Source organism: Thunnus maccoyii, chromosome 13, assembly GCF_910596095.1.
Source record: "Thunnus maccoyii chromosome 13, fThuMac1.1, whole genome shotgun sequence".
Taxonomy (NCBI): Eukaryota; Metazoa; Chordata; class Actinopteri; order Scombriformes; family Scombridae; genus Thunnus; species Thunnus maccoyii.
Genome location: NC_056545.1, coordinates 17,421,984 through 17,494,072, shown reverse-complemented (window position 1 = coordinate 17,494,072; position 72,089 = coordinate 17,421,984). Strand labels below are relative to the sequence as shown.

The 72,089-nt window shown below is 40.4% G+C and overlaps 2 protein-coding genes across 5 annotated transcripts in view; both read left to right on the top strand.

The window, feature by feature from the left end:
- The window catches only part of LOC121910219 (protocadherin-16-like), an 87,089-nt gene extending 61,893 nt beyond the window's left edge, over positions 1-25,196 (top strand). Inside the window, exons 5-29 of the mRNA XM_042431312.1 lie at positions 2,430-2,618; positions 4,048-4,279; positions 4,384-4,620; positions 5,565-6,623; positions 6,888-7,075; positions 7,460-7,556; positions 7,709-7,866; positions 9,615-10,055; positions 10,211-10,506; positions 10,683-10,798; positions 13,041-13,280; positions 13,864-13,989; positions 14,095-14,304; positions 14,831-15,087; positions 15,310-15,516; positions 15,661-16,057; positions 16,171-16,284; positions 16,474-16,685; positions 16,822-16,973; positions 17,437-17,567; positions 17,803-18,089; positions 18,782-18,923; positions 19,090-19,261; positions 19,347-19,756; positions 19,873-25,196. Coding sequence (XP_042287246.1) covers positions 2,430-2,618; positions 4,048-4,279; positions 4,384-4,620; positions 5,565-6,623; positions 6,888-7,075; positions 7,460-7,556; positions 7,709-7,866; positions 9,615-10,055; positions 10,211-10,506; positions 10,683-10,798; positions 13,041-13,280; positions 13,864-13,989; positions 14,095-14,304; positions 14,831-15,087; positions 15,310-15,516; positions 15,661-16,057; positions 16,171-16,284; positions 16,474-16,685; positions 16,822-16,973; positions 17,437-17,567; positions 17,803-18,089; positions 18,782-18,923; positions 19,090-19,261; positions 19,347-19,756; positions 19,873-21,920 — 8,118 coding nt within the window. The 3' untranslated portion in view covers positions 21,921-25,196. The remainder of the gene's footprint in view (positions 1-2,429; positions 2,619-4,047; positions 4,280-4,383; positions 4,621-5,564; positions 6,624-6,887; positions 7,076-7,459; positions 7,557-7,708; positions 7,867-9,614; positions 10,056-10,210; positions 10,507-10,682; positions 10,799-13,040; positions 13,281-13,863; positions 13,990-14,094; positions 14,305-14,830; positions 15,088-15,309; positions 15,517-15,660; positions 16,058-16,170; positions 16,285-16,473; positions 16,686-16,821; positions 16,974-17,436; positions 17,568-17,802; positions 18,090-18,781; positions 18,924-19,089; positions 19,262-19,346; positions 19,757-19,872) is intronic.
- Positions 25,197-58,686: 33,490 nt separating this feature from the next.
- arfip2b (ADP-ribosylation factor interacting protein 2b) lies at positions 58,687-71,555 on the top strand. Of its 4 annotated transcripts, none has more exons than XM_042431333.1 (9): positions 58,687-59,111; positions 61,790-61,900; positions 65,175-65,207; positions 66,833-66,941; positions 69,288-69,403; positions 69,548-69,769; positions 69,886-70,043; positions 70,417-70,591; positions 70,749-71,555. In XM_042431333.1, the coding sequence occupies exons 2-9, from the start codon at positions 61,802-61,804 to the stop codon at positions 70,902-70,904; spliced, it is 1,068 nt and encodes a 355-aa protein (XP_042287267.1). In that variant the 5' UTR covers positions 58,687-59,111; positions 61,790-61,801; the 3' UTR covers positions 70,905-71,555. The 4 variants fall into 4 exon arrangements, with proteins under 4 accessions (XP_042287267.1, XP_042287271.1, XP_042287266.1 ...); XM_042431332.1 differs by having other exon boundaries at positions 58,689-59,111; positions 65,175-65,231; XM_042431337.1 differs by lacking the exon at positions 65,175-65,207 and having other exon boundaries at positions 58,688-59,111.
- The last annotated feature ends 534 nt before the right edge of the window (positions 71,556-72,089 follow it).

Here is a 72,089-nt window from a genome sequence, read left to right as displayed (position 1 = left end):
ACCAACCAAACTGCTTTCCTGCCTTGGGGTAAAGATAGAGGTGATGATGAAGTCACCCTATGACCAGGTGGGCGGTCATGGTGTTTAAACCTCTTTAATTAGATTTAGGGAAAAGGACGGAGTCATATGCAAGTGTCTGAGTACCTTCGTTCAGTTCTCATCACCACAGGTGGCTAATCCATCACAGACAGCCAGAAAGATATGAGGAACACCCAGCCATGAGCCTAGATCCCAAAGATAGTGTTAGTCTCAACACTGTACTCTATAGCAAGTCCCAGCAATGATCTAAAATCCCCAGTTGTAAATACTGACCAATGAAAGAAGTACAATATGACCCCTCAAAACCACAGCCGTCTAGCTGTGGTGACATTGCAGCCAAAAGCCCTGAAGGAGCTGTTTTAATTTTCATTTTAATATCCTATAGGAGCAACAGTATGAGTCAAGGTGGTAGTGTTTCAGTCTGTGATATGGCCAGTAGGTAAGTGTAATGATGAAGACATGTGTTGGTGGGACGGAAGGAAGTTTGTTCCCGGATGTCTGCTATGGTGGTCCTGTGTTCTGTCGGGTTCAAGGCCAGGGCACATTCATAGGCTTCCACTCGTATGATGAAATCATTAAAAACAAGCACACATACCTAAAAAATATTTCTTTTTCCATTTGAATCCTTTTTGAAAAGTTGATTGGGCTGGAAAACACTACAGTATGGCAACACCAGTGGATGTATTTTTTTATTATCAATTATTAGAACACAGTATGTCAGAAAAAGAGACCTGTATGCACTTTTTGATGATATTATGACAGAATATTAGAGTCAACTTTGAAAAAGAAAACAAAATTAGATTTTGAGAACAACGTAACTCATCATATAGTCATCTTTGTCAGAGTAGTAATCCTACTGAGAGAATGAGGTCAAAGTTGATAAAAAAAAGTTAGAACAATACATCAAGAAAATAGTCAAGAAAAAGATTATGAGTCATAATTTCTCTCACCTGTTAACTCATTAAGCCACAATTTCAAACTTAAGACTTTTTTTCCCCAAAACATTTTTTATTATAATACTATTTAATTCTTGTATTTTACAACTTTATTTCCTATAATATTACAACTTCTCAAAATTCTCAAAATCTCCAATATTTTTAAATCAAAAACATAACATGTCAGGCTGCTGTGTCACAAACTATCCCATCTATTTTATCTTTATGGTTTTGTTTATTTTTCTAATTATAATGATCATTGTATAATACATTGTATCTTACCACACATTGCATTTTATTGTATATTATGTTCTAGGAAATCAAACACTTGAGATGTCATAGGCAACTGTTGACTTATGTGAAGTGACTGTATGACAGAATGTGAGTGATATCATGAGGCCTCCTGGGTCTTGGCTCAGCTTCAAGGCTTAGAGATCTGAAGGAGAATGCTACTTTTAACAAGCACCATAAATGCCACCAAACAATGTTATAGACCAGTGTAAAACTTCAGTCTGAGGCAAGACCTCATAGCATAGAGGACATTTCCCTTTTGTGTTTTGCAAGGATATCTTTGTTGTATTATGGGATTTTTCAGTCTTTTAATAGATATAGTTGGAGCATACAATGTATATTTGTGTGTGTTTGTGTGTGCGAAGTAAAAAGAAGGATATGTAGACAAGGTGAGGTTGAAGACCTCTGTCTGTTGTGTGTCTTTCTGTAAACAGTTTGAAGTCCACTGTAGGAGAAGTAAGGATTAATGTCTGAGGTGTGTATTCGTGGCTACCCCAAAGTGTGTGTGTGTGCTTCAGTCTGTATCTTATTTAAGTTCCAGTTGAAAGCCAGTTCGTGTCACTTGACCTTCCAACATCCATTAAAGTGCCTCTGTTGACCCCTGAACCAAAGTCTCAACCCCTGTCAGCACTCTCCTCTCCTCTCTTTTCCTCTCCTCTCCTCTCCTCTCCTTTCCATTATACATGTCCTTTTTCATGATGTCATTGTCTTTCTCCAAAGGTCACCTGTCAGTTCTCTCTTTCTCTCTCTGTATCCATGGTTATGCTGCACCACCTGTCCATTTGCCGGTTTTTCAAACACACCACAGGGGTGATCGATTTTTTATACATACTGTATATCTGTGATATATAAAAGTGAATTGCTCTCACAGATGCTCGATTTTTATAGTACTCTGGAAATCATAACAAGTAGTGCTATGGTGTGCGATATTTGGACAAGTGCAAATGTATGGGGCTGTGAGGTGACTGTATTATAGGACATTATTGTGATAACAGAAAGACCCTCAGCTCGTATATAATATTTATGACACATGTAGGTTTTCTTTCACGCAGATTTCATGACCTGCTGGGTCTGTTGGTGTGTTGCTTTCTGCGTTTTGTGTCCCACGGGCCGTTTGGTACCAGTCGACCGTCCGTGCCTTACCTCATGTCTCTTTTCCCTCAGGTGTCGGCCACAGATGAGGATCGTGGTTCCTATGGTGCTATATCCTACACCCTGGGTTCAGGCTCTGGAGGTGCAGCACCAAGCCACTTTACCATAAACAAGGAGACTGGCCAGCTTTGCACCAGCACGGCTCTGGACCGGGATGTGGGATTGGACAAGTTTGACTTGACTGTAACCGCAACGGATGGAGTAAGTACTCTTTTACCCTTGACTATGATTTAATATGCAGTGTTGGAATAAGTAGTTATGTCTGTAACCTTTTCATTTTGGCAGTCAACTCAATTCTTAACCTTGACAACCATTGTGTGATCAAAGAATGACAAATTAGAACTGAAACAGACTTCTGAGGGGGCCAAAAAGTCAAACTAAAGTCAGACCAGCACGTCTGTAGCTCGAAGAGGCCAAACACATTGCCTGCTGAGTGTGTGATCAAAGCTTCAGGCTGAAGGCAAATTAAAGATGTGTACAGCTGCACTCAAATAAATCTGATCAAACAGACGTGCAGGACATTTTTGAAGACAGCATCCTGTCCCTCGCGCAGTGGCTTCAAAAAAAAAAAAAATCAAGGGGAAGCAGCAACAGCATGGCAAAGCAATCAGGGAGTGTGGGGAAGGAAAAAGGTAAAGAAGTAGGAAAACATATCCATTCATAAAGTCGATTTAAATTAGCTTTTAGGATGATACTGTTTAAGTTAAATAGGATACTTGCGTGACCACATTTATACAAGCTTTGCTCTAGCAGCCTGTCTTCCCAATAGACCCATACATATTTTAAGTGTCAATTAATCACATTAGATGCACTTAAATAGGCATTGAAACTCTACATGAGATGCAATAAAACATTCATTCTCTTGTGTGTAGTTGGGTTACATTGAAAAAACATATACAGTACGTATATATCAGAATACATAACCATACATAAACATATTATTATACACATAGTAGTGGTAGTGTTCATATGTTTTTATTGTCTTTGTCTATCCCTATTCAGGTAAATATTGAATTCAAGTTTATAATTCACCTCCCTAACCTCACAATGCACCCCCACCCCACCCTACACACACAGACACACACACACACAGGCACAGACACACAATGCATCTTCTCTCCCACCCTCAGCACATTCCCAGCTCGATCCAGCTGGTGTCTGTTCCCTTCGTCCCGACTATCCCTGTTTTTTAATGGTCTCGTAAAACTAAGCCCGCAAATACAGTGTAATGAGCACAAACCCGTCCCCTTGCTGACAAATGCATGCGGTTGATTGGCTCCATATTTCAGGGATCTTCAACAGAGAACTCATCTTTCTGTCTTCCTTAACAGCTGCTTCATCTTAACAGTGTGACATAAATCTATTGTCACAGATTCATAACATGAAAGTCCAGGACTGTCACCAAGGGATGGAAAACAAATTGAATGTTGCCTTCAGGGATATACTGTGCAGGAAGGGAGGAAGTGCTTTAGCTAAAATAGTTATTATTATGATGTAGGCTCCTTTATCTCAATACACTAGTCAGTTAAGGTCTGTAATATCATTACAACATTGCTTATGTGAACTTGCGTGCAATGTTAACATTATATTTTAATGCAAAACTATTTCTACATTTTTTTTTTCTTTCCAGGGTGGTCTGAGCTCAGTAACCCATGTGAGGGTCTCAGTGGTGGACATCAATGACAACCGGCCCACCTTCTATCCAGTCCTCTACACAGTCAGCCTCAGTACCCATAGTGCTCCGGGAACCTCCGTTGTCAAGGTGACAGCCAATGATCCTGATGCTGGGCAAAACGGCAAGGTGACCTACCGTACGGTACCCGGAGGAGGCTCCGCTTTCTTCACCCTCAACAAGGACACAGGTATGTGTGTGTAGCATGAATACTTATACACACATAATAATAACATGGAGGACCTAATGTAGTGTTTGTGAAGCAGAGGATGAATTCATCTATTATCTTCACAGGTGTAATCTCTCTCTCACGCTCGCTCCATGGCAAAGCCAACACTGTCATCTCCATGGTGATATCAGCTGAGGACGGCGGTGGTCTGACGGCACCGGTCAATGCCAGGGTGAACGTGAGTGTGGTAGGAGGCTCGGTGGCGTCTCCTGTGTTTGAACAGGCGCAGTATTTCTTCACCGTGTCTGAGGATGTTCTCAGAGGCACAGCGGTGGGAGTGGTCCGTGCTTCTGCCAAGACAGGTAAGGACACATGTGGACTCAATGTCTCAGTTGAGGTATTTTCTCTTTACTCTACTGTGTGTCTGTCTTCGACCATTTACTTTAATCAGTTTACTTTACATGTATCACCAGTTTTATGTGACAACCCTGTTCTCATCTTTCTGACAAGTACCTGGACAGAAATGCACTAATGGGCTTAAGAATGTATGATGTCTTACCTCTCACTTTGGTAGTTGTTCAAATACACAAGCAACAAGAGCATACACTCCATTAAGAAATCACATCCATCACACAGCGTGAGCTTTAACGGGGATCATTTTCACTCTGGCCAGACTTTTATTTTCTCTCGGTATTAATGATAGAGAAATGGATTTGGATGGGGTTATAATTCTGAGTGGGAGTCAGAATGAAGTGTTCTCAGTGGTGTAGTGGACAGAAGCACACTTATCTCTGTCTGTGTAGCTGTGAAACGTTTTCAGTGAGTCCGGTCTCTAACCCACTTTGAGTGAATCCAGCCCTTCATTAAGCCTTACAAGCGATATCAGCTGAAATAAAGACACCATATCCGCTGTCTACTAAAAATGTAAAATTCATGAATTTTGATGTGTTGGATGGATGGATTAATGGCTATATACATCATATTGAAATACTTTCTGTTCGTTCTAGTGGTGAAAAACCCACTTTTGACAGAAAATTACTTGACCACAGTTTCAGTCACAGCTGTTAGTCATTTATCAAGCAAACATGCTTGATACTTGCTGGTTCCAGCTTCTCAGATGTGACTATTTGTTCCTTTTCTGTGATTTATAGCATTGTAAACTGAAGAACAAGAATTTTGAAGGTGTCACCCTGGGATCTGGGGAATTTTGACAGCATTAATTACTCATCTGAAATTTTACAGCCCTAGTCCCCTTTTTTCACTCTAATTCTGTTTATTTTGCTGTCTCTTTCTGTCTTTCATCCAGGTGTTTCTAAGGATGTCTTCTACTCCATATCTTCTGGAGACCCTGATGGTTACTTCACTGTGGACAGCGCATCTGGTACCATTCGTACAGCCCTTCCTCTGGACCATGAGACGTGCTCCAGTCTTGACCTGGAGATCCAGGCGCGCTGTGGCTCTCCTCCAGCATACGGAACCAGCCGGGTACACATAACTATTTCAGACGTCAATGACAATGCCCCAACCTTCCTCCCCTCTTCATCAGAGTCCCTCCTCTTACCTGAGATCACCAAAATGGGGACTGTTATCTACCGCATCCAGGCCTCTGACAAGGACTCTGGTCATAACGGTCAGCTCAGCTTCGACTTGGTCTCTGCTGGGGCTGCAGGCAGCAGTGGTCAGAGGACGTTTGGTGTTGATCGGGGCAGCGGAGAAGTACGGCTGATTGGGAGTCTGTCATATGAAAGCGTCCCTCGCTATGACCTTCAGGTGGTTGCCAAAGATGGTGGGGCGCCTCAGCTTAGCTCCACCTTCACCCTCGTGGTCCACATCCAAGCGCAGGATGCACAAGGCCCCAATTTCGACACCCTCACTTACCGTGTGGAGCTGCGGGAAAACACACCTCTTAATACACGTTTCCTGCAGGTTAGAGCACTCAACCGAGAGGCTTCTGGGAATGGTGGGAGTTCCTCTTCATCTTCCTCGTCCTCTGTTTCTTACCGCCTCAGGCCTGATGGCGATGCTGCCGGGTTTGGAATCATGCCAGATAGTGGTTGGCTGTTTGTTCGTAGCTCTCTGGACCGCGAAGTTAAGGACATGTACCTGTTGACTATCCTGGCCACCTCAGGCCCAGGAGGGGCAGGGAGAACCGGAAGCGCCACAGTCAGGGTGACGGTAACAGACGAGAATGACAATTCTCCCAGACTGAGCCAGGAGAGGGTGTTCCTGGCCGTCAGAGAGAACCTGCTGGCAGGGACAGGCTTTGGCAGAGTGTCTGCAACAGATAGGGATGCAGGACTAAATGCTCGACTCACCTACAGGCTGCTGCACACTGACAGGCACTTTCAGATCAACTCCCAGACAGGTGAGGATAAACAAAATGAGTTTGCCTTTTTAGTGTGATTTAATAGCGGCAATGTTACACTTTAAGCAGTTTGTTGTAACTGGATGAAATGTAGTTACTGATTTAGCAGCTACTTCATAAGCAGCACTAATACAAGCATGATTTCCCCTGAGGAATTAATGATTTTCTGTTTGTCAGTTAAATGAACATGGTTTTTACTCTGTAATTATTGCAAGTAATGAAAGCTAAAGCCTTCACTTCTTATGCTCTCCCCTTGTTCTTAAGGCGAGATCAGCACCCGCCTTGCCTTGGACAGAGAGCAGCAGTCCAGCTACCAGCTTGTTGTGGTGATACAAGATGGCGGCACGCCCCCTCGCAGTGCCACTGGCACAGCTCATATCACTGTGCTGGATGAAAATGACCACGCCCCCACTTTTATTCATGCAAGGCCAGACAGGGAGCTGCTCCTTCAGGTGAGTATGCGGAAAGATTTAAATAGATCACGTTGTGACAGAAAGAGATCTAGCTCTTCTGAAAGGTGAAGATGATTGACTTTCACTTCAGCTTGAAGTTTATCCAGTGGGGTTTTAAAGAGTCTTTCCTCAAACCATAGAGAAAGTCTATCCCAGCAAAACTGTTATCAAAGCAAAGATTTCACATGACAGCAGCAATGTTTATTGTGACCTTCTTGTATGATTTCTTCACCAAATATTTTAAAATGAGTGATAATTTAGTTCTGAAAGTTATTTATATGTTTCAAATGACAAGATCAGAATAGGAATAAACATGAAAGGAGGATACTGTACACATAATATTAAGATATATACATAAGATATGACACTTGTCCTTCATTGTAGGTGATGGAGGGGCTTTCATCTGGGACAGTGTTAGGTACAGTGTCAGCTAAAGACCCAGATGAGGGAGAAAATGGCACCATCCACTACTCTTTATCAGGTGAGTGTGATAAATTATCTTACAGTTATATTTACAGATAGATCTACTTCCTTAAATCAAGCTACAATTGATAAAATATGTTTAATTCCTCTAGTGTTTTATCATCTTATCTTAACTTTGAGCTGATCTCCATATGCATGCTTCCTCTGAAGGCTCCAGAGCAGAGCGTTTCTCCCTTAACCCGACCAGTGGTGAGCTTCGCACCGCTTCCCCTCTGAGATGGGCTGAGCGAGCCGAATACGTCTTCAGTGTGACTGCTACCGACCATGGAACGCCAGGCCTCAGCTCCACCTGCCAGCTTCGGATACAGGTAAACATACACTTACACATTTGTTGCCCCTCTGAAACATTTCCACGGCATCTGGTAATGGCAAACAAAAGCCAATCTGGCGACCAGACCTGAAACTGTCACAGCTACACATTACCTCAATCCTTTTGCATTCCTTGCTGCGAGTAATTTCCTCAAACTGTGCACAAAGTGAACAGTATAACTGTCAAAGAAATTGGAAAAGGAGGTAAATATGAGAAGGAGAGAAACTGAACCTGTGCCTGTACAAACAAAAGCATCTATCAAATCTAGTGTGTTTCCTGCTCCAAAGGTTAGTGGGGTAACCAAAACCCAAGGTGAGAAACCCCGAGCTGCAGGAGGGAGCTGGTCTGGACTGAGTTATTGTTCTGAACTTTCTGCGGGAGGGTCAATCCTGCATATCAACATACAATATCAGGAATTCAACAGCAGGAAAGAAAACGGTCCGCCACAGAGGCATTTAGCCAGAGAAGGGTGGTGGTTTGCTTTTACTGTGGAGCTTTGAGCTCAATGTTTTTATGTGATGTGATTTCAGAAAGGAAAAGGATGCTAATTACAGAGGGAGTGCTTGCCTTAGATTTCGCCTGCGCCCCGCTTGTGCGACACTGAGATTAGACAGAGGGGAAACAGGCACCTTGGAATCAAATGCTCCCAGATGAGATTTGATGAGAGCCAGCTGCATTGAATCACACAGAGAGAAAGAGAATACACCACACGGTAGCAGGCAGTGATACACAGGCACAAGCAGACACACTCACTGTAACGACACATTCAAACACTCTTCGTGAGGTAACATTTCCACATAATGATTTTTGAGATAACATTTCACATAGCTGTGGGTAAAATCAGATGCAGGGATATTGTTGTACACCACAAGTACTACAGTGCACATGCTAGCTGGCTTGTATAGGAGGAAGGCATTAGGACACAACAGGGAAAAGTACAAATCGACTAAACAAAAAGTAGGACTTTTTTTTCCAGTTAAAGAGCAGTGCTGAATTACACCATTAATCCACATCATCTTTTAGGTTGCAGTAAATTGCAACAGATCTTTGTAACACCAAAGGAGGAATGGTGCAGGTATGGATTTTATGATGATGAAACCAGAGCTTGTTAAAATCTACTTATGTTTGCTGTCTTCTGAGCTCTTTGATCTGCCCCCTGGCAGGTTTCCCATCTGCCAGGGGGCATCTGCCAGGTTTGTTTCCCATCTGACTGGACTGTGGTGTATGGAGGCTGCACTAATTGCTTTACATTATTTGAATTGGAACATTTACAGTTTTTCTTCCCATCACACCCTTCATTATTTTATCATAGGTCACAAACTCTGCCTCTCATCTTGAAGCCAGAATGCCACAATGTCAGGATATTTACTGGAAGGATTGTACATAATGTCTTCATTCACAATGAGAATGCCTGTGAGGGTTATTATAGTAATAACAACAAAACAGAAACAGACTACAGCTCAAGGCTATGTTTTGGGATGGGCTGGGGTGAGAGCCATATAGTTGAATTGTCTGCAGAATACCACAAGAAGTCAGATCCTGTAATATACACAGCACCCCACTTGCCTTGACACTTTTCTTCCACGCTTGGTTGAAATAATAGCATGTATGAAATGTTTGTTTCACTGTGTGAAGCAAGGTCACTGACTTATTCTAGTATTGAGTGCTGAATCATCACAATTAGGTGAAGAAAGTAACAGCTAATGCCAAAATGAGCCTATTAAACTCTACTTTCCTTTTCTTCAGGTTCTTGGATCCTCTAAGTCCAGCCCCAAACCCAACGTGCTCTCTATGACACTGAACACAGTTGAAGGGGCTCCTCCGGGCTCCATCATTGGCTCCGTCCGCCCACATGACCAGCTTGAGCCTGCTTTACTGGAGGGCCAGGTGACCTACCTGGTAGTGGGGGGAACAGACCGAGATGGGACTTTCATGGTGGACCATTTAAAGGGCGATGTGTACCTGGTACGTGAGCTGGACTATGAGAAGGGGTCGAGGTATACGCTGAACATCGAGGTGTCGGACTTCTCCCAGGCATTTCCCAGCAGCCACCTGGTGCAGCTAGATATAAACGTGCAGGACAGCAACGATCATGCCCCCCAGTTCACAGAAGACCCCATTACCATTGTGATCCCAGAGAATGTAGAACCAGGGGCTTCGATATATACCTTCCAGGCTATGGATCAGGTGTGAAACTGAGACTATTCTCTTCTTTGGATGCAACTGATACTTCTTCTGATACTTCTTTTGATGCATACAGTGAAATAATGTGTTTATTCCTATAATTCAAGACATGATTTTAAATGTTTTTCCTCACTTGATCAATATTTTCATGAATTCAGGATGGCAGCGGACCCAACAGTGAGCTACGTTACTCCATTGAGCACTACTGGCCAAACACACCCGACCTCCTGGCCCTTGACCCCATTACTGGAGTACTGACCCTGGGGCAGAAGTTAGATTGTGAGTCTACGCCCTCTCTGTATCTTGTGGTGCGGGCCACAGACCAGGCATTGGATCCTTTGCAGCGGCGCTGGAGTTCGGTCACTGCCCGAGTGTTCGTGACAGATGAAAATGACAATGCTCCTGTCTTCAGCTCTCCGTCTGCGGTCAGCGTAATGGAGGATCAGCCTGTAGGGTGGGTGGCAAGTCTCACAGTAGGCTTGTTTGTTTTTGGCACCATCACATACATTTCAGTCAGACAGCTGGCATCCATCAGGCCACAAAGGAAGAACTTCCAAGAGGCCCATTAAAGTAAATTTTAAAATTAGCAAGTGCTTGTAACGTCTGTTATTTTTCTATTTTTATTGACAGCTTTGTGATTTTGTACGTGATGGCTCGAGATGAAGATGAAGGAGAAAATGGCAGGGTGTCATACAGAATCCAGACAGGCAACAGTGCTGGTCGCTTCAGTCTGAACCCTAATACTGGTAAGCTTATTTTTACGGTTACACAGCATCTAAAAATATCATAATGTTACAATAATATAATAGGGTCTGGGGAGACTGGGGATTTCCCATAAATATCCAATTTACACTCCATCAAGGCATGATTAGAGTAAAATTAACCACATCATTTCTAGCGTTTACAATCCTGCTTTGAATGATTTAACACAGCAAAAGTACTATGTGGCCTTTTTGGGGGGGTGTTTCATGATTGATACATAATCAGCATCCCACCCATGGAAGCCCCCTGGATGAACAAAATTTTCCAGAAGGCCATAATTACCCGCTGAAGTGCTGCGTCTATAAGGTCTCTCAACTGCTAAAATACTCATAACCCTCATAACCTTCTTTACTAGATGATCTTTCAGTGCCTTAGAGCAATATTTCACTTGAATATTGCTTTGGTGTTCTTTTCTTGATGGAGTTGTTCATGGGAACCAATCTTTATTTGGGCTGGGGATGTGGACAGCCTTTGATACCTTATATATGTGTATGTATAATCTCTTCATCATCGGAGCTGGGTGGTGTAGGCGTGCTCAGCTGTGACTGAGATGGGATTAGGAACCATAAGAATTCACATTTAATGCAGCTTCCAGATGGAAGAAAGTCTTTACTTCATTACCGTCAAGTGTCTGGTGCATTAGCAGAGGTTGATTTCACTTCTGGTTTGTTTCTCAGCCTATGTGGTGTTAAGCTTTTGGTTAATAATAGCTGTAATAGCAGATTAGAATTGTATTGCAAAGACATTTACCAAACTACCTGGCTAATATGGGGGGTATCATTAGCCTGATTACCACTTATAAATTATATGTCTGCTCTGCCAACATGGACTTTCTGTTATTTCACACCACCGCTGCTTTACTGCTAGTTTTATTAATCACTTGAAAGCTATGTTTCTTCTATTTCCCTTCATTTCTTCTCAAGTATCCATAGACATTTTATTAATGCTGTTTGAGAACATAACATTTTATATTCTATATCTACTTGTTTCTAAAGCTATGTCAGACAATTACATGTATTAAAGTAAAGTACTCAAATGCTAGACACCATTTTTATGGCTGCACTATTGCATTAAATGGAAAAAAAATCTGTCTTTTTTGTGCATTATATCGTGCCCATTACCCTGAAATTCAGTATGACATATTTTGCTTCTTTGGAAACCTTGAAATCTTGAGTAGAATTAAAATAAAATAAAGTTCCATGTGTTTGAGTAAAGTTAGTCCAGAGAAAGTAATAGCACCCTTATCATACTATAAGGTTGATACTGTATCATTAACACTAAATTGGCTACAGGGCAGGGTGAAACAGTAAATGTTTTGCATCTGTCTGTATTTGGCTGAATGGGAACTTGCAAAACCTCACAGAAACTTCAGTCAACACGCAATATATGTGTTTGGCATGTTGTGGCACATATAAATTACGTTCGTCTCTCGGGTACTGTATGCCAGATAAACTTATAGATTGCTGTGAACAATACACACACACACACACAAACATTTCATATTTTCCCTCACTTTGGCTGACCCTCCTTGTAGTCATGGTGATGACAGGGGTGTAGGGTGTAGACATAAAAGGTAGAAGAGTAACTGAAGCCAGAGCCTGAGAAGTGGTGGTCTGATTCACAGACTGTATCTCTATCTGAACCAACTCGATTCACATAAAACACACGTACACACACACACACACACACACACCAGTTAATGCCTTACAGATTTAAAGGGTAACACATACTGTAATGTTGTAAGGAGAAAGGGAAAAAACTATAACCTTGATTTAGGGTAGGTAATAGGTTGATTCAAGTTGGCAGCTACTGTATAGTTCAAGGTTGTAGTAGTAGGTTGTTTGTGCATGCACATGTGCTTTGCAATAATCAAACACGTTCAATAATAAAGCCCTGCAGTACACTGATTCATATTTAAATGCACATTCAACGTGGCAGAATTGAATAGCTGGCATGAAGTAACTGTGGTCTTTAACTTACTGTGGAAACTCTCATAAAGCAAAGCTGTAAAGGTTTTGTTTTACTGGTCCTCTAAGCATTCAAATACTGCCTCTCTCAGGTACACTAAAACTACATGTTCTCAAAAATAATCTAAAATACACACACACACTTGGATACAAACACACACATTTCAAGACCAAATAAGTGGATTTTTAACTGAAATAATCTAGGAAGGTTTTAGAAAGGTATCCTTCACTGCTCACTGAATCTTTTTCTCTCCTGTAGGCTCGCTCTCCATCCTTAAAGCCTTAGACCGAGAGGAACAGGAAGTCTTCAATCTGACCATTATAGCAGAGGATCATGGGATACCTCAGCTTTCCACCTCACAGGTGCTGTGTGTGCAGGTGATTGATGTGAATGATGAAGCTCCAGTGTTCCAGCGAGCAGAGTTTGAGACCCAGGTGATGGAAAACCAAGGACCAGGAACCACAGTGCTTACAGTTACTGCCACTGACCGAGACCAAGGTTGGTTTAAATATGTGTAAATTCATTACTCACTGGACATGGGGACTACATAACTATAGGTGCAAAAAGACTGATTCAAAATGTGTGTGTGTGTATGTATATATATATATTTTTTTTGTTTGTTTGTTTGTTTGTTTGTTTGTTTTGTTTTGTTTTGTTTTTGTTGTTTTTTGTTTTTGTTTTTGTTTTTGTTTTTGTTTTGTTTTGTTTAATAAATGTAGGAATTCAAGATTATAGACAGCATCAAAAGAAGAAATTTTTCAAAATTCACAGCAGGGAGAATTAATAAAACAGTAGAGGTAATAAACATATGACTTCAGTAAGAAGCAATACAGAGATGTAAATGGTTTTCAGAAACCAAATCACTTTAATAGTACACCACAAATTCAGCTTCTAATGAAAATGTGTTGTCACAGCCACCATCCAGAGTTTTGTATTTCTGGAACTTTCATTAGGACTTGATAGCCTTGTTTAAAATTAAAGTACTGCCTTATTACATTGGATGTAGCCTATTAGCTTTATTGCTTGTTTTGTGTGCCCAGACTTTTATTGTTATTCATGTCTGTATTGTGTTTCAATGCAGGTTCTAATGGCCAAGTGACATATGGTGGTGTGACAGAAGAAGGTTTCATCATCAACCCCGTGACAGGAGTCATCACCACCACCAAGGAACTGGACAAAGAGCTGCAAGACCACTACACACTCACTGGTATTACTATATCCGCTGTCTTACACAAGGTTTTTCTTCAGTTTATGAACAGATAAAACATCCATCTATATATCTCATCAGCGTGACAATTTCATCTCTTGCCAGTGTACGCAAGGGATGGAGGGTTGCCTCCTAACTTTGCCAAGGCTGTTGTCCGTGTGGAGGTGCAAGATGTGAACGACAACGCTCCGGTCTTTGCAAAGCCGTGGTATGGACTGGAGGTGCCGGAGAACCAGGCCCCTGTAGAGCTCTGCTTTCTCAAGGCCACGGACCCTGACTCAGGTCCTGGTGGAGAGCTGGAGTACAGGATCACTGGTGAGAACAGCGTTGTGTGTCTAACCCAAATATTTCATTAGAATGGATTTAAAAGAGCAATTTCGTTCACCACAATTGCTATAATTGCTGTTTCAGTGTGTTTCTGCTGTGAAAATAACAATATCCTTGGAAAGAGAATGGATTTTTGTAATTGAAATGGTCAAGTTTAAATTTACAGGTTGTTGACAGATTATTACAGCTGACACCCAGGTGTGTATAGTGAATTTATTATTGCCAATATGCACACTCAAAGTAACTATCAAGTCATCTGAAGTTGTACTGACAGTTTGGACGAATAGATTTGGCCGTAGAAGTAGACATTCAGCATTGATCCCAGTCTCGCTCCTGACATTATTTTGTCTTATTTAAAAAGTAGTACATTCCATCTACCTCTCTGGAGCACATTCAGACTTAAGTGCAGAGTTGGCACTGATGTTCCCCTTTCTCGCTTACTTTCAATACACAGTGGACTCATGAGTTTTTAAAGATTTTTCTTTCTTCTGCCTGATGAACGGCTTCAATCCAGCTGGGGACCCCGATGGAGATTTCCATCTTGACGCCAGCACAGGAGCACTGTCCACCTCACGCGGCCTGGACAAGGAGACAAGGGCTAAATATACTCTGGAGGTGGTAGCCACGGACCGAGGCAGCCCGGCTCTCAGCAGTACTGTCACAGTGGAAGTCAAAGTGCTAGATGTCAATGACAACAGCCCTGTTTTCAGCAGCAGCAGCTACTCTGTGGATGTGTCAGAGGATGCTGCAGAGGGGTCCCAAGTTCTGAAGGTAAGCAGAAATTGGAACTAAGATTATCAGGAATTTCCCATCCCACATGTACAACTGTTGTATAGGATAACCTTAAATCAATAACTTGTTACTTAACCTGCTATCCTTGAAGAACATCTTATTTTGTTTTAATTTTGTACAATCATGTCGCTTGACATGTTTCTCACTTTTTTTAAAACAAAATCATGATTTAATCATAAACATGTATGGATCTATTTCCAGGTGACAGCCACAGATGCTGATGAGAATCAGAATGGGAAGGTTCTGTATTTCCTCAGCCAAGAGGCGCACGGAGCATTCTCTGTGGATGAGAACACTGGTCGTATTACCACATCGGCACCTCTGGACCGGGAAAAATCAGCGTCATACAGCTTCCACGTGTTTGCTGTTGACCTTTCACCTGCTGCACCCAGAAACACCTCTGCTCAGGTAAATGAGGGTCAACTGATGTTTGAAAAAAGCCTTGAATTTATGATTCACATGTTGAATATAGGAGGTTTCTTTGAATAGTCATTTTTTACAATGATTACAATAACTTTTGCTCTTAACCCATCTGCGAACTCTCCTCTCCAGGTGACAGTCACTATCCTAGATGTGAACGACAACACTCCCTTCTTCATCCAGGATCCGTTGATCATCGAAGTGTCCAGCAGGCGATCCCAGCGGGTTCTGGCCACCATGAAGGCTGAGGACAAGGACTTTGGAGCTAATGGCTCTGTGTTTTACCGTTTTGCCACCCCAGTGAAGGGCTTCAGCATCAATTCCCTGACTGGGGAGATACAGGCCACTGAGCCAATTGGAGATCTGACCCAGGCTCAGAGGACGCTGATTGTGGAGGCCATGGACCAGGGCAGCCCAGCCCAGTCTGCACAGGGGGTGGTGGTGATATACGTGAAGGAGGTGGAGTACAACGGCATCCGCTTCTCTAGGAATGCTAGAGATGTCAGTATACAGGAGAATGCTGAAAAAGGTCAGACATTAATACAGTACTATTAGGGATTACAGTAATCATCTCTCTGCTTTGAGGATTTCTCTGCTGTCATTGTAAGGAATGATTTTCTCTGCTCTTCTTCCACAATTCAGGCACAGCTGTGGCTCAGACTCAGGCTCAACACCCAGATGGCACACGTAAGGGTATCAGCTACAGTCTCTTCAGTGGGAACAGAAAGCAGGCCTTCAGCATCAGTTCCTCAACAGGTGAAATTCACAATAACTCACAATGTTTTTTAAGTGATGTCCCACAAGATGTGAATTCAGGTTTGACTTACAGATTGTTAACAGGATAAAAAAAACAGCACATACAAACATCCATAGTAGATCAATCCCTCATTTAATAATCTCCTGCTCCTATATTTCCAATCTCATCTTTCTTCATCTGTCTGCCAGGTGAAATCTGGGTGCAGAGCTCCTTTGGGCTGGACTTTGAAGACACCCCCAGACTCCGTCTAGTAGTGAAGGCTGAAACTGTGTCCTCCACGTCTTTCATGGCTATCAACTTGATTCTGCAAGATGTCAATGACAACCTTCCTCGCTTCCAGCTGCAGAATTATGTGGCCTACATGAGAGAAGCACAGGGATATGAAATGCCTATCATACAGGTGCTTCCAAATATGGAAACTGCACAATAAACAATACAAAGTCATACAGGTTTTTGGTCTACTGGAGATTCGCTAAGGTTAAAAATAAATCCTCATCCTTCTCACTGTTTCTTCTCTCCCCTCCACCTACTCCCAGGTGGTGGCTGAGGATGTGGACCAGGGCCAAAATGGTCAGGTGACCTACTCCATCCAGTCATCAGGAATGAGCGGCCTGTTCAAGATCGACCCGATGACAGGAAGCATCACCACAGCAGCCATCATGGACCGTGAGATCTTTACCCAGACCAAGTGAGAACAGATCTGCGGTTGAATAAAACTCACCAAGAGGCTTTTAATGTGCATGTTTTGTGGATTGATATATATTTAGCTCATAATAACTGTTTGAGCCACTGCATGGCGGTGTACAGAAAAAGACCATTACATGCAGGTAAATATGTATGAAGAAAAACACATCATGAATCATATTCACTCACCTAGTTTGTGTTTAGATAGCTGGTGAGGAAGCTGACAGTTTGCTGACGATACAAGCACCAGTACAATCCCATATCTGCATGCCAGATGTATCACATAGCAAAGCAATTTCAAACTCTGTAAATCAACTGCTATTCACTACAACATTTTCATAACTTTTTGTGTGTTTCTTTTGTAACAATGTGAGAATGTGTGACCAAAGGTAAAAAAGTAAAATGACGTATTTTCTTTCTAAAAGTAGCATGACCTGAAAACTTTTTTTTTTCCTGCCCACCCACAGGCTAGTAGTTACAGCAACTGATAGAGGAAGTCCTCGATTGGCTGGTTCGGCTACATTGACAGTAATCATTGTGGACCAGAATGACAACAGTCCCACTATTCCCTTGCCCCAGGAAGTTCGTATCCCAGAGAGTAAGTGCTTTTAATATACAGGATTTTTTTCGTTTTCTTGTTATGTATCGTATGCAGCAAGTTTATAGAAAATTCATTAAATTTACAAAACAAATGCTTTTGACCAGACAAACCATGTGCAAGCCTAAATATGTTTAGTTGTTCATCATGGTAGAAGTATAACAACTACAAAAAATATTTGCCCACACAAAGGTAATTGCAACTAACAGGTTTCTGTTCATTCTCTTTCTATCAGATACTCTGATCGGCACAGAGATCACTCTTGTGACGGGTAACGATGTCGACTCCAGTCCTGCCCTCTCCTACTCCTTGCAGCTGGACCCAACAGCCTTAGGCAAGTTTGGGATTCACCGCTACAGCGGAGGTGTGTCCCTCACTGCCCCTCTAGACTTTGAGGAGAAGACCTGGTACACCCTGACTGTCAGAGCCACAGACAGCCAGCACCAAACTGAGGCTAACATTACCATATTGGTGGAGGATGTTAATGACAATGCACCTACATTCACCCATGATCTCTATCAGGTAGGATTGCCCCTAAATTAAGTTGATTTTCTTTTTTTTTTTTTTATTTATCAACTTGAAGTATGCTCATGGTAAAACATGATTGTTACAATTGCGGACTTCAATTGCTTACTGTTTCCCACAAAATCATACAGCTCATATAGTGGCTTGACAATTATTCCTATCCATGAGTATTTGACTTCTTGCGACGTGAGGAAATGCATTGTTGAAGAAATTATTAATAGTGTTATATTGAAATGAATATTAATATTGAATATGTTTGTTTAAATTTCTGATGTCTCAACGCCTCATAAAATTTGATAAGGGTTTAAATGCACTTCAGAAATTATTGCTCTTAGGTTTACTATTTCTTCATAAAAGAAAAAGAAACTGCATTTGTAAACATGTACAGTACACATACTATAAAACACACATATGTACATTCCCAACATGCACACAGTGGGGGTGATAAAAGTTAACTGCCTAATATTCATTGGAGAAAGGTTGCAGAGATGAGCCAATATAATATTTATTACTCTGTCTAAGGAAATGACCTCAACATTAGCACAAACTCAGGAAAAACAGGAACTATGATATAAAATGCAATTTTCCCCTTTTTGAGTTTATTACAGTATTTATGTGTTCAGTTGTTGGCTTATATGTTACTTTTACCCTGATGCTTAAGTGTTGTTATTAATATTTTTTCACCCCAGGTAACTCTGCCTGAGCACACGCCGCCGGGGAGTGCAGTTGTCACGGTAACAGCAACCGACAGGGACTCAGGAGAGAATGGGAAGATCAGCTACAAAGTGATGTCATCAACTCAGGAGGGTTTCTACATTGACCCCAACAATGGTAGACAATCTTGGCTTCCTTTGTGACAAATTTTAACTGACTACATCAGTTTACAGTTTCAATAATATGAAATAATATAATATAATAATATCATAATTAGTGTATAATTTTGAAAGTAACTTGCAAAGCAACCTTGAAGTAACTTCTCATTTCTCTCCGTATCAAGGAACCCTGTTCATCAATCACAGAGCTGAGTTTGACCCTGAACGTCCATCAGTCAGTATTGTCATTGAAGCTCGTGATGGAGGCTCACCTTCACTCTCCTCCCTCACTACTGTCCAGGTTCAAATCTCTGACATCAATGACAACGCTCCTGTGTTCCACCAATCAGAGTATAGGTCAGTCTACATTCATTAGATTCTTAATCTATCATGGTGTAACATCAATACCTGTTGTTACATACGTAATGTTCTCTGTCTGCAGGGCTACCGTTTCTGAGGACACCATCCCAGGATCAACAGTTCTGACTTTTGAGGCCTTTGACAGTGACCTCTCTCGAGAAAACTGCGGCTTTGACTTTGCTATTGCCAACGGAAATGAAGGGAATGCATTCCAGATTGAAAGCAGTGTGCGGTTCCTTGAGGGGCGAGGCTTCCAAACTGTCGGGACACTACTGTTGGCTGAGGCCCTTGACTTTGAAATCAAGCCACTTTACAACCTCACTGTGGTAGTGTCAGACCGTGGTGTGCCCCAGAGGAGCTCTAATGTTGCTGCAGTGATTACCATTGGTGATGTGAATGATAACCCTCCAGTATTCAGCAGAGCAGAATACTCTGTGTCACTGAGTGAGGGAGCTGCTGCTGGGACTGAGATCATACGACTGACTGCCACAGGTGGGCAAAAGTCTTCTATTTTTGGCCAGTTATCTCTCTGTTTCTCTCCTTTTCTCAGTATTTCTTACTTTGTCTCTAAATGTATTCATTGTACTCTGTTGTTGTCTTCTTTCCAGACCCCGATTCAACTCCCAATGCTGAGGTCCAGTACACTATCAGCTCTGGTGATGAGGTTAACTTATTTACTATGGACCAATGGACTGGAGCCTTGCGGCTTCAGCAAGCACTTGACCGTGAGCACCAGTCCACTCACACTGTCATCATCCAGGCTACAGATGGACAGGGTCACTTCGCACTAGCTCCAGTCATTGTGGAGGTCAAAGATGTGAATGACAATCATCCTTTCTTCCCTGTGGAAATCTTGACAGCTAGTATCAGAGAAAACCAACCAGCCAATTCAGCGGTGACTGTTCTCCATGCCATAGACCACGACACAGGCGTCTTTGGCCAGCTGAAGTACTACATGGTGGAGCGGTCTGGGGTGGGAAAAGACAGCTTTGCTGTGGACCAGAACTCTGGAGAAATCAGAAGCAGAATTCCCTTTGACTTTGAGAAGATCAATTCCTTTAACTTTGTAGCATTGGCAGTAGATTCAGGAAACCACTCAGCCACTGTGACTGTACAGGTGTTTGTCACAGGTGAGGATGAGTATGACCCGCTCTTCACATCCTCTGATTTCTCCTTTGAAGTTCCAGAGGGAGCCAAAAAAGGCCAGAGCATCGGCCAGGTCCACGCAAAAGATGAGGATGAAGGTGTGGATGGTATTGTTCTCTATTCTCTTCCTGACAGCTCTCCATACTTTGATGTAAACAAAACAACTGGAGTAGTTTACCTCAAGTTGGACAGTTCTGGTAGTAGTAGTAGCAGCGGGTCTGGTCGGAACAAACGGGAGGCCAGACTGATGACCCTGGATGTGAAAGCTCACAGTCCTCTGGATACATCTCGCACCACCACAGCCCAGGTCTCCATTGATGTCACCAACACCAACTTTGGTCTGGCCCCTGACGTCAACGTTCTGCTGATTAGCATCATTGCCGTGTCCCTTGGTGTCATTGTATTGCTTGTGGTCATGGCCGTCGTGGTGTTCCTAGTCAAGTCACGCAGGAGGAAGAAAGGCCAGGATACAGGAAACAGAACTGTTGCCTCGGGAACTGCTCTGCAGAAATTGGATGAATGCAACCCAGGACCAGGGGGTGAGAGGATCTACCACCAGGCTTTGCCAGGCTATGCTGGAGATCAGGGTGGGGCAGGTGGGGGTCCCTACACAAGAGGAGGCTCTCTGGATCCTTCTCACTCCAGTGGAAGAGGATCAGCTGAGGCTGCGGAGGATGATGAAATCAGGATGATAAACGAATACCCCCGTGTTGCCTCCATCACTTCATCCATGCAGGAGCACATCTCAGCCAGGGGGCCAGACTCTGGCATTCAACAGGATGCTGACCAGCTCTCTGATATCTCCTGTGAGCCTGCAGCTTTGGAGGGCAGTACCTGGTTCAAAGGAAAGAAACTGGGAGGCAGTCTCAGTGGGACTTTGCTCTCTGGCCAGCTCCCAGTCTACAGGGACGAGGGAGGTGGGTACCTGGGAGTAGGCCGTGGCCTCAACATTTCCCTCCCCAAAGATTACGCCTTCCCTGAGGATGGTAAACCTTCAGTGGATGGTTCCCTCACAGCTATTGTTGCCAGTGATGAGGAGCTTCGTGGAAGCTATAACTGGGATTACCTGCTGAACTGGTGCCCTCAGTTCCAGCCTCTGGCTAATGTCTTCACAGAGATTGCAAGGCTGAAAGATGAAACAGCCCAGCAGAACCAGAACCCTCGCCAGCCCTTCCAGCCCAAGCCCAAAATGGATCCCAAACCTAGAATTGACCCTCCCCCCCTCATCACATCAGTGGCCCACCCAGGAGCCATGTCAGTTCCCCCCAAGGTCCCTGTGATAGGACGGACATTCCCCCACTTGGCCTCACTCCGCAGGTCTCCTATCAGTCATGAGGGCTCCATTTCATCAGCAGCAATGTCCCCCAGCTTCTCTCCTTCTCTGTCTCCGCTGGCAGCTCGATCTCCAGCTGTTTCTCCCTTTGGAGTCAACCAAGGGCCCTCAGCATCCATGATCAGCACCAGGGAGCCCTCACTGGACCAGAGTCCGGATCATGAGATGAGAATATGATGTCAAAATTAGAAAACTATTTAAGGAAGAACTGTAAGACAGACAACCTGAACAAAGCATGACAGAACACTTTCGCTGTTCTTTTTCATGGAACGAAAGAAAGCAAGTGGAGGTGTCAGTTGTACTGTCATTCTCAAAAATTATGGTTTTATCGTAAGAATGAAGGTCCAAATACTGACATTTGTTTGGACAATAAACACACCCATAAAGACGTTCTTAATCTTCTCCTGGTAGATTATTTGCATTCTTTAAAGAACTTCCATTGGTCGCCGGTGTTGTATTAATACACAAAGGTGGAACATGTGCCTGGGTTGACAGGACCAGCCCACCCCCCCATGTCCACAGTGACGCAGGTCTCGATGAACTGATGAAGGTGAAAAGGTGTGCACTTATGAGGCCCTTCAGTCAGAGATCCCTTAGTGTGTAGATAGATAAATGTGTAGTTCTCATGTTACCTCGCTGGCTGGCCAGAGAGCTAAGGACCTTGTTCCTCTCTTTGTGTCTGTGGACATTTTTACACTCCAGTATTAAACTCATCTAGTGGCTGCTTTTAAAATGGCCTCTGGACATGTGTGTGAATCCCATGACAGACTACACTTGTGTGTGTTCACTAAGACTTTGGTTCATTGAATTGCCAATGCATCACACAGTGGAACAGCAATGGAGATTATTGTTTTTCTCACCAATTCAGATGACACATCTTATGATTTCTTTTATTTTTATATATTTTTATATAAAATTATGATTTCAGACCCAGAAATGCCATTATTCCACATGGAGAGGTTATTGTGTTTGTGTATTTGCATATATGTATATTTGTATGTATGCAGGCTACGCTATGTACTGTATGTATGTGTCTCCTAGGTTTTTAGAGACTCTTGTGACAGTTCTTATGTGAGTGAGAGGGAGACTTTTGTGTTTTTAGCATTATTTATATGAAAAGAGGACTTGCTGCCACATTTCGACAGTAGGAAACCAAGTGCAGCTCACACTATGCTGTGTTGTTACCTTAAAAGTTTTCTTTTTTTTGTCAAATTGTAGATCATCCCAAATTCAAAACAGCAACTGGATGAAAACCTGTGATCAATCTGAATGCCTGCTTCTCCAGCAGTTCAGCACTCTGTTGTGGCGTGCAGTTATGCGCAACAACACACTCCCTTTGTTATTCAGGGACAACTCAATTTGCTGGTCACCTCTGTGTCTTTGAAAGAAAAGTGCTTCCTACAGTCTTCTACATCTGTCATTAACTTAAATGCATTTTACTGTGAAGTTGTTCATCTCAGCACAAGGGAAATATCATGCAACAAAAAGGCTGGGATTCTCATAGGAAAGTGGCATAACTTGGCGAATGTAGCACATGAGCCAGACAAGTGGGGAGCAAAAGCCTAAATGCATCAGCCCTGATGAATGTACAAGGATTTAGCAACCAGTACAGTATTTATTTTCCATGTTACCTCTCTGTTCCATACATTATATTTCTATGATTCACACATCGAGATTGTCACCGACATGATGAGGTGTTTTCAGGTTCAATGTGTTAAACTCATCATCTGTACCTACTCTCTTTTCTCTCATTGTTCAGATCCACTTTTAGCAATCTGCTAGTGTAACAAGAGGCAAAAGGCTTTCAGTGTCTTCTTCATTCTTCCATATGTATTTATTCTTACGGCCTGTTTTTAATTTTTTGGGGTAGCTGCAGTGATTGGATGTCCTCTTGTTTTCAAGAGATGGCTTCTACCTCTGTTCTTTGTTCAACATAACCCTACAAATCGCCTCATGCAAAGCTGGCACTGGTTCAGCAAAAAGCTACACATGCCATGAGCCTAACTCCAGCACAACATGCTCTCAACTCACAATCATGCTGTCTTAGAAACATTTTCGTGTTGGAGGACCTCCATTTGGAATTCAGTTTGAGATGACTGCCAGTGACTGATCATTGGAGCAATGGCAGCAAAAAAGAGCTGTACATGTATTTAAAGCAAATAAATTCCTACTGATCTCTTTTGACAAACTGGAGTCAGACTTCATCTTTTTCAGACTTGGATGGAAGAACTGAAAAGTAATTAAAGTTCAACAGTGTCCCAGTTTATATGGGCTGTGCATGGTAACTGTGAATAAATGGAGTTATATTCAGTCATTTAGGAGAAGGTTATTACTAAAAGGGAGGGGCAATCTTGGCTTTGGGCAGAATCTCAGTGGACCTTATGAGAACAGAGGGCCAGGAGACAGAGCCGTATTTTCATTATGGTCACCATCTGTCCTTCAAAAACAGCAGATATTCCCCAGTAGATAAAAGAAAACAGTAGCTCTACATACAGTATAACCACATATTGACAGTATCGTTTTTATGTTGGGTTTTTTGTTTGTTTTTTTAATGTGATGAATCTAGTTGAATTGCATATTATGAATCACATTTTGAATCAAAAGGCTAAGAAGCTGAGAACACTGATTTCCAACATGGTTCCTAGATGTTAAAAACCAAGACATAAAAGTGTAAAAAAAAAAGAAAAAAAAAGGTATGTTTACTTCAGTTCTGATGGCCATTCGACCAGGGTTAGTGAAATTTGTTTTATGTACGGCATGGAAAACACGTTCAGTACACATTATCAGCACCACAACATATAAGGAGGACATAACACACAATTAATAATTTTCTAGGTGGACAATGAAGAGATGCATGTATCACAATGATATATAAAATATATCAGTAAAATACAACCATAACAAAAATCTGTTTTATGATGACATTACAGAATGACACCAAATAGACTGCACACTTGACAAAATGTGAATACTCAATATCACAGATATACCAATAAATCAGTATACAGTTATGACATTTGATTTCACTTTTATATCCCATAAAATGTTACATCAAATTGTGATTTCCCAAGCTGAAAAATTCTCACCAAACAAAAGTATTTTAAGTATTTTTCTTTAACAAGGTAACGTCAATCCTTAGTGGTACCACCCAAACCTCAGCCAAGATCCAGTCAAAGCTGGATTCAGTTCTTCCAGCTCATATAAAGGCATAAGATGTTGATGTAGCTGAATAATTGCAAAATGTTTATTTCATATGGAGCACAGACATGTTTGCATAGCTGCTGGGGATTTCTGCCTCATTTGGTCATCACACACAGCCATGCAGTGTTACTGTGTTATTGTTATGTACAGAAACATGGATTTTGACAAGCTGCAAAAGACAGAGCCAGAGACAGAAGCTCCTGTGGTACAAGTGAGACATGCAAAATTTCTTGTGAAATGAGAGGTGATGATGAATTGCATATTTGAAATACAAACTAACTGTATTTGAATGTTGACATACTGTTGTGTTATTTATATTTTGAATATTAGCAGTCATATGAGCTACAATTGTATGAATTCACAGGATCATTTGACATATATATATTAAGTCTTTATTATACAGACAGTTCTAGCTCAGCTGGCGAATTTACAAAGATACTATCTCTAAACTATAGTCTGGTCTGCAAAAAAAAAAAAAAGCTTGTTGCCCCCACTTACAGGTTCACCTCAACACACAGCTGTGTTTATAGCCTGTTATCCCAACACTGCTTTTGCAGCCTGCTCCCACACTAGCTTCGCACAACTCCAAATAATCACTAGCGCACACATAAATGGGGGCTGCTACACACAGTGACACACATGGCCCACAACAATCTCCCCAGCTGACATTGGCTGGGATCCAGCTCCTGCAGGCACATACTTGGCAGGTTTTTTAGCTACAAAATCTGGGAGAAATCTTTCTCGAGCAGACCTCTATTCCATGGAGAAGGTGTAAGCCCAATATGAAACCATAGTATAATATTTGTGTTTGTGTGTCTGTGTGTTATTACAAAGAATTGTGATATGTGTTAGAAAGGCACGGTACAGTCACAAATCCCATATGTCATGTGTTAAATTAATAATCACCAACAACTAAAACAGTGCTTTTGAACCTTGAAATGAATGTGTTATCAATGAAAAGATTAATTTATCAAAAGGTGCACCCAGTATACTCACTATCCATCTTTACCCTTACTAATTTAGTATATTTGATATAGGATCAGAGAAAGCTAACATTTGAAATGGCCTATTAGGACAATTTCAGCCAATTTAACTAAAGAGATTTAACACAGTTAAGACATGCTAAAACAAAAACATATACCATTAATCCTTCAATAAATATCCAGAGTTTAATGCACAACTACAGTTAACAGTTTCACTCACAATTTCACAATTGCACATGAGTATATACACACATTGTTTTTTAATGCAACCCTTGATTGTTAAGAAAGGATCACTTGCATTGATAGTTTTTGGAATTCAGTTTGATTGTAAAAGTCATCACGAGAGCTTTGGAGTAGAAGTGAAGGCTTTGTAGAAACACAATTATGCACTTTGATAAATCTTGTTCCCCACAAATGTCAGTCTTGAAATAAGCATTCCAAGTAAGCACAGTATGTTGAAGACCATGTTTTCTTTCCAGCTGACTGGAGCAATCTGCAGCTGCACTCTCTGGGAATCAAGCCTGTAAACATCGTATTAGACTTGGCCCACGTTGTAGTTAGTATCCAGGTGCTTTTCATTCTGACTTTGATCAGTTCAGCTTCATTAAGTGATGAATGAGTATGTGCACATAAATGTGCAGCTACTAAAACACAAAATATGCATGCAGCTGTGAAGTATGAAGTATTATATACCATATATTAGTGAAAGATACCTGATGCACTGCACCAGTACATACAGTATTCATGAATGTAGGTCAGTGCACAGAGAGAGAGAGAGAGAGAGCAAGAGAAAATGAACAAAGACGAACAAAGAAAAAAAAGAACACACATAGGAACTGCTCTCAAAGTACAACAATCTGTATTGTAACTTTTAACTGTTCTTGAAGTCCTGCAGCAACTGCTGTTTGTCTGAGAAAAAGTAAAATTTCCATTAAGAGACATTAATGAAAAACTGTTGTTAAAATAAGACCCAAATGCCATATTGTGCAATAGCCATATTGTGTGTGTGTTTGATGTTATTGTGAGAAAAAGGATGAAAACATCTGACATATATTAATAATTTTGCCTGGAGGATCCCCATGATGCTTAAATTTCATTAATATGGATTTATCACTAATGAAAAAAAAAAAAATGCCGGTTGCTTTTTAAACTAAAGTCTGTTTTTTATTTTAATTCTTCTAGAGCTTATCTTGGATGGCTGGTTAATGTTGTATTGTAACTTGATATAAACTAATTTACACACTTTAAAAAGTATATTGAAAAATGAGAGAAGTCAAGCCAATGTCAGGTTAGCAGTTACACTGATGGTAAGGCATATAGTATTGGATTCCACTCCACTACATGTTTGTGTTTTCATATGTGTTTCTTACTCATTAACTTTATTCTCCACATGCCTCAATAGAAACTGAATAAATCTGGCATGCATGAGGACATGGCTAATACCTGTTCTCTTATTTCATCAAAAAAAGTCACAAGCACATATATTTTTGACTGGTACTGTAGGTATATCTTAAAATATATATAATCAAATAAAATATTATGTTGTGTTAATGTTATCTCTTAGCCTGGGAACCAGACGAATCTGCAAGCTCATGTTTTATTAGCTCTGGCAGATGCGTCTGGCCCCCCTCCCGTTCAGACAGATTTCCAGCCGACCTGGCCCGGGCTGGGCCAATCACACTCATTTATCTAATATTGGGCGGGTTTGATATGTTGGCTGTACAGAAGAGCGCCGTTGAGGCATTTTTGTAAACAACCAAGATGGCTGACGCTGATGTGGAACGGTCTGTTGAATCTGCTATTGTGACAGAATTAAAACAAACTGGACAGTATATTTTCTCTAAAAGAAGAACAAACAACTGCACTTGAAGCTGGGCGACCTGATAGCTGAGTGGTTAGGGTTCATGCCACATGGGGGGAGTCCCCGGCTTGATTCCTGGTTGGCCAGACTGTTTGCTGCATGTCACTTCCCTAGTCTCTTTCCCCACATTTCCTGTCTCTCTCCACTATCACTATCAAATAAAGGCATAAAAAACAACTGCTCTACAAGCTTTTGTTGATAAGAAAGATTTATAAATGCTCTACATTACACTGTATTCTGTATACATTTTTCCATCGCTCAGTGCTATATCACACATTTCGTGGCTCTGATTGGTTGTACGTCTATCCAGTTGGCATTTTGGTTTGCGCCTGTCGATAACACTCTTTGGACATTGAAAATTAAATGAGAGGTTCCAGACTAATTCGCATTTGCGAGTTGGTCTGGCGACGCCAGGCTAATTGTCTCTGCTTGGGCATGAGATTTCAAATGTTTAACAGACAGGCTGCATTTCAAATAGGATGTGGGTTTTGTAAGAAGTAGACATTTAGGAGGCGAGGAGGGTCTATTTGCATTACTGGAAATGTATGATCCAGCTTTATTTCTGCTTGACTCATACTCAGGTATACAAGTCAGGATATCTCAGATTCTGGTGTGCTGATTTTGTCCGTTATCTTTAAAATTTGTCTCGTGTCCCCCCGACTTTATGGAAGTGTGATATTAAATCACTGGAATACCTCATTAAAAATCTGTCCCACAAAAAATGTTTAAATGTTTCATGAAATGAATAGTTCAAACTTGACTGACTGCCTTTTCTGATTTCATCATTTTGCATGACTTTATTTGAGTCAACAGTGTGAGGTTCCATGCAAGGTTAGATAAGAATATCTGTTCAAAAATCTTTTCATGGTCTCCTATTCACCCGGAAATCATTTTGAACAGAGTCCCAGAGCTACAAACAGGACCTGTGGAGGTTGGCTGGAGCAACTTCTGCTCCAAGGTCAGGCGGGCCCCAGTGAATCTGTTCACCCTCTCTGGTATCACCCACCCCAGGAAATTACCCTGAACACATACATCCCTACACACTGACGTTAAAAGGCTCACACCCGAACCTCTGGTGCCAAGATCCAGTTTCATGCTGTTTATCAGTTGTTATCTCCACTGGCAAAGGAAAAGCTTCTTGCTGTTTTCCATTGCTATGCTGCTAGGAAAATGTGTGTGAGGCTGTTCCGTACACATGTGTGTTTGGAGAGGGTATGATGTTTGTGCACAAGTTCTATGATTTTTTTATAAGTTTTGTACACATTGATGCCGTCATGGTTAGCTTATTACTTCAGCTTATAACTTCAGCTTTAGCAAAAACGCAACTTTAATCAGTACACTGTTCATTTCTGCCTCTCTTTTGTGCTGTGCCACTTGTGCGACCAACAGGATTCAAGGGAGGAAAAACAGTCACTGCGGCTCTTTGGCTCATGGCCTCTGAATTGCTATTTTTAGGGAGTTTTCACTTTTTTTCTGTGGCGTCAAGCAGGGAAAAAAATGACAGGAGAAGGGAGCCAGCTGAGTCAGTGTGAGGCTGTTTCTCATTTGTGCTGACCCTGCGTTACAGGACTCCCTTCACTATTGTCACTCACACTTCACGCTGCAGGAGGGATGGAGAGAGAAATGGAGGGAAGTAGGGATGGCAGGGAAAAACAAAACATACTGTAGTTTATCACAGTGTTTTTCTGGACAATCAAGACTCTGTCTTATAGAGCCAAAATAACAGGCTGGTGTTTGAACTCTGTTATGTTGTTAATTAGAGAGAAATTGTGAGAATTGTAGGAAATAATTCCACTGAGAGTTCGGTGCGGTTTTGTTCTTTGCTAATTGCCACTTTGACTAATTGTTTAATGTACATTGTTTGTACATTGTTTAAAAATAGCGACATTAATCAAGTGTTTCAATGCTAAAAAAATAAATTCTTCTCTGGATTGCCGCACAGAGCAATCAGTCCATAAACCAAAGTATGGATGTATGAAAAATGCAATGTGTATTTCAAATATACTCATTTCCCACAGCTCCTGAATGTTTCCGTGTGAGTGTACAAGTGTCAAATACTCTAGTGAGAGCGAAAACATGTCAGTTTATCAATCTGTTGGCTTTTAGAAGGCTGAAAGAACCTCGGGCAATTCATGAAATATGAACTATGCACAAATTGTTCCAAGAATTCTTTACAAATGTCTGTTGAAGCTGTGATGAGACTCTAGCATTTACGTTGTTGTTTAGAGCATCACCAAGAAGCTAATACATATAATACTTAAATTAGTTGGAGTGTATCTGTAAATATCAACAACAATGACAGACTGCTTTACATTTTAGCCATCTCATCTTCACGTTGGGAAATGCTACACTGCCAAGCTACTGTAGCTTAATGTTGTGTAATCTTGGGCACCAAAATATACATTTAGAAATGCTTTACAGCCTTCTATGTATTCACTTAGGCAAGTAAAAATCTGTGGGGCAGCTTGAGATGTTTTAAGCAACTTTTTGTACTATTTGTGTGGTTTCCCCAACAAAAGGTTAGGCTATTGTCCAATGAATCGGCCCTTGTCTTTTGTAATTAGTATCATTGACATTAGCAGGGTACTGAGTTCAAACGGCTCGACACGCAGAGACTGATATGACAAACCAAATTACATTTAAATTTACTACAAATAAGGCTGAAACTTATTTACACTTTGCAAATTATTATTTGCTTAGCGCAGTGATAAAACATTTGCATTTCATAATATAAGTGAGGACTTTTTTACTTTCTCTTAATACATCTGTGGGGCGTAGCTGCAAAAATCCCTGCATTGACTTCAGCACGGGTGTGTTTAAGTATTATTATTTCTAAAAATAATCTTGAGAGTTAAATATCTTAAATATTATCCTAAAACAAGTTATCACGATCAAGACTTGACATATTTGATCTTCTCAAGATTAGTTCTAATTTTGTAGTTTTTCAAACTGTTATGCTGGGCAAAAAATATATCTTGTTATCTTCAGATAACAAACGTGACAGCAACATTGTGCACTATGCGGATACATTTTTTCTTTGCTCCCTTCGGGGCTGCATCATTTCTGAGGCTGAAAGCAATTACTACATGATGAGAAAGACTTGGACAGACAATAAGTTTATTAAACTAAATTTGAGCACCAATTCTTAAATGAGATAACAGGATGATTACTTGAGTGATCCTGAGATATTGAGTCTGAAGAAATTATTTGTTATCACACTCTGCCTCTGCTGATAAGAGGAACTTTATCACATTTCTGATTGGTAGCATTTTAGATAATCTTGTGCTACTAAGCTTGTTGTTTCCTGGGTAAAGTTTATTTACATTATTGCTAAAAATATATAGATTATATGTGCAAATTTTCAGAGTTCTCCGTGGACGTAAATTGGATGGTTACTGTGGAAATAGGATCACTTACAAAATCTGGTACATTGCAGCAAAATTCTAAATAGATTAAACATTTGATATGACAATCTGGTAAACATCCAGTGCCTTTACTGATTGTGAAGAATGAAAAGCGGTAACCCATTTATTCATGATCTCATTCTCTGAGCCTGAATGGGCTATTCAACCTTGCACAGGTTGTGTTGACTCCAGCCAACACATTAAGTAGGGTGGGGTGCCTTTCTATTTAGTTAATTCTTTATTTGCATATATTACAGGCCATGCTTAAGACGGGGTTCAAAGGTCGTGTGGATGGCACCCAGTTGGAAAGCACAGAGGAAAAGGGAGGGAAGTTGAGTGTGAGTTTGCCAGGATTATTCAATCTTCCCTGTGCTGCAAAAGTCCTAATGGACTCCATACCTCTCTCTCTCTCCCTCAGCCCTTCCCTCTCTTGCTCTGTGTTTCTACAGTAGGCGACTGCAGCTGGTCCTGTTCCGACTGCCTGTCAGCCTTAGTAAGTGAGGATTGTCAGAATGTCAGCGGCAGCTCGGTTCAGTGTAAGGTTTGGAGTCCTGAATTGCCTTTTTTCTTCATTTAATGTGTTTTGCGTCCTGTGTTTTCTCCACGTTCATGTGTCAGTTGCGAAATCTCACCATTTCTCCACTTACTTCTCCTCTATCCATCCCACTGTCACAAAATCCATCCCCTTCTATTTTTTTTACTTCCATCCTGCACCTTAATTTCTTCTTTGCCCTCTTTGTCCAAGATGTGAGCCAAAGGTCTGACAAAGATATGGAACACGATATTGAGGGCAAAGAAAACACTCTTTGCCCTCAATCAGGGAGGTTAAACCAACACCGTAGGCAGTGAAAAAAGCAAAAACAACAACAAAACCACTTCTTTTCAGTACTGGAAACAAAAAAGCCTTTAAAAGGGAAAAATTGGAATTGTGGTGGAAGCAAAATATGTTTCACATTACAAACCATTATACTGATTTATGATTGATAGATTGATAGACTGAGAGTCAAACTTTTTCTAAGATGGAAAAATTCAATCTACAACACCGCGCTGAGCATTTTCAGCATTTTAAAACACCACAGTTGCCCATTTATTTCCCCCGTGGTTCTGCCTATCACGTGTGCACCTGATGTTTTTCCACTGTGTGTGGAGCATAACCCCAAAGCTCTGTAAGGAGGTGTAGGTCACTGACCCCTCACTGTCAAGGAAACATCAGGCATTATCCCCTGCAGAGTTTTCAAATAAAAACAATAACGACAAGCTTTTCTTGAGGGGTTACAACCAGCATTCCATCCAGATTATTCGTCTGCTGCTCGCTCCTGAGCAAAATCTCACGCATATAACCTTCATAATGGATTCAATAAGAGCAGAGCAAATCAGCTGAGACATCCGATCTCAGAGAATCCACCGATTGTTTTGCATTTTGTCCACACACACACACACACACAGGGAAAGAACTAGCAGAAATAGTTTCCCAAAGTCACAGTGTTCTCTGCAAGTTCCCCTTTAATTAATTTCCCATTTTATTCTAATCTCCCATGACTGTTATCTGAAAATAATTTATTCAGAGAAACCCTAGTCATGAATAATTAGTTTCCAGTAGTGAACCAGTTTTTTCACAGCAAGTTCTGTTCACTTGGTTCTATTATGAATCTTCTCTAAATACTCGATTTATTTGCTGGCATTTGCAAACAGTTTCTCTCTCTCTGAATTTGTAAATTTACTGCCTGGCCTGGATGTGCCCGTCAGCCTGATGCAAGAGCCTCTCCAGGAGAATGTTAAGAGTGGAGCTTTTTTATAGCTTGGATCATAGCGCAAGTGTTCAAATAGGGCAACAGTCAAATGTTAGATTACCAGAGAGACATAGCCAGTAGCTCCCCTGTAATCATCATAATTCGCAATAAATATTCCTTGATACAGACCATAATGGGTATTAGGCAGAGGACAACGAAAGGCAGCTCTCTTAATAAAGCATGTGGTGCAACCCCCATACCGTTCTTTACTTTTATTAACTCTGACTTTCAAATATTTCAAAATCAGCACAGTCTGCTTAGGCTACGGAGATGCTGCTTCACATCAAACCACATGATGCTTAGCTACGAAACTAACTTGTGTTTATGATGATTTGCATTCACATTTACTCACTACACTTTACAGCTGAGTTGGTCAGGTCCCCATTGGAGCAGATGTTTTCTCTCCCTCGCTTCATTTTCTACACTTAAATTTTTCCCTCCCTCTCCTGTCTTCCTCCAAACCATGTCTCCTATGAATTACGCTCATATGCAACTATTCTGCAGCAGCAGATTTACACTCAATGGTGGAATTCAGTGCCAATGCAGGAAGTAGTGTGATGTTTTAAGATTTGGAGGTGTACCAAACCAAAGATCAAGTATGTTGCACAGATTCAGATTTCTTTGCGATTTTGGTGAATTGACCCTTTTATCTTTCACGCAAATGAAATAATTATTGAAGTCCATGAAACCACGTTGTAATTTCAGTTTTATTTTATTTTAACAGGTGTCCTTTCTGTGTTAATAACAGCAACATTTATGTAGAAATTCTACATCTTTCTCCTGTCACAAAATGAATAATTGTTGTTTTGACACTTTTCAGATCAGATGTGTTTCCACACTCTCTCTCTCCTTCACCCTCTCTCTCTTTAGAGCTAAAAAAGAAAACCCTCCTGTGGCTGATAGAAGAAGAACCGTTCCATCTTTCTGTCTTGAGTACGGACAAGTTTTAGCTTCAGATGAGTATGCCCAAAGTGGAGAAGTAAAACAGGGAATTAGGGAGTATTTACAGTAAGAGGGAGATCAGTTGTATGGAGTTTTGGGCCAAGAAGAGACGTGGATCAGGCTTATCATTGAGACAAGCCAACTGCTTGTCGTTTCAGCTTTAAGCGTTGGACTGCTTAAGTACTCTAGGCACAGAAAAAAAAAGTTCAACACTTTGTTTAGATTAAGTTGGAGGGAAAAAAATAATGCTAAGCAGCATGGCTTATATCCACATTATTTGCACTTAAATAAGTTGAAAGACACAAGTAGAAGCACCATGCTGCTCTGCAGAGTGACTGAGTTGACAGCTGAGGAGACTAGGACTGATCTGGCTTAATGGCATGACATGGCTACTTTCTTTAACCTGTTCTGTGGTTCAAATACTATATTGTGATTTATGTGGTTTACATATTAAAAAGTACATAGGTTATAATAACAGTGATGGTGTTTGTGTATGTGTACAGATACAAATTAAATGTAAAGCACATAAATATAAGAAAAGGATAAACCTTCTTACATTTATCTATAAATCATTTTGTATTCCATCAAAGTTTTTTCTCATTATGAATCACATTCTGCCTCATATTTTACCGTTGTCATTGCTTTTCTCAATGGACCGGATAGTGTTGAACCAATCACAAGACTCACAAGAAACAAAAAATCGAATTAATTCAAAAAAGCAGAAGACACCATTAAACAAAGGTTTTTAAACTGGTATATTACTCATTTGTAAAACTATTGTTGCTTCCTCAGATTTCTACAAAGCTGACAATGCGTGACTTGGCATGCTAACAGCAAAATCACTACATTTTACCATTTCTGCAATTTTTGTGACTTGCTTGTCATATTCTGTGTTGTCGACAATTCATGTTGTCCACAACAAAGTCAGGGAAAAAAAAAAGTTAAAAAATAGCAAAAAAATCTCTTGTAGGCATTTCAGACTTGCCAATTGTAAGGCTGTAAAGTAGGTGTGGTCATGACTCATGGGCACTGAACCCAGGCAACGTCTGGTGAGTAATAGCAAACACAAAGTTGTTGAACATATTGTTTCTATTGTCATTCTTTTGACATTATAGTATTGATGCAGGTAAGACTGATGATGCAGTGAGATGTGGCACCACCTTTAAGAAAATCAGCAGGGAAACCGAGTGATCCAGGATGCAAATTATATGATAAATCATTACTGTAAAGTATTTCTTTGAAAAGACTGAGTCACCGCAGCTGCCAGTAGTAGTAGTAGCTGAGTCAGGATACGTGGCTCCTGTGTTTGATTATAACCCCATGTCTCAGGACTCCACATGTCTCCCAGGGTGTCTCTCACAGGCTGTTTCTGCGAAGAAAATAAGAAAAAAAAAAAGAGGACAATCTGTTTTGGCCCACATGAGTAATGAAACCACATTTCTTCTCCCTTGCACGGAAAGGAGAGAGTGAGAGAAGGATCGAGGCACTGCAGGGATGTGAAATCATATAAATTAACAAGGTTTAGGTTTTGCTACTCCCAAAATGTTGTTTTCTGGATGATAAAAACCTGGATTACTTTAAGTGATTTAACGCAGCGTTAAGCTTTGCATGATGCTTATTGCACAGCCATTTATGTGCTTGAAAGGTCAAAAGATCAGAACGGATTGTCCCAGTAACAGTGGGTGGTGTAGCTGTAGATAAAACAGGACTGTCAAAACCTAGTATGTGGCTGGACCGTGTATGAAACAGTAGAGGGCTTTTAATTTAAAATGACGGATACAGGAAGGGCCGACACGTGGCGACCAAGCCCCCAGGAAGTGCGCCAGGCTTTGACTGAAGCCAATTGGCTGTGTTTGGAATCGCATACTAAACGTACTGCCAACTACATACTCAATGAACAATTAAGTCTGCCAATACCAGCAGACTATTCACACTAAAGTATACTCAAGCAAGATAGTCATGTGACCGCATCATGTGACTGCACCACATGATTGTATCAATGACAACATCTGGTCTCACCCAGCCAGCGGCCCCTTCACATCTCTGCAAACATTGCAGCAAATTTCCAAACAGGCATTATTTGGATAAACTGACCACATATTGGGAATCTAAATGGTTAATTTCTCACCTAGGAAAATATTAAAACCTAATACATGACATAGTAACAGTCCCACAGCAAAAATTACAACAGCTTAATCACCATTGCTGCCGGTTGGTGTGTAATGCTTTCTGGGATACTTAGCATCAGCCGCCTTCAGCCAACCAATGGTGTAATTTCATCACTCAGTCACTCATTTGCATTTGTAGGGCTGGCACCGCTGTTGTGGTCCAGCCAAAGAGTCACATCTGAATGAGGTTGTTTTCTGTTTTACTCTCATAATGAATGGTTGGAAACTGGAAGGATTGTTTTGGCTTCTTAACCGATGACAGCCATAGACCACATAATATAGATATCAGGCACAGTGAGCTGTGAATGATGAAGATGTATGGGGGCAGTGTGGATATCTTCGAGGTGTCCTCCTTGGCCCCCACATTCCCTGTCATGTCCATAAAGGAGACTCCCTCCATAACCTCAGCATGAGAGTTCACTCTCATCACTGCCACCTCCCCTACTGTGTCCTCTCCTGCTAACTCCCTTTACCTCCCCTCTCCCAAAACTCTGATAGTCATAGAGATTTAGATAGATGCATCAGGGTCTTGCACCTTTCCAAAGCACTTTTCTATCATACTTACAGTGCACTGTCATTTTTAATTATATCTGGTGAGGATAAACAGGCTTAAACACTTGCTGATTGAGAAAAAACAGGTGCTGGCTGAGAGCGGCATGAGGGAAGGATGGAAAAAATGTAACGAGAAAGATGGAGGCATTTTTGCAAGTCACTGTTAGTCTGCTGCTGCTGATGTTTTGATCCATTATTATCCCCTTTTTCACTGCAGCGTTGACACTGGTTGGTTTCTTATCACTGGCATTTTATTTTCAAGACTTTACACAATGAAACATGGCACTGGTCAGTGCTTCAAGGTTCATATTCCAGGAGTGTCAGTATGAAAGATGGCCACACAGTCATTCTTTCCCCTGGAGGGACGGGGGAGATTTGGATGTGGGCTTTGTTGGCTAAATCGTTAATAGTAACGTATAAACATGACTAAGTGCCAGGGGAATGGATCCACAGAGCACAGGAGTCCATGTATCAATTTTATACTTGATTAAACCATTTTGCAGGTCATACTGACATGGAGAAAAGTAGAAGAACATTTAAATTTACTCAGCTGACAAACCGAATTCTTTCTCATGTGAGAAAAAACAGTTGCATCAAGGATCCTGCTTTATTGTCACAATCCCAGTCTTCAGAAGTTAATTACTAATTAATTACAACTTGACAGTTAAAAGACTTTGTAACTTTGTAAATAACTTTTGCAAATTGAAATTTGGTCCGGATTTTACATGATAAAACTTGACTCCTGTTCATATTTGTCTATAGAAAAGTTGTAAAAACTCAAGGTGTCAGAAATAATTGATCTGTCACTGAGTTGAAAGGTCCAAAGAAAGGTCTCTTGCAAACCACAAAACAACATTTACCAGCCCCTTCATGGTGACCTGCTCTATATTGCACAGACAAGTGAGAGCACACCATGATGTTGAAAATCAATTGATTTGGCTAAATCAGATCATTTGTCAGCCTTGTGACAGTCTTCACAGCTTTCTTTGGGTGGTTATTTACAACACATGCAGTTACTGTTTGTAGGTATACTAGATTTCACAGAAAGTGGAAGTAAATGAAAAAAAAACTACCCCCCTAAACTCAGGAAAACTACATGGAATTTGCTTTGACTGGTTCACCCCTCCTTAGTGTTAAACCTCAATCCTCCTCCTTCTCTCGCTTCTCGTGGCCCCTACTGTGCGACTTGTCCAGGTTGTAAAAGATACGTTTTGTGGTTGTACATAGCTCAGATGACCAGAATTCCTGGTAGCGTGGCATGTCACTCGGAGGAACAGTAAGCTGTCAAGGCCAGCGAGCATGAGTGAATGAGGGAGCGAGAGGGGGGAAAGAAACAAGCCCTGGAGATTGTGTGCTGGAATAAGATGGATGAGGTGAAAATTCCATTTCATTACAGAAGCCGGTCAGAGCTAACCAGCTTAGTTTCTTTTCTACTCTTTTGACATAAAGAATTTTCTGCTTACCATGAATACTTTTCCACATCTGCAGGTAGTGAACAACTAAATCAGCAGCTGTGTTTCACCATCAGGCGATTCCACTGTTTTAATCAGCCGCAACTGATGTGCTGTGTATCTGAAGGTGTCCATTGGCTGATGTTTGTAATGACTTTTAGTGTTAAGAAGCTAGTAAAGTAGGTTTGGCCACATATAATTGGAAACTGAAGTTTTTGTAAGGCTTATATTAAATATTAATATGAGCAATATTGATGCCTTTGTTTCAGTTTGAACACAGAGAGCTGAATTAAACCTCCCCTTGAAATGTAGAGCAAATAACTGACTACACAAATATCTGACTGAATAAACTATTCATTCCAGACATATGCACCTTTATTCATGATTCATTTGCCTTGAAAAATGAAAGGAGCTTTTATCTCTCTATGGCTAAATTTTTGTTCAGACATTTGGGTCACTGGCCAGGTTCATGACAGCATAACTTAAGTATTGCAGAAAATAGCAAGTAATCATAGCAGGTACAAACACACCACAGATATAAATGCATGTTAACCTTGCCAATACAAGCATACTGATTTGGCAACGGATAGACTCTATGGGATCAGTAGTTGCACAATAGAACTGCTTTTTGGGGGGGAAGTGATGCAAAAATTTATAAGTGGAGTGTTACTGGTTTGAATCTCCTTTTTGGTATTTTGATGTATTTTGTGTCATGAATATCAGAGCAGGTGGACCCAAATGAGACTGGGCAGGCAAAACACAAAAGCTGGCTGAGCTGAGCAAAAATGAATACAGGACACGACTGAACAGGCTGAACAGCCCAGCACAAACTCAACCCAAAAGAACAGATGATCCAACAAAACTGAACTCCAAACCAAGACTTAAATGCAGACAGAACTAATAAGGGAATGGGGAGCAGGTGACTAGACACATGGGTCGGCTAGGAGTTGATTGGCTGGAAAGACACTGAGAGCAGGGCAGTGCTAGTGAACATGATGCAGGGCAGGTGTGGAGGGAAAAACGTGTTAGGGAGGAGTGCAGGAACACAGAAGGGAAACAGAGCAAAGTGAAAACCAAAACCCAGAAAACACAATACTGTTAATACAACCCAGCATACATTAACCCATCCAAGAATACGCATGAATATAAGCCCAAGTACACAAACCCATAAGCTTACTAATAATGCAAGACAGTCCTTTAAACCTACAACCCAAATTATAAACGATCAAAACCATATGACCAAAAGGACTGGACAACAGAAGTGTAACCAAGAGAACAAACACACAAAGAGTCCAAAAACCATGAGTCCATGACATTTTGATTGTGTATATCCTGGGCAGGTCTATGTTGAAAAGTGAAAAATGATATATATATATATATATTCCATATATGAAGTATGTCTAAAGTAGTATATTGTAAATAAACCCATATGCCATAACACTTGCAATGTGCTTTTTGGTATATATTGTGTGCTTCCATTTACTTTTTCAAAATACAGTTTTAATTTGAGGGTTGTTAATATGCTGCAAATGTAGCTGAGGTGCCTGCATGTATACCTAACTTACTAATGTGTACTTAAAATGGCTATAATCAATATTTTTATAACAACAATGGATCACATGACTACTTGTATGTGAAAAGAGTCACTCTTAGTGATAAACTCAGAGAATCATCAGTTTCCCTCAGCTCTACAGAGCATCACAATGTCATTCAGCTCTTTACTGTTTTCGTTTACTCATCAGACAGCTGTTTTTAGTGAGAAAAAGTTCCAAAAACACACTGTACACTACTGTACCTGCCCAGCAACAGACACCACACAGTTGACAACAAGCCAGAGAACATAGCAAAGCATTTAGCAGGCAACCAGATATTTCTCCCAGGAGTTAGTAGAGACTAAAAACAAAGGTAAAAATGGTGTCAATATTGAACTTACATTTGATAGGTGGTGAAAAACAAGACTTCCAATGAATACTATTGTTCATATCTAGTGAATGTGAAAGAAGGGAACTGTCAAGCTCCCCATATTGACTTAAAATGTTATTATATTAGTATTACAGTATGGTTGTGGTTTGTTTCTGCTGATCGATGGCCAAAGAAAATCAGTTATTAAAAAATAATAACTTCTCCCTGACCACATTTTGACAGAAAGAGAGAAAGACACTACAAGGTCAAGGTTAGGTTAAAACCCCTGTGTATAATTGAAGTCCAGATACACAGTTCTTAAAATGTACTTTACAAATCATGTACTACTTTAGTAACAAAAGTAATAAAGTGTATTTGCTTCAGATCGAACCTGCTAACCTGCCTCTTTAATTTATGTCTTATAGTGTCTTACAGAGTCTTAAAGTGAGTTACGCTGTTGCATCTTTTAAATTGGCAGAGGTGCAAAGAACAACCAAAACCAAGGTTGGACATCACATACTTAAATTATGGCCGCTGACTTGGAAAAAAGGTTGAGGGTGGAGGACAATGTAATCCTCAGGGTAGCAGACTCCTGGGTTCAGACTTTGAAAAATGCATGCCATGAGGTTGACACTTGAACTAGATCCAAGTCGACCAACCTTGGGAACGTTATAGAACGGTATCGTGCTTGAAAAGAGTTATTCATCATGAATTCAGACACACAGCAAAATTATTCTATTTTTGTGCTCTTGTTTTCCACTGAATAATGAGCGTATGGGAGACTGTTTACAAAAGAATAGCTTGTGCTATTAATCACCGGCTAAAAATAAAAGTTACACAAGCACGCTCTAAGTGATGGAGAAGGTGACCAAAACAGTGACTCTCTAGAGAGACCAGCTAGAGATGTTAAAAACAGCTTGATCATTCCCTACACTGTGTATGTGCCTGTGTGTGTGTATGCCTGTGTGTGCATATGGCTATACAATGCACATACGTAAGTGTGTTTCAAAGAGCCAAACTGTATAGCCAGACTATCACTCATTGCCCAGCCTGTGTATGTTTTGAGAACCCAACAGGCTCTGATTGCATCTTTATTTACAATCAGCTGTAAATACAAATACAGATCTTTTTACAGTAAACTCAAAACCAAAGGCGCTCTTCACTCTCATGCCTGTCAAATGAATGGCAGTGTGGCTTGCCTGTCAGATGGAGGATGCAGACAGATGACATATCACAGATACTCACATTTTAAACCTCTTGTTTTTTGGTACTCTCTTTGAGCTGAGATCACACTCACACGCATCGGCTCGCACGCTTTGTTTGGCTTGGTGCCAAAGTGCATTTACGTGAAAATAAATACCACGGTTGGTTATTTGCCTCCTGACTTTGCTTCTCAGGGTCATATTACAGATGTGCATGTTACAAACATCATTCTTGTCATCTAAAGGGGAAAAAATAAACTGCCTCAGCATTGTAAACTGTTACTGTAAGTTATTGTGTGCCAGTCCAGCAACACTATCAACTGACCTCTCAAGAACCTCACTCAGCATTGTTTAGCTGCGGTGTGGAGCCAGAGATCTCATTGTTTTTGCTTTTGGGGTTTCTCTCATGCTCACCCTGTCACTGTGGAGGGTCTTTGCTATACGATTCAGCTGACCTTACACGGCCAGCTCTGGCTCGGTTATGAGGCATTATGCTCGCTGCACATCTCCGTACGCATTGCAGGGAATGCTCAGATGTCTGTGCACAAGTACGCATATCTACATTCTTGGAAGCGCAGGCAGGATTTGTGTATATGCTTCAATCTGTGGTTCAAAAGCTCTTGTTGGAGGCCCAGAACACAGGTTGACGAAAGCTGGAAAGGGCTCCGAAACAGCGAGCAGAGCAAACACAAGTCCAAGACTTCAAGTGGAAACTATTCCAGACTAAAGTCCCATCTGCTTTCACTTTAGAGTCTGAGTCCTAAACTAAATAAAGATCCCTCCTGAACACTTTTATTGCCCCTCTCTTTCTATCCATCCTTCTTTCTCGTCCTAGTCTTTTCTCTGTGTCTCCTATCCCTTGCGCAGATTCTCTTTATTGTTACTTTGTGTGACTTTCAGAGAGTTTACTCCAATGTGAGTGGGCTACATTTACTCCCCTCTCTCTTTCGCTCTCTCTCTGGTTGCGAATAAAACTGTCCCGTGGTGTTATGAGTTAAAATGTCCCCAGTATACGATACCTCTCATATGCAACACTTGGGTTTGTTTTTTACTGATGTGTACTGAACTTATTGTTACCTTCTTCTCATCTCAGATGTTGTTTCAGTCTTCTTGTTGTTATAGGCACATTATGCCTGTTTCTCTTGCTAAAGTTTATTTTCTGTTTGGAATTAAATGTAACTCAGTTGTTGCCTGTCCAGTGTGAACTGAATGCTCCTTTTTTTGTTTTTTTGTTTTTTTTTTTGAGAAAAATAATTATGACTCAAATTGTTAGACCATTACTAAGCAGCAGCTTGCCAGTGGGTCATTCATTACCAACTCATGTTGTTCAGCCAAACATTGTTCAAACCCACATAATTTTACTTTAAAAACTCATTGACATACCAAATATGTAAGGGGGGATATTGGGGAAATTAGTTTAAACAATGCAAAGACAAAGACATGCAATATTTGCATTTTATGGAATAGTGCAGCCATAAAAACATGGAGTCTTGGGTTTGAATATTTTACTCAGCGTAAACATCATACAGCTTCAACAATCTGACAACAAATGTATATGATAGAGTCTGAAGTGTGTGAAAAAAAGAATATTTAAAAAAACCGAACAGTTGGATCATATTAATGGATCAAAGAAAATACTTTTCTGAAAATTCAAAAGTCCTTTTAAAGGTAATTTCATACTAGAATAAGGTGTCTTTTTCTTCTTTGGGATAGCACATTCTGTCTTGTTACATCCTTGATCTTGCTGTCATTTTTTATCTGCATTTAAAGACTCGACATCCTGCTCATTAAATGGCAAATTATATTATTCATTTCATACTTTCATTTGTTTGTACAGTTGTTGTTTTATGGGGATGCACTAAGAGACAGATGCCTAAGGAACCACTAAATATGTTTTTTGTCTGTTATTACTATTATGTCTGTGTCACAAGGAACAAAGAAACATTTATAGGACAAAGGCATGATTTACCGTCCCTTCTTTTAAATGTCTTGAAGATCATCATTTGATTAAGTACGATTCTCCTCACTGTTTTCTGAGGTTGCATCAAATAAATGCTTGTCTCTGGGGCCAAGAAGACACTTATCAAAGACATCTTTGTTTTTAACTTTCTTCTCTCCCCAGCAGTCCAAACAACCCCAGAGTAGCACAGCAGCATCAAATATTCCAATCAATTCAACAAACAGAATTGTTGAGTGCAGTCTGCGTTCATAGGGCCCTACCATAATGAATGGTTACCACGCTAAACCAAGGCAATCCGACTGAGTCAACACCACAGTTCTGAGTCCCATTAAATTCTCACTGGGTCAAAAAGCACTGCAGCTCTAGTGCTGCTGGAGGTAGACCAAAAGCCGTTTGAATCCACGTTTAAGTGTCTGTGTGTTCAGCGTCGACCATGGGAGCTGCTACACAGTGAATTATATCCATCTGCTAATGTCATTCCAGCATGCTGCCTTCCCCTGCCTCTCCCAGCGTTGTATGGTTTGGATTGTCACACTCGGCAGCCAATGCAATCACTGGGCTAACTCCCAGGCATGCGTGCCTGCAACCCGTAGCCAATGGAGGCCATGTTTTTGTTTGTCTAAACAAACACTGTTCATTTTTGATGTTAGGTTTGTTTGAGTTTCAGAGAACAGACACCAAAGGGAGGGAATGGAGTTGTTGGGCATTGAACAAAGACTTGTTCATCCGTACAAATAATTCATAAAATGAATAAAGTGCTCCTTTAAGTCCACACAGATCTGGAGAGGCATCTCTTGAACAAAGACAGGAGAATAAATTCATGGCTACCCCATAGAGACATTTACTGTATATTTATGTGGATGTAATTCTGTTTACTGATGCTGTCTCGGGTTTGGTAATACAGGTCATTGGAGGGCAGATTGTGCTCAAAGAGCTTCTGCCTACTAGCGGCGTCACGTGACCTTGGCTCGTGGTGCCGGAGACATCGACAGGCAGAGCGCTCCTTCTCCCGTCTATCTAATTCTTCCCATGGGACTCTAACCAGCCACACAGGGTGCATGAATAAGTCATGAAGTACAGCCATGTTTTTGTCTGAGGTGACACTCCTCATTCTCATTGCTATCTTAGCTTTCTTTCTCTCTGCTTCTAGCTTGTTTAAATTCAGAAAGAGAACCTCTCTTCGTTAAAGCGAAACTAGAGTCTGTGCCTCTTTGGCTCAGGACCACTTTTCGTTTAAGAGCTGCACATTGCCCTTTTCCTTCTCCCTCTTCTATCTCTCCTTTGGGTCCTCTTGTGGTGAAGAGGACAATCTATTCATCTATTGATTTACTTGTTTGTATGTTAGCCCCATGGGAGTGAGGATGATTTCTCTGTGGGGTTCTCAGTTGGCTACAGTGAGCCAAGCTTTGGCCAATCGAGTCGATTCAAAGCAAAGAAGAAGAAAGTGAAAGATGCATGCTACTTTTTGTTCCATTTGTTTATTGAGGCACTGTGTTCCTTTGAATTGTTAATGTCTGTTTGCTGCTCTGTGTTTTATATTTCAGTCTGGGTCTTGGCCAGCCCCCAGAGAACAAGATCTCCATGGTGTGGGTATAGAGGTCAAAGGTCAAATTACAAAGTGCTTAAGAGGGGTGAGAAAGGCTTCAGGGATGATTGACTATGAGAAAAAAGAAAACAAACTAAAATGGTAACTTGATGCCCCTTGGAACTAATTTATGTAAAATTGCGCAGAAAGTCAAAAAAGCATTATCCAACTTAAAGCTCATAATGCAGCATGACTGAAAAGAAGAAATACTGCCCCAGTATGTTCTTTTTTTTTACATCACATACCACAGCAAACCTCACACACCTGGCTTTTTCCTTTATCATGTATGTTGCTTCCACTTAGTCTCCAGGCTAATCTTATACCCAATTAAGCAAAAACCTGAAAATAATGACAATGAAGAGACTTTGTTAGATTAGTGATGGCTTTGACATGTCTGTGACATCTTTGAAGCCATCATTAGATTTTGTCAAACATAAAACAGATACACATTACCATCTGAATCCAGATGCTGAGCAGTGTTTCCATATACAAGAAAACAACAATTCATTGTTGGGTTCATAACCATTTACAGCCTCTTCAGTTAGAGAGAAAGAATGTGACATAATCATATTAGCTGAGACAATGTCAAAACTTGATTCACCAAGGAAAAAAAAAAGTCAGAGCTGTATTTATTTCTCTGGCCCTTCGTGTCCAATTACGCTCTCCTCCTCCTATGTGATTTTATTTGTCTAAACATTCGCTGGCCTGCTGTCATTCAACAGATCACATTTTACATATAATGACAAGCAACAAAACAAAATTTCAGTCAAAAATCAAGAACAAGCAAAAGCTTATATGAGCTTGGCAGGAAGAGACAAGAATAGAATACACAATCACGCAGACAGGAGGGAGTAAATCAAAGTTATAGCAAAACATGTGGATATGCTTCTGGTGTGTGGTATGGGTGTGTATGTGCACGTGTTTCACACATCCTAACATACATTCATACCAAAAAGAGGCCTTTCAGTCAACATGTGTTCATCTATTTTTGGTGAGATGTCTTTGGAAAGTGTGACTCAAAACACAACTTGTTTTTCTAAACTTATTCATGACATCCAGCCAGTTGGGGAAGAAAAACTTGCGTTGGCTGCAATTCGTGCATCACAAATCTCTGTCACTGACAAATATGTCACTTTGTGTCTGCACTTGTGTTTCCCATGATACGTTTGTCAAACTCCAAAACAGGACGCAGAGGAAGGAGAATGGATGAAGATCCAACTCAAAAGTATGAACAGATGGATGATGACACACAATAAGTGGAAAGCCCCAAGATTCTCTGCAAGGAGTAGACATGCTTTAATTTACCAAGAAACATGACTGCTTTCACATGCAACAAGCTTGTCAACCTCTTCCACAGTTAACGGTCATTAGTCATACACAGCCAATCATATATATTCAGGGTTTTTTTTTCCTTTTGGCCATTTGACCCATTTCTGAGAATGGGAGTTAAGAGTAAGAGAGAGTTCATGGGGGGGGGGGGGGGGGCTTGAAAAGAGGACATTAAAGTTTACTTTGTACATCCTGGTTATAATTCAGGATAGAAAACCTCTTTGCAGTGGCTCAATACTGGCAGTCTAAACCTAGCTGAGCTTCAGGCAGTCAAAGGTATTAAACTGGTTCTTAAGCCTTCACAGATGGATATACAATGGTAAGACCCTTTTCTGCTTTACCCTAGATATACTGTACATACTTTTAGAGGAGGTGGATGTGACTGGCGGGCACAATAAACAGTAAGCTGAACATATTTCTTAACTGTGAAGGACAGATGTCTCAGTAACATCAGCAGCAATTGCAAGGCTAAGATGAGCTGCTTTTACAGTAAGCCACAATGAAAGGCTCTGAGACGCCGACGATGAGCGGTGTTATAAGCTGCACTTGACCAGAATGAAGTTGAAGGCTGTTTTCTTGAACTTTTTTTTTTTTTTTTTCTTTAGTAGGATCCGGATTTGTAGGAGAATGTGGGGATCACTCTGGTTTTATGGCTAGTTTTGATTGGTTTAATCTCTAGAGTTGAAACGATGAACATCCTGTCTTCGTGGGCTTTTAGAAGATGCCAGGAGAGCGAGGGAGAAATTCAGAGCTTGTTGAAAATTGCTCATACAAGTCATACAAAAACCACTAATCACAAGACCTCAACAGAGAAGTGTAACAAGAACAACCATTACACTAGAGGTCTTCAAAAGTAGAGTTCACAAAATCACAATTGAGGTTTGCACTCGCCTAATGTAAGCCTTTTTTTTTTTTTTTTTAAGAAAGAAGAACTAACCATGACTTCAATAAGAAATCAACACAGGTTTGATCATCTGAATGACCATAAGCCTGCATGAGCTCAAGTGACACACAACAGGTCTGCAATCATCACAGTGGCTACAAAAATTCACTAGAAAGAGCTGCGGTCTATTTTGCTCCTCTACGTTCTCATGTTCACAGGTTTTCATAAACTCGTTCTCTAAACAAAGTCCAGCCAACAGACCTGAGAAAGAGAGAGAAAGAGAGAGAGAGAATTACACCATAACCATATAAGGACATTATGTCTGCTGATCTGCAATCTCAAATGCAGCTGTGTGTGTGCGTGTCTGTGTGCGTGTGCTCTTGTAATTCTTACTGATTTGTAGACCTTGAGAGTGAGGATATTGTTGGAAAGTAAGAACACTTGCACTTCTTCAAAAGGCAGTTTTAGGGTTAAGATGAGGCTTTAAGGTTAAGGCTAGAAATAGGATTAGGTTTCAGTTCAGCTACTGTTGGACTGACAGAGAGCCTACACCTGTTTGCCTACTTGTCTTTTGTTTAGAGCTGTAGAGCCAACTACGTCACGATTTGTTTCTTTTTTGGACCAACCGCAAACAACAAAACTTGAGCAAGAACATCTTTGACTAATATCGTTTGGGGTGGCCGATGGTGGGGCCTCTGTTTGAGCTAGTGCTCAAACAAATCACTGGCAGCCAGCCTTCAGTTTGCCTCCTTTAGTCGTTGCCATTTTCTTTCACACACACAAGAACATTTGCCTGACAACCAGTCATTCTAGCAACGATATACATATCATATAGCTGGCTCCTGTGCATTTCTCCAATTTACTCTCTCTAAACAATATATTTCACCACAACAACTTTATTTCTGTTTTCCCTGACTTGCCATTTGCGATGTCCTGTCACTTTCCCAAACACAACACTAGAGTAAATCCTCAGACTCTGCCTGAGTGCTCAAAAAGGAAACGATGAAAACTCTTAGTACGATAAAACTCTTTCATTTTACAATGTCACATGTGGTGCTCCCTATCCAGATATGTCGGAATAATGCTGTAATGTTCCAAAAATGCTATGATTTCTCATCTATTAGAAGCTTTTCTGGATCCTCTACGCTCACTGTTTCTTAGAGGAGCCCAGAGACAAAACATGGAATTGGGTTTGGAGGGAATGCAAGAAATAGAGGAGGGGAAAATCGAGGGAAATCGAGAAAGTGTAAAATCTGCAAGTGGGAGAGAAAGCAGGTGGGCCGAGCGCTCACATCTGACCAGTAAAACTCAGGATCGCGGCATACTGTGCCAAACCTGACTCACTTACACCTCACGCTGAGGGTGCAAAGGGTCATGAATATGCGCACCCTGAAATTCATCCAGGAGAGACAGACAGAGACAGAAGACATAGATACAGAGGCCACAGTTTTGGAAGTGGAGGATCTTTGGAATGCAGGGTCGAGTTTTCAGTCTGCCCCTTTGTTGACCTCCAATTTTAAAAGATTTGACAGGTAAGTTCATTGTGATGAATACTCTAATCCACAGCAGAGAGGCTTAGGAAGTGGCTATTTGGGTGGCTATGGCCCCCTGCATTCCTAAATCCTTATAAACTCTCTATAAATTAACCCCCTTGAGGAACTCACTTCCAGAAGAGCTTGGATGTCTTCCACAGTCTCTTTAAAATGTATGTGAGGTCCTGCTGTCCCCCATCACAACTTTTCAAATGAACCCTGTCAATTTATACTGTATGATTCTACGCCGGTGCCGCCAAATTCCTGTATATTTGTAGCATTTGGCCGGTAAAGTGATCATGATTGATTTTTCTTCTTTTAGGATCATTGTTGATTCTCTGGATTGGATGATTTCAAAACCGTTAACACCGCATCCTGTGTCTGCAGATGGATGTCAGCGAAGTCAGTTTCTGTCTATACAATCTCTTCAACAGCAGCTTGGAGCCAGAGGTCACAGACTGGCTTTTACTTTATGTGTTATCATCTTCAAGATGTTCCAACTGAAATTGGAGGAGAGAAAGATGAGGAAAGTAAGTGGGAGATTATTTGTTTTTGTTTTTTTTTTTTTGCATGGGTGGGGGTGGTCTTCTCATTTTAAAGGGTTTCAAGGGGATGTTTGCTCACCTTCTTAATGGCTTAAAATGGGCGGAAGCATCTATCTTTTTCTCCACGCATTTCGGGGAGGGGAGGTGGTCCCAAGAGGGGTGGACCAATTCCACCCTGTGACTGATTGCACAAAGTCCAACAGATATGCCCCAGTACACAAGGGAAAATAAAATAGTATATATGTATATAAATATATATATATAGTACTCAGTAAATATAAAAAGTAAATATCACAATGGAATTTCCATTATTCTGACATCAAGAAGGGATATACTCCATATCAGTAATATCCCATTACAATACATTTTAATGCACTCATCGGAGGTTAAAGGAGTGTGTGATCTTGTGTTTTTATAGAACAAAACACAAAGCACAATTTAGTAATCACTCTTTAGACTCGCAGATACTTATAAATACTTGTAGTTAGTGTATAATATAGTATATTCTGCTCTTCGCACTGCAGAACAATGTTGCATGTGAGCAAATTGTGGGTGTATTAACTGCGCAGCTTCTGTTAAACCTCAAATAAATTAATAGAGACTCCTTTACCATGCCTAAATGCATTTAGATCCATCTCTTGTGATTTTGTGAGCATGTGCATGTGCTGTACGTGGACATAAACAGTATATATTTCTAGTATTACGCCATCGCCGGAAGACTAACATGTCTCTAGAGCAAGAAAGACTCCAAGATCCATCCAAAAGTCCATGTGCATGTGTGTGAAAGAAAGAAAGAATGAAAGATATGCTGTATAGCAAAAGAAAAAGTCAAAAAAAAGAGAGATAGCAATGGAAAATAAATTGATGTCAGGAGACCGCGCACAAATCACCCTCTAAATCATTTACGCTAGCCGTCACTGCATAGTGACAGCAGTCTGTCCGCCGGGTCTCTGTCACACGGAGCCTGGCACTGGGGTTGACAGCCCGGTCTGAAATATGAGGACCAAATGGACCTGGGAATCTCTGGGGATGGATCTCTCTCTGCACCTTTATGTCCAACACATCTGGCCTACTGCACTACTGTTATAGCTGGAGGTACAGAGGGGTGAGAGGGTAAGAAATGGCGTATTCTGGGGGCAAGAGATGAGGTCTTATACATCACAGAGCCATACAACTGTTCTGTGGTTTCTTTCTTCTTTTTTCTCTGCGCAGATTTTCTGAAGTCTCAATAAATTTGTGAAGATTTAGTTGCACATAATATGTGGTTCATTCTGTCTTTCTGAAGAAAAGTAGGATACTTAGTCATTATTTATGTACATACTATATCTGTGCAGTTGTATCCTTGCCTGTTAATAGCTGTAATACCTATAATCACATTGGGCCTGTCAGTGGTCTGTTTGACATAAATTTGGATATTACCTTCTAAGACATATGCTCCACTGAGGCTCATATTGTGCCGTTGCCTGGTAAACAGACACATTCTTGGCATTTCGGGCACATTACTTAATACAGCTTTGGATTTAACTTTAAATGTGGCTGCAGTGTAGGAAGGAGTATCATTTGACTGCTTTTAAAGGAGTAAATGTTGACTTTAAGTTCAGTTGCCCTCTTTGTCCTTGCCAGATAATTTCATACAGTTATTATTATTATTATTATTATTCACTGTTGGCATGTAGCAATAGATTTACTTCCACTATGGTAGAGGTCATGCATTTACAGTAGTATGTCTTTTAGGTGTTGGGATGCATCCAAGACTGCAAAACATTCAGAAAGATTCACACAAAACTTTAAGCTCTCATACCTCATTTACCAAAGTCTCTATTTCCACTATTGTTCATCTGTCCCATTTCTGTCTTCAGCTCTTTTTTTCCCCCCACAAGCATCATCCAACAGTTCCATGACCAGCGTAATGGAAAACTCCACACCAAACCAGACTGGACTCAATAAGCAGTGCAGGCAGCCTGGGTCTAAGTCTGAATAATGTAAAGGAGCTCAGACAACCACAGATAAAACCAGGAGGGCTAGTGTGTGAGTGTGGGTGAGGAGATTATATTGGAACAAAGCTGGTACTGTTCTCAGAAGTGTATGATTCATTAAATATTGAGCTATGCAGCAATGATAGCTCACCTTGATCCCTCCTCCACAAAAATGCGGTTCATTCATTCCCTGAAATGTATGAATGTATCACTTTCTGTTACCAATAAGCAAAACTGATGCTAAACTCTCATTGTAGTTTCATAACAGGCAACCAACAGTAAAACACATTTTTAAGACAAAGCACAACATGGAATGTATGTGAAAAAAGGTGTTTCCTCGCTCATTGTTAGCGGTCGACTGGATGTGACTGCCTCATAAACCCAGTGCATGCTTGGTGTTTCTGCGGCAGCTTGTTTGATTACAGCCCCACCAGGTGGCTGCCCAGCTCTCCTCTGTAAACCAAACTAACTGCGGTCCTGCAGTGCTCAAACCTCCTGAAGGCGCTGACGTTAGTTTAGGGGCTTTTTCTGTGAAAATTATGGCTTCGTGAGAATGGTTTCAAAGAACACTGGGACATACAAAAAAAGATCAAAGAGGTGACTTTAAGCTCCTTGATTGGAAAAAGGATTCCTCAGAGTACACAGTTTGTTGGAGGTCCTCAAAGCTCCTAAACATCGCATTGAAATATTGGTTTGTATGGAATCCCCAGATTCAAGTATTTGAATAACGCTGGTCAATGGCCTTAGTTGATCATTTTTCTCAACTCTGCACATGTATAAATTCATTGTGAACAAAAATGTAGATTATACAAATAAGAAAACCCACATTTTTTGTTTGTAACTTGCTCGTGTAGACATAAATCACAGCCATATTTTTTAAAGAGCTTGGATGGTCAATTTGTTTTCGCTAGACCACTATATATGCATGTCAATCCTGTTTTTCTTTTTATTCTCATTGGAGATGATTCCAGCATGAGTTTACTAATCTGATAGGGATGACTATTGGGAGAATATTTTTGAAGACAATCACTTAACAGTTGAGGAAAAAAATGCTAACTCATTAACCACTGATTAACTGCAGCTGGTGTAAATGTTTAGGAGATAGCGCTTATTTATTTTCATTTCATATGCATTTTTTTCTCCTTTTCATGATTAGGCCTTTGGATCCCCTTTTTCCTGCTGGGATTAGTGTGTTTGCTTTGATGTGGGTTGTGCCCTGCCTAGTGTGTGTGGGCAGGCCTCTCACTCCTGTGTGTGTGTGGCAGGGTTGAGGTGAGGGGGTACATGCAAGCCCCCTTTTTACTCCCTCAGTGTTTAGATGTAGTGCGTGACCTAGAGTGCACCATAAACCAGCAGATTCAGGAACGAATGCAGCTGTAAAACACCACTCTTGGCAACTAAAGCAAACACTTCTGATCACGTCTTGCTCATTTGCACACATCTGTGCGTGTGTGTCCCATTATGTGAGTGTACATTGTTCATTTGTGTGGTTCTTAACAAGCTATGGTGTGTTCTGCCAAGTACAGGTAGCTGATTTCAAAAACAAAATAAACTCAGGAAGCATTAATAACATCTCTGGCCCACACAGCAACATTAAATGCTTCCAACATAACAAAAAAGCCGCCATATGAGTTGTTAGTTCTTTAGTGGCAAAACAAACTACAGCAATGTAATGCTCAACATGCATCAGTATTAATACTTATTAATATAATTAATACTCCTAATACTCATATGAGTAACTTAATCAGTGTTAAAATGAAACATTATCATTAGATTGCAAGTTGAGTTTTAAAAGTAAAACATAACTTTGGCCTAAGGGTTCCTCATGAAGTAACTGCATAGCGACTAACTGTAGTCAGTCAATTTTATGTTAAGCACTAGAAGTGGACAATTAAGTGAGGTTAATTAATTGAAATTGAGTTCAAACATTTGACAATCCAAGTGTTTTATTCATTATTAATAGTTCATCAAGGCTCATGAATAGCTGGTTAAAATGATTACTTCCTTTACATTAGGGGACTTTCATCGCCATGGTTACAGTAACAATCATGTGATTAAGATTAGGGGATTTTGTCATTTTTCTTTCTCATTAGATTAATTAAATGGATAAACAGTGATGTGTGCGCAATAACTCTACTATTGCCAATAGATATGTTAGACATGTACAGATATAATTACATCTTTTTGCATGAAGGAAGTAGCTATTTAGATTTTTTGATATTGTGGCAATTTTTATTTGTTTGATTATTTTTTGACACTAATGTCAAATTAAGATATTTTGCATTAGTAACACTATGAGCTTCCAACTGCCTCCTAAATTTAAAGAAAATACTAGAGATTTCGAGTTACATAATTAAAAATCTGTTGTTGTTTTTTTACTGTTTGAAACATGCAATCCTCACTTCTCAGCTAGTTTCTCTTATTTTTTAAACCTCATACAGATGTAAATATAAGTAATTGTTGAGTGACAAATCAGTATTGACAAAAACTCAAGGGCCACTTACTCGTTTTGCCACAGCGTTCAACCACATTTCATGGTGTTCCTCAGTCAATAGAGTTTGTTCAGGTTGTCATGGAGATAGTCACAGAGGCAGCTCTATCTCCATAACAACTGAAGAAACGCCATCTGCTGAAAGAAGCCCGGAAGATGTGGTTGAAAGTTCCCCAAAACAGCTTTTTTCATATAATTATGGTTAAACTATACTTAACTACATTTAGCCAAGATTTAGATATGGGAATTACAAAAATACGGAGAGTAATTCTTCTGGACATTTTGTGTATTGTTTCCATGCCAATGTTACTGTTTGAATAAAAACGCAGTCTCTCTTCAATGAAAAAACGGAAGGAAAAGATGTTCACCACTGGGCTCTGAAAGCTCCTGTGACAATATTATAACTCAACAACACACGCTTTTCAAAAACAACAGCACAACACTCTACAAGGAAAAAGAAAAACCTCAAACGGAGGTGAAATGACCTGTAATATTTACCTATGTTGACTCTTGAACGGCTCACTCGCAGCTATAGAAGGCCCTGCACACCTCAGGGCAGGGGCAGATGTTTTTGTTGCTCCTGATGCAGAACAGATGAGGATGACTTGTTGGAACTTTTTTTTTTTTTTTCTTACTGTTGAAAATTGAAGCTCCCGGCATACAGTAGCCTTGTGGTCAAACAAAAATATTTACCAATGATATGACCTTAAAATACATATGAGAAAAGTGTGTTTGTGTTTATCTGTGGCTGCTTCACAGGAATTTGTCTACAGAATAGCTACACACAGCTTCAGTGTCAAACAACCACTGTGAGGTCAGACACTCTGTTTGAAAAGAGGGTGGGGTGTCTCTCCACAACATAAACACTTCGAAGAGAACATCAGTCTATTAGCAGCCTTTCTGATTAGCTGATGAACAAAAGCAATCAAGGCTGGTGCGCTCTCTTGGAGAATATACATCAATGTCATTTGCTCAAGACTCGGTGGTGATTGGCATGTTCATTAAGTATCCTGTTTACAATACGCTAAGAAGCCCATATGTGAAGTCAGCAGATGATCTCAAGTGGCTCTGAGAGGGCTGTTAGTCATCCAGTAGATCATGAAACGATCATAAAAGCTGCTGTAGTCATCACCATGTGGCCACATCATTTTTCCTCACAGGGACAGACAGAATTGAAAAGAGCTTCTTCAGCTGTCGAACTGAGTTGTCTCTTTGATGATGAAAGCAAAAGCATCTTTTTTTGTCTGCAGCGGCTGACATGGAGTCAGCTTATTTGTCTGTTTATATGCTGTAGATGCAATTCTCATTTGGCTATATTTAAGTTTGGGATTTGGTGCCATCATGAGGAGATGTCAGGTATAGAATGGACCAAAAATGTAAGTATCCATAGAAAAACAGGCAGTACAGTGTCTGTGTTGCATTTACAATATATTTATATATATATATATATAAGGCTGGCACAAGTTAAAACGTGAAAATGCACAGATTTTTTTGATTTGTTATGCTCACAGTTAGTGGAGAAAGTGTCTGCATGGGTGGTGGATGCACGTGACTTTTCCTTTATTTGCGTGAGCCTTCACATGAGTCAGCAGGTGAGTCTGCACATTAATCAATGACTAAAGAATAACATCCCCTGATTCCAGTAACTAGTCGCTCTACAGCCAAACTTATGCTTTATGTGGTCGCCAACTAACCCAGAGATCAAAAAACTTTCTCCATTGCTCTCTACAACCATGACATTTAACAGAAAAATATGCTCGCCCTCCTCCGTGTTTCATTCTGCTAACTCTGCAGTTTCCATAATAACAATGAGTGGTCACAAGCCACTGGGTAAGTGAGTTTGGTTCCGTACAAATATGTACATGCTATCCCTACCGTTCATTTTCATACTGTTTGGTCACACAAGCACACATTTTACTGTGATTTTACAGCAAGTGTGAATTTGTTTGATGTGCTTGTTCTACATGAATATGCAGTGAAATTTGCTTCACTTCTACAAGAAAGCAAAAAGCTCATGAGACTGAGCACAGAAAGTAAAAAGCAGCCATGAATTATGGTCCACGGTTTACTGTAAAGACAATAATTTTAAACCCAAACCTCTGTGGAAGCAACTCTCCTTTACACCATATGCTTTGATATATTGATGTAAAATACAGCTGTTTTCATAGCATGCCTCTGTTGGAGAAAAAAAAATCTTGCTTGCCCATCATTTTGTCATCTTCCTTTCCACTTTAAAACAAATGGAACTAATGTAATTATTGCATATATAGGAAAAGAGTCAATAAATCCTCTCGATCCAATAAATCAAGATTCTAGAGACATTAAAAATGAATCATTATTATAATTTGAAGAAAGTGATGGTCACGGGCCAATCTTGAGTGGGAGTATGACTGCTATAGGCTGTAATCTGGGTGGACAGCACTGTACACACACACACAACTGCAGTAGCAGCTGCTGTAGCTCATCAGGTTGCATGTGATTATATCGTTCACATGACCACAAGATATAAAACATTTTTTTGTTATTTTTAAATTATTTAGGATAGACATTTGCAAGAAACTGCACAAAACACCACACCATGTTCCCTGAGCAGGTAGAGACACAAACTGGCACCAAAAAACACACCGACAGCTGGAAAACTTGTACTCCGGCACAGTTCCATTAGTAGAACATTTCCATATGGCGTTTCACGCCCCTTCCAAAAAAATACCATGGGAGTTTCTTTTGGCTCCACACTCCTTTCAACGTCCCATATATTCATTAATGAAATGTTCACTCTTTCCCCCGCTTTCACTTTCCACCGTTTTCTCAGACTCTGATTGACTGCAGAAGTTCTTCTGCCCGTTAGTGTTGGTAGGCTCTCATCCAGCGCTGTTAACATTGGTCGGAGGAAGTGGTTCATACATACTTTAGCTCGAGTGCAAGAAGTATATGCTGTATGTGCTTGTGCTGTGCTCAAACCTTCACTGTTTCTGTCATCAAACAAGCCTGAATAAAACAGTGCCTGTGAGGATCCCTTGTGCTTGAGGTTTGTTCTGTTATTATTGGTTTTACTGTTCAGCTTCTGTTAAACTGTTTTTTAACATATTGTTCTCTAACATGAGATCCTTACTGTTACTGGGTCAAAGGTACATTTATATACATATTGGCTGTTGTCATCCTTTTATTCAAACATGACAGATTAGCTTTAATTCCTTGTGATAACAAAATCCTCTGACAAAATTAGTTTGCTAATTCAAATTGTGTGAATAAACTGAAATGTTTCGGTTGTTTTGTTGTAGTGGATTACAGTGGATTCTCAAGTTGAAATAAATATAATAATATAAAATCAAGATATAATTAATATTTTTTTTTAAATCCATTGAATTTCCACAAGATAGTAGTGTCTTCTTTCAGGACATTACCTCATACTAAAATGTACCCACAGGGGGCAGTATAGTAGCTACTTTGTGCTCTCACTGCAGCCAAGGTATTGGAAGTAACAGGCTGGATGAAGACTAGTACCACACAAGTGATGACAAGTTAGTGACCTAAAACCTCACTGGAGAAATGTACAGTCAGGTTTCATGAAAGCCTAACCAATGTGTTTGAAAATCAGTTATGATGTTATATGAAAATAATATCTTATACGTGGAAAAGTGTGTGAAATGCTAGAAATGCATTTGGGGGCATGTAAGGGCATTCCTGTTGTTTACCCCCACACTGTCCCATTGTATCAAGCTGCTGTATGTTAATGACAGGCTGACTGTAGTGGGCGTTTGCATGTTTGTTCTCATACAACAGGTATTCTCTGTTTCACACAACTAACCAAACTTTGTCTTACCCGTTGCTGTTATATCATGCATTTAGACCTTTTCAAGGTTCAGGTGTATGGTGTAGCACAATTTAGTGCATCAAAATGTCACATAACTTTAAAAACTTTTCCCTAGCTGTCCCCTGAGAAGATAATACTTACAAGTTTTCCCCCCATTTTCCATCAGCCTACACACAATGTAAAATATCTAAAAAATTCTACACAGTATTTCCCTGTTTGTGGCTCTGAAAAAAATCAACAACAAAAAACCTTTTTTGTACTATTTATATTGCATTTGTACCACTCATATTTCTTCAAGATTTATTTCAAATAAGCTCAGATGAGGTACAATTACAGTATAATAAAAGTGAGCTTGCAGTTGCAGCCCCACAGAGGGCAGGGTTTCTTGAAATGAATTGAGTTTCGTGTATTCAACCGTAGGATTCACAGGTCTATGATTACGTGCAGCAGCATTTCTTATGGAGAGGGGAAATTAAAAGGACCCGTACAACTCACACTTACCTGGGTTAATGTATAGTGATCAGTGGCGTGGTGAAATCTACACATCACCTGCAGGGTGCTCCCGAAGATTTGTTGTAACCGAGGAGAGGAAAAATGAAGACCTCTCACTTCGTTGCCATTTTCAGGTACAATAAACATCATTCTGAAGTGTGATGGGGAAACGCTTATAAATATGCTATGCTATGTCAAAAGCTTCAAAGATGTCTGGAAACTGATTGTTACGGTGACCTCTCTGTCTGTGTCTCAACTGTTTGATGAATTTTTTTTTTGAAAATCACAAACACTGAGTGAATACATTAGTTTAACCAAATGTTTTGAGCAAAAATGCATTTAAAAGTTTATCTGAACATAATATGAGGCTTCAGCCATCGAGTTAGTCAAATAAAGAAGATAAAAGGGGATATCTTTCCAAAATTAGTCTTTTTTAGTAAACAATTCCCTCTTGATAGACAGCGTTTTCCTGTTCAGCTGCAGTGGAAGGAGCGTAACAAGACTGTAACTTTGAAAGATATTGATTTTATTTGATTAATATTGATGGCTGAGCCTCAGCAAACTTTTAAATACATTTTGGACAGAATCATCTCAGCATCTCTTACTGGTCAATATGAATAGGAGGGATGATTACAGCAAGAAAAACATGTGTCAGCGTTCATTTGGGCACCTAACCATTGTTTTAGGACAATCTTTAACCCATCCTTTAATCTCTGTTTTCGAATATAACTTTATTTAGATATATTATACATATTATAAATGTGTGTAATTTTAAATAAATATTATAATTTTAAATATTTATAAATACATGAAAATGCTAACAGAAATGACTCGAATGTTACAAACTGTTTTGCAATCTTCATAGCTTAACATTGCAGGAGGTGGAAGTTAGCGCTGGTTAGACACCGTGGCAGGTTTTTGGATTCGTAACGAGTGATTCATCCTCTCAACAATAGACGCTCTTTGAGTCGGAGCGCGTCTGCAAAATGAATTCCACGGTGTCGTCAGTTCCGTAAAGCGTCCCTCCTGCATTCATTAAAAAAGAAGATAGAGGATTATTTACGAAGACTCTGAAGAGAAACGCAGTTAGAACAAGACTTAACCCGGCTATGTCATTAAAATATTCCTAATTAAGAACACTGCATTTTTTCCTACTGGCAGTTTTTCCTTGGACTGACAAAAGACACATCAGTCTCCGCTAATCTCCGCCAGTGGTCTGGGATGCACTGGCGTTAGCCGGTTATTAGCTTGCTCGTTAGCTTTACCGAACAGCTCTGTTTTTTACGACGGGGACCCGACACACCGGTAAGACAGTCCGTCACTGTTTGTTAACCACAATACTGCTTTATGTCTGGGTTTGGGATTTTACATTTCTACATTTTTTAACCTGCCAGCTACGCACAGTGAACTCACATATTGAAGCAGCTTCTGCAGCTGCATATAGAGAACTGCAAGTAGGCCTTTTCCAGAAAGAAAATTAATTTCATTTAAAAAAAATATGCCTCTATCTATTGCACACTCTCGTCAAATAGCGATCATAATCGGTTGTTTTTCACGGCCTGAATAAACCCCTACCGCGTTGGACAGATTGAACCCACCGGAGGCCTCCTGCCAGCCAGCGTTACCTGCCGGAGAGAGAACAGCTGTGCACCTGTGCAGCTGCACCTGTTAAAGTTCCCAGCCGTGTTTGATATGGACCCTGAGCCTGGTCTCCTCCTTCAATTGTTAATTTTAGGATTTTTAACTGTTTAACCTAATGTTCTTTTCGCAAAAATGCACTCATTCTACGTTAATGACGTAGGTTAATAAAGAAAAAAAATCTTAACAGTGTTTACCCCCCTTCTATTGTTCATTAAGTTTATTTATTTCTATTAGTTATTAGATTTATAAAGGAAACTAGATATCAGAAATTCATACAAAATGAAATACAGTGGATAGTCTCTTTTGTAGCACATTTAGCGCTGCAAAATGCACATTTCAAGTTATTGTGGAAGCTGCTCATTCTCAGTAATAGACTGTCAATAACTAATAGTTAAGTTCATCACTGAGCCTAGGTGCAGTAGTCTGATGTTTCACATCGATTTGAAGTGAGGGACTTGACTGACAGGCAAAACATAGTAGATGGAGGCACTTAGTGAAGACTAAACGATGTAGCTGAATCAGGGCCTCCTCCAGATGTACTGCAGGTATTATGAAAAGCAGCCGACCTGGTTGCTCTATGGAGACCTTTAGTCTCTGATAAAAAAGTGCTTAGCTCAGTGTCTTGTACTTCGAATTTAAAATCTCAGTTCAGTAAGCAGACTTTTCTTTGGATTACCAGTATAGGACACTATAGGGTGGAACAGTTTGTATTAATATGAAGAAGATGTCGTGTTGTTTTTAGTTTAACCCAGAAGCTCTGACTTAAGTGCAGTGAGCTGTCTTAAAGGAGTGTTTTTGCGTAATAGTATTTTTGGCCAAGATAAACACAAGTTCTAATGCGTAAAGTCAACAGAAGTGTCATTCCTCAGGAAATGGACTGGGCATGGCAAAGTGTGCTTTTATAATGGAAAAGACCTCTTAGGTGAGGTCAGAGCAAATGTAAACAAGCAGCACTCCTCCCTTCAAACATCATCTGTGACATCGGTGCCAGCGAGTGATCTAACTCCCACAAACTCGCCTTACAATTACCTTCAAGCTAGGACACCAAGCCTCATTATAATAGCTATATTTACTGCATATGAGTTATATCCTGTAAAACTGATTTGCACAGTGTCATTAATTAGATGTGAAGTAATTAAAATGCATCTGAGATTACACATCAAGTAGGTTTGAAAAGCCTAATATACATTTTAATTATGATCTTCCATCCACATTTAACCATCAATGAAATGCAGAGTATTCTGAATACATCGTGACACATATGTTGAAATAAGAATAATAATTTAGTGAATTAGTTTGTTAGTGTATGTTATTTACCAATCAGAGTGGAAGTAAAGGACTATTTTGACACTGATGCATTTATTTCTGTTACCTGCCAGACTTTGTTTCCCTTCTTTATGAACTGCAATGATTTAAACTCACATAGTCAACAACAGGCCAGCCGATTGTTCTCCATCCATTTGATCGAATGTACATATATAACTCATAATACACACCAGTGCATAATGACTCACTTGCAGTATTATGGGCTTATCTCTTTGTGTAGAGCTAGCGTGCATGCTGGAGTTCATCCAGGTGTGACATTTAGCTGTTTAACCGACAACCTGCTCTGCAATGTCAAAACCTCTGATGAGCCTCTTTCACATCTGCAGGCCCTCAAATTGACCCTCATTTTGCATCATCATCATCATCTGTGGCCACGTGACACACACACACACACACACATACAAACAGACCCCTCATTAGTGTTCGTGCGAGTGAATTCATTTAGCTGTGAATTCATTTACTATCCAAAAATAGGAGCTATATGACTGCTTGTCCAGTATTTTTTTTTCTTTGCAAATGTTGTTTTGCACGTGTTCGTACAACTTCAGTGTGCGACTAGGTGCAGACCAAATCGGTTTCAGGTATTTGAATAACTATAGACTATGTTGATGTAAACATTTTGCCGTCGCCCCTCTAGTCGGGGTTTGAAGCGAGCGGGCGCGGCTAACATACAGTCCTGTAATTGAGCTGGAGAGTAGAGTGGCCACTTCAACAAGACAGCTCATTGTATCGGCGGGCTCCTGTGCGTTGAGCTTTCATAGGTGTTTTTTTTTTTTTTTTTTAATGCCGAGCGGTAGCCTTGCTCTTTGAAAACAGCCCCTCCGCTTGTTCGCAGCAATTATATTCCCATCTGCTTAATGATTTGGCTGTTTTGACTACGCTATTTGGTCCGTCCTCTTCAAAGCAGCATTTAGGCCTTACTGTTTATCCATCCCTGCCTTTTTCACTCTATTCTCACACTTTGCTGCATCCACACTTTGTCTCTCTCTGTCTATTTTTTTTTGTCTTTCTCACAGACACAGTGCATTATGACAGACAGCATTATGAGTAAAGCTGCCACGATGGAGATTCCTATCAACAGTAACGGCGACACGGGGACACTAGCAGAAGACGACAGCCTTGAACAGGTGGGTCACAGCTACTGGATCAGTCGACAGTGTACTCTTAACGTCTTGAGACTGCCCTGTGTTGTTATTTTAAAAGCTATTACACAGGGTTTGTGTTTACCCACTTTGCAATCCTGAGCTGACTAAAGATCATTTGCATACTGAAAGCCAGACTGCAGCAAACAGAAGAGGGTGCAGAGACAGAGCCATTTATTTTTCCATTTCCTTGTTAGACATCCTCTTTCACTGTATTTTCCACTAAATAAAAGTAAATCTCTCATACTGAATCTCCTGCTAGACCTATTACTTAGCTTCTTACTCTGATGCTTTGGCTCATTGGCCCTTTACAGCTGGTACATCACATATATACTGTTGCATCAAAGTGTGTTTTTACAGCAGTGATGATTTGATTTTTTTTTTGTTTGCTGTTATAGTTAGTTTAGTCATGAAACATATTTTAAACATGTTTATTTGTTAACAATGTATTTTAAATGTACCTTTTTAATTTTTATATGTTATGCTGTACTTTCTTATAAAATCTTCAGTGACCTTTCTTCAGGCACCCAATTATTGTTTTGTTGTGCCTGAGTTTTTCTCCTAAGGGACCTTCCAATAATAGCCTCAAACTCGTTGATATATATCCAGTAATACAGTACTATCCCTGAAGGTTTAAAATCATTCACATGACAAAAATCAAACCCACATTCTTGAGTTTCTCACAGTGTGACGGATAAATGTGTGCCTTTGGTTGTTTTGAGGTTTGACATTATTGTTATGGGTATTGTTCTTCGCTATCACGAGATTAGCTAAGGGAGCTGGCTCTTTCCATGCCATTCACACCATAGTACCACTCTGCTCTGCGGTAATATGTACAGTGCAGTTCAGGACTCATTCTTCTCAGTTGTCAGTCCTGAACACCGGCTGTATGCATGTGGTCATTCACTGTTATTCTTTCTCACTTCACCTTAAAGTACCTGTATTCAACTGCTCAGAGCAGAGTGATCGTTCAGAAGTTGTATTCTAACACTTAAATATTGTTTTCTTCCTGGGTTCAACTATTATTGTATTAGAATTGCCTGTATAACTCTTTTAGAAGTCTTTGTGTTGCTTAGCTTGCCTAGCTACATGAGAGAGATCCTGCTGGGAAATCAGGTGTAGGAGTCCAGCTGTCTCCTTGGGAACCAGTTGTTCCCGTTAACAGATCACGTGGCCTCTTGTTCATGGTTGCAGACACATCTCCTGTGTATTAACCTTAACACTAGGTGTTGAATTGAAATGCTAAACTCTCAGATGTAGTTGTTGCCCTCCAGGTGGGGACTGTTTGCTTACAGAACAAATAAGCACTCGTGGGCCATGAGTTGAAGGTAAAAGACACTGTGCTGGTTTAGCTGCAACATTTCATCTCCAGCATTTACAGGAGTGTGTTTTGTCAGGGTCAGGTAGTATGATAACTGTGGAGTTGTAGAGTAAGTCAGGTGGAACACGTTGTGCATTCTTCTGCATACCAAAGCCACACCTTGTTGGACAAATAGACTGAAGATCCTGGAGGAAGCACTGGCAGTTAATTGTGTTATTTGCTAAACAAACTATGTGGCTCCACTCAGAGCTGTAAAAGAAAATCCTACCTTCTCAGTAAGCTTGCATGGTTGAAGCAAGTATTCAACCGTTTGGTGTGGCTTCCTCAGTTTGTGTTGTGAGAAGTGCTTAAGCTGCGCTGTTTAGTGCTGAATATTAACCAGTTGTCATAGCAACTCTGCAATTAATCTGAAACTGGCTGTGCTTTGTCCTTGGGTGAAAGCCCTCTGAAATCAGATTGATATCTGCTGTGCAGTCAGTATCGCTCGTGCACAGAGAGATGAAGATTGGCAGGTTAAAGAGGAGAAGATGTCTGGTTTCAGATGTTGTAGCATTGTGTCCTCGTGTGTGTCAGAGCAGTGAATGTGACTGGCAGCTTTCTTGACAGAGTGACAGAGAGATTCGACTGCCAGCAGCATCCTGGCAAAAACATCAGATGCATCGCAGTGACTCACTGGTGTCTACGCTGAGAATCAACAGCATTTTAAGATCCTCATATTGTTATACTCAATTTCTCATAGGTGTCCACTTGTGCTTTTAATTTGCGGATAACGTAATTATATTGTTGAATCTCAAAGCAGCTTAGTTATTTTGAAAATAACGGCTTGTGGCATTTTAGAACAGAGCCTTTGCTATCGAGCCAGCACCTATCGTGCCACGGCATCTGTTTGTGGTACAACATCTGTAGATAAACCTTCATCACATTTTCATACGTCAGTGTTAGGATATGACAACCAGATTACTTTATGATGTCTTAAAGCTGCCATAGTTTCCTTCATCTCTAGGAACAGGCGCTGTGTCAACAAAGCGTGGAGGGAGGGACACGTTTCTGCGTCAGCTTTCTCCCACATTGAACAGATGCCACAGCATGAGGCAGATCTCTAGTGAGAGAGAGAGATAATGTAGAAAATGTAATTAAACAAGCTTTGCCATTGTATTTCACATGTTTTTAAGTTGTTTGCTGTTGTGGTTCATTTAAATATCCATCTTTGCAAGAGGCTAAATGTTTAAAATGGTCATTGCACTGTTGCTGTGATGAAGGCCATGTTACTCCTGACATGACCTCAAATCAGTCGGTAAAATAGAGAATTTTCTTTCCCAGCAATCAAAGTTTTCCAACTGGGGTCTGGCCACTTAAATTTTGTGTTTTATGTGGATGTTTTTTGTGCGTACACATCATTTCCTCCTTAAGTTTTTTCCCCCCAGTGTTACTTTTTCCCCCTAATGTTACTGGGATGTCGCTTTTAATGTCTGTAAATGTCTTGTAAATAAATATCTTCATGTTTGCAGTGTTGGATCAGAAATCAGTATTTTCTTTGTCTAGACAGTGATGTCATAATATCATAGCAGAGCTGCGGTAACACATCAAAGATGGAAAATGAGCTAAAATAAGAAAAATATGTTCTTCCAGTTAACTGGATGACCCACTAACTTTTAACATAAACCAGCTCAAAAAGTGAATCCTGAGCTGACCTGCTGTGATATCAGTCATCACTGCTCTTCATCCTACATCACTGCTGTCTGTGGACATTACAATGATTTTTTTTCTGGGATTTCTTTTACATCCTTGTATCTTGTTTCATGATTTCAGTTATGGATTTTTTCTTTTTGTCTCCTTTTCCTTTTTCTATTTGTTCCTTCTTTTTTTTGTTGTTGTTGTTGTGTGTGTGTGTGTGTATGTTGACCCCCCTCCCCTCCCCCCTCCTCCATCTCTGTGCAGGCTGCAAAGCTGCAGTGGAGCTTAGATGAGAAGGTAGGGAGCTCCAGAGGCACCAGGGTGAGCAGGCCATTTGTGCATTTATGTGTGTTTATGTTGGTGTGTTAGTACTGTTCAGTGGTTTGACTTTATAAAGCTTTAAATTGCCTCACATCACTATATTGGTATATTTCACTAAATGTCAGATACAATTTTTCATTTTTATGGCAAACCACTGTGCAGTTTGAATTGTACTGCCGGCTATTTGGCTCCTACTAACTCTAGCTGGAAGGAGTGTTAACAAAACAAAACATTTGGGTCTCAACATTAAAATCTGTTTTCATTTGATCTTTTAGGTTCAAAACGATCCAGTGTGTGTTGTCTTGAGCGAGCTAACATAGTGTAGATTATCTGTGTGTGTGTGTGTGCACTTGAGTGATGTGTGAGTGTAATTCCTTTAATTTTAGCTGGTGTCGTTTGACAAAACACGGTGTCACACTAATAATCATCGTGTCATACTAATACTGTAATGTTGATGTGAATTGGCTTCACTTGCTCTGTTTTGATGTTTCAGTCGTAATGAGAAATGTGTTCTGGCAAGAAAGCAAAGAGAAAGAGAGGGTTTGTCCTTGACTACTGCTGTAGGTCTGTGTCGACAAACAGATAAGGCCCCGAAGCAGAGCCTAGATACATTCGTAAGAAGATACTCATCTCCCACAGTGAACACTGTTTAACCTCCAACGACACAAATCACAGCAACATTCTTTTTCACTTCCTTTTGCTAGTATCAAACATACTCTTTGCGTTTGTTTATAAAAAGGAAACTGCTTCCTCACCCCCCAGAGCATTCGTCTGAACTTTCCTTATCACAGTCTTACTTTGACTCTGAGCTCCAGGCTTCAGGAAGTGTCCTATATATTATGCTCCCCTTTGTATTTTATGATGGACAATATGGGTCTTTGCCCAGACTTTTCTGTGTAGTATTAAACAACAAATGAAATGAGAGGTTTGCTCACGGCTACACGCATGAGTAAAATTAAAACCTATTTGTTGGAGGAACCTGGGCTCCACATATGCTTCGCCAAAGTGAAAAATCTGTTCAGGCCAGATTTTCCTTTTCCCATAAATCCCTCACAACTGTTTTCTCTTTACTAGCTGACACACGAGCAGGGAGGCAAACAGAGGAAAACAGTGAGTTAAATTAAGGAAAACAACGGTCGTCATTTTGGAAGGAGAAAATAGTTTGCTTGAGCGTTTTCTGCTGCATAGATCATTAAAGTCACTGCTTGCTTGCCGTGGTGTAGTAGTTCTTCGTGCTTGCTCCCAACAGCAGCGTAGCGGGAGATTCAGCTCAAGTCGTTAGCTGGGTTAATTATTGATTGGGAACTTTAGCGGTGTGTTTTCTGTCTTTCACACACTTCAGAGTTTTCCCTGTTGACTCCCAGATAAGTCGTCAAAGTTAGACACTGCTTGATGACTGTGTGTACTGACTAACCTTCCTAACATAGTAGTGTTTGTCTCCCTCTAGTGAATAAATCTTTAACATACATTGCCTACACTGCCTTAATTTAATACTCAAGTCATAATATCCTTGTCTACATACCCCCACCCTAACCCTAAACCCTCCGTTCTTCCCTTTTTGTTGTTCTTTTTTTTTTTATTCCCCCGTTTAAACTTTGCAGGACCTACAGCAGGTGATGGTATCGGGTCCGAATCTCAACGAGACCAGCATTGTATCCGGGGGGTATGGAGGAACAGCAGAGGGTATCATCCCCACCAGCTCAATCAAAGGTAGAGTTCACTCTTTGTCTCTGACATCTTTTCAGTCTTTTCTCAGCTCTCTCATTTTGACTTCTTCTGTTGACTCTGCGCCGCGTCTCCCGACTCTGGACTCACTGAGTGAGTTTATTCAGAGGACAATGAAGTGTTTGACTTCTGGGGCCTCATATCATCTTCCCGTGAGATCACGCAAGCCATTAATTTGCGATAACTGGTGGTCAATTTGCTCTGATTCATCACTGATTCAATGATTTTCATTCATCACTAGCATAGACCTCCACTGTATCTGAAAATGTGCCTTAGAAAGCAGGGTGGCAGAATGAATGATGAAATATATTGCTGATAAAAAAAAAAACAGCCTGTGAGTACTAAAGTGTTATGTAATGTTTTGACTGACTTTAGTCCCAAACTTTGTATTTAAAAAAAAAAAAAAAAAAGACATACCAGAAATACCATGCTAAACAAACAAACAAAACTTCCTTCATTTGTTGTGTGATAACAGAGGCTCCACTGAGAGATTAATGCAATTTTCAAGTTCAAAGCATTACAGTTTCAGAGGGAAACAATGACACTCTCATTGCTGCTTTTTTGAGACTAATGTTTCTTCATCTTTGTTACACTCTCTCTCTCTCCCTCTCTCCCTCTCTCTCTCTCTCTCAGGCCCCGCTGTGCGCTACAATGCAGAGTTTAACAAAAGGATCCCAGTTACAGGATTAGGTTGCTCCTTAGACCTAATTATTTTTAATAACGTAGAGCCAATTTCCAAAATGTGATATAACCATTTTTCAGAGAGATGGGGGATGTTTCTAGATGATGGAACACATCCAGCGTGTAAATATAGTCGTTCAGAATCATCAAGCAATAACTTTTTCTGTTAACTGTAATCCTTTAAAAAGAGACATCATGATTTTCTACTTTTCTTTTTTTTTTTTTAATGGATATTTCTCATATCTCATTTTGGAAAGACGCTCTTTATACTTTCTGAATTAGTTTTAGACAGCTGGGAAGCAGCTTCTCTGTCCCTCTCATCTTCATCAATTTGTCTGTTTTTCAGGGTAGAGAAGGACAGTACCTACACATATTTTTACCTGCTGCTCTTTTTCTTGGACATATTGTGCCTTTTTTTTCTATCACTGCCTTTCTTTTACGTATTCTTCTGTCAGGTTGGTGTCTCTTGGGATTTTAAGCACATCATCTAATGGGTCTTTGCTTTTTTTGTTTTTCCCAGAATAAACTGATCTCTGAACTTCTCTGTAGCGAAACAGCAACCATCTTCAAGTTTATCACAAAGTGTATTTGTTTTTAAAACCTTGAATATCGACGGCAATGAAAGATTGATTCGTCTTTAGTATCGCACTATTGTAGTGCTGCTGCAATTCAAACTGCCCCCGTCTTCCATCTTCACTCATTTGCATTGTTCACTGATTGTCATGCACTAAATGTTGTCTTTTTCATCTTTGTACTGTCTGTCTTTGTCCTCCACATCCTTTTCACCATCCCCTCCTACATGTTCTTCACCCTCCTCTTCCTCTCCCTTTTGTCATCTTACTTTTCTGTCTTTTCTGCATCTCCCTGCTCCTCCTCCCAATTTTTCTCCTACTCTACCTTTCTGCATTATCATTCCCTTTTTGGCACACTTGTTCAACCTTGATAATTACTTCCTGTATACACCTGATCCTAAACAAAATCGTTCCCACAATTTGACCCAAAAAACCCATTTAAATCCCACCTCTACTCTAATCCATACTCACGCCGAACCATTCCTTCATGCAAACCCTCCCTTACAACCACCCACCCGTTGTCACAGACCTGCGTATGAAGGCCAGGCGCGGTAGCGTCCCCCCAAGCAGCACTGTCATCCACCACATAGCAAGCCAATCACATGAATACCAAGGTACTGGGAAAAAAAGTTGAACACTCGACGGACTCTACATGAATTAATCAGATTGAAATTTTAGCACTGACTCTGCAGTCTATTTGCACCTTTTATCACACCTCCAGGACAACAATAAATTGTGTCTGCAACACAAGGCTGTCTCACTATTTCCTCTTTGTTTCATCCTCTGCATTTTTCTGCCTTTTACTCATTCATTCACTGCTATGCATGATATTATACTGGTTTAAAGGCTAGTGGTGATGGGCATGGGTTGGAAGATAAATGACAGATTTCAGAAACATCCTCAATTTTGTCTTTATTAAATGCAGCACATTTTGAACACACTTTAATAGTTAAAGATTCTCTGTTTGGTCTACTCTTTGCTGGGGTTAATATTCCTTTGTTTACCTGTGAGTGTTTGTTTGCTTTCGTTTGTTATTTACCATCTTCTTCTGTCTCTACATTTGGGTTTTATCACTCAGGTTCCAACATGCACCACAGCAGCAGCAGCTCTTCAATGACGGCAGAGGAAACAACCCGAGGTGTTGCTGTGGAGAAAATAGAAACAGTGAAGAAGTGGGGTCTCAACACTTACAAGGTACATGAGGTTATGTAATGCTGACTAACAAGTAAAACTGCCAATAGATTATCATTATATGATAAAGAGCTACTTGGTGATTTTATTTTAGTGCCTTAAAATTGTTCTGCTAATGTCCTCGTGTGTCTTCCTTCATTGTTTTAGTGTACAAAGCAAATGATCTCGGAGCGTTTCGGTCGGGGTTCCAGGACTGTGGACCTGGAGCTGGAGGCCCAGATCGAGGTGCTGAGAGACACGAAACGGAAATATGAGAATGTGCTGCGATTGGCCAGAGCGCTGACCAACCACTTCTACAACATGGTGCAGACGCAGCATGCGCTGGGTGACACCTTTGCTGATCTCAGTCAGAAATCCCCAGAGCTACGGGTGAGGCCTTAAAATCTATCCATGTAGCTTAAGGTTAGATTTATGCTGACATTTTAAAAGAATTAATACCATCCACATTCTGTTGTGTGCATTAACGATTTCTTCGCCCTTTATAGGATGAGTTTGGCTACAATGCAGAGACTCAGAAGTTGCTGTGTAAGAATGGAGAGACTCTACTTGGTGCCATTAACTTCTTTGTGTCCAGCATCAACACACTGGTCAATAAGACCATGGAGGACACCCTGATGACGATCAAGATGTATGAGAATGCCAGGTAAAGACAGTATATTAATTAATCTTTTCATCTAAGAGACTGAATAAACCCTTTTTTTACAGCAGGATTAGCAAAGGGATACACCAAAAATAAGCACAGAAATATTGATGTTGTCATTGTGCACACTATAATTTCATTAAACTGATTTATAGTGTGCACACATAGGGTCCAGGCAGCGTTGGTGTGCTTTGTATTTCCCAAAAAGATGATATTAGTCATGAAATATAAGACAAATAATTGTTTCCATCTGTATAAGCTAAAATGAGTATTTAATGCAACCACCTTTTTTATTATTATGTTTAGAAATCATTATCCTGTCTGGATCTTTGAAGTATAACCTCATATATTCCCTCCCCTCCTTTTTTTTGATTAGATTGGAGTTTGACGCGTACAGGTCAGACCTGGAGGAACTGAGTTTGGGTCCGAGAGACGCTGTAGCCATGGCCCGCATAGATGCTGCTCAGCAACAGTACCAAGTCCATAAGGACAAGTACGAACGGCTCCGCTCAGACGTCACCATTAAACTCAAGTTCTTGGAGGAGAATAAGGTTAGTTGGCAGGGAAGGGCTGCATCATCATCAGCAGCCTTGTAAGTGGGGGGAAAACAATATATACATCCAGGTTGACTCGATGTGTTCACATGTCTTTGTGATAGTACGCATAAACAAAACTCTAAGCTGCCCCGTCTCTCTTTGTCTCACACAGGTGAAGGTGATGCATAAGCAGCTCCTCCTCTTCCATAATGCCATCTCGGCATACTTTGCTGGCAACCAGCAGCAGCTGGAGCAGACGCTGAAGCAGTTCAACATAAAGTTGAGGCCTCCAGGGGCCGACAAGCCCTCCTGGTTAGAGGAGCAGTGAGAGTGCCTGCTGGACCTCCTGCAGTCCTCTTTTCGACCACCTCCACCTGTTACCTGTTGAAACCCCCAACTTACAGAGGACCACTACAGAGGGAAACGTATAGATCACTGGGTGGAAGAAGAGATGAGATGAGCGTGTGACTGTATGATTGAACAGATGAATTGCAGGGTATTATTGATAAATGGGCCAAATGCAGAAGGAAAACAAGTGGCCAGTTTCATGAACAGTCAGGGGGCTTTTAGTGCCTCTCCTACCAACTCCCTTTTTTTCACTCTAATCCTATTTGTGCTTTGTTCCCAGAGAGACTGTTCATCTCTCCCTCCTCTCTTTCTCCTATTTGACTTGACCCCCTTGTATCTCAACACTGTTTTGCTGTGTGAGCTTGTGTTAGTCATGTTTATGGCCATTATTGTACTTCTCAAGTGCTCCCAGTGCTCTGAGTTCAACTTCAACCCAACACCATCTTAGTAACAGAGACAGATGAGAACAGGCAAAATGGTAGAAAACCATTATAACACACACAGATGTAACCAAACACTACATCAAAACTCTTCCAGACCTTATCCCTCTCCTTGTGTGCCTCCTTATATATGAGCTAATGTACTAAATGAACACGTGGCCTGGAGGAATAAAGATAAGTTCTGAAAAAGATTTCAAACTCTACATATGAAGGGGATTTGTATGGTACACTGGAAAGGAATGTCCAGACATTTCAAATCAATGTACATTTAAAATTAAGTACTGTTTCACTTTTGAAATACATTATGTAATTGTTTTGTAGTTTATAAAAAAAACACAAGTGTTGTGTTTTAGTTTAGTTTTCCTTAAGTTGTCATCTCTTTATTTCCCTATTATATCAGTTGTAGTCAGCTGTATGTCCTGTGCTTCACAGCTATGGACAAGATACTGTTTGGGCCATGTGTGCTGGTGTTTTAGACTGCAAGTACTGCAGTGCTTAGTCTGTATTTGTCAGAAATGCAACTTGAAAATTCTTTTGACTTCAGCTGGTATATGCAGTGATCATTTAACAAGCAATGCCACAGCTTCCCAAAGTTATACTGGTTTGGGTCTTTTACTAATTGTATTTTATTTACCCAAAGAGAATTGAAAGAGGTGTTTGTTGGATTATGACCTCACTGTGTACTGTTGAGTGACAGTTGACCAACAGTACCAGTCAAGAGTTGG

Coding starts and splice junctions, on each gene's coding strand:
- arfip2b (XM_042431332.1), top strand. CDS start 61,802: ATGACAGACAGCATTATGAGTAAAGCTGCCACGATGGAGATTCCTATC. Junction 66,942..69,287: donor CCCCACCAGCTCAATCAAAG/GTAGAGTTCACT, acceptor TTTATCACTCAG/GTTCCAACATGCACCACAGC. Junction 70,044..70,416: donor AAGATGTATGAGAATGCCAG/GTAAAGACAGTA, acceptor TTTTTTGATTAG/ATTGGAGTTTGACGCGTACA.